We start from the raw sequence: 72,089 nt of genomic DNA, 5'->3' as shown, positions 1-72,089 counted from the left end.
AAGCTGTGTGTTTGAAAATTTAACAGTGTGTGATAAAAGCTGACATAACCAGAACAAGCCTCTACTATGAGCATTATACTTCTAGCAGGAAACAGGATGCAACCCCAGACACCTGATCAAACTCAAGGAAAATCAGGTGTGTCAACTCTGGGATTCAGAAGAATGTTAGCTGGGTGACCATAGCACCATAGCAAAGGGGGAGATACAAGGACGTTTTACATAGCAGCTTTAGCCATTTTGTTAGTGAAGCTTTTCCATATTATTTCGATAATGTTGACTATTACACTGTTAAAATGTTAATTGAATGAACAAGCAGTTCTTGTTTCTATGTGTCTGATAGGTTCACTTTTGCCCATGACAAGGGAGTGCAACCTCAGAACACAGATCATTCAGGGACACAGACATATATTTTTTCACTTTCTAGATCCCATTGTGGTTTAAATAGGACTTGGGAGCCCCATTGTTTATATAGGCCAGTGTTAGCAAAAGCAAAGAATAAACATTGAAAAGAAATTTATATTTTAGTAACAGAGGAATCTTCTATTGTCAGGCACCTCTGAAGGTAATAGCTGTGAGAGGTTTTCATGCTGCAATTTCTGTCCAAGTCATACTTTGGACTGAGTTTTAATTTAAAATTAGTTTTGGTTTTAAATTGACACTACATAATTGGTGGAGGAAACAAGAGTATTCAGTGGTGAAACAATTGGATTTCACAGACTGGATCCTGTTCAAATTCAGTTTTGGGACTGGTCCTAAGCTACAACCTTACTCAGCAGTTGTTTGGGAGAGTGCTTACTCAGCCAGCTACTGCTCTAGGGCCACCCTAAACAATTTGACTTCATAGACAAGCAGATACTTGGAATGCTCCTTCACACTCTCGAAATCACTATTGTAGATGTAATCCGTGTATTGGCATTTGACAGTTGCCAGGGAACAAGGGAAGGGGCTCAAGAAGAAATCAGAGAGCACAGCTGGACTATTTTTCTCTCCTAGCTGAATGCCATATTTGTGACATAAAAGAAATGCTTTCATGACTGTTCACCTTCTGGTCAAATGAATATAAATGTTTGATTAAAAGCTTCAGCAAAATGTGGTGTACACTTGTATAGACTAAGTTAGAATCTGTACCCCATTAATTTTATTTAATTTGCATTCTTAGTATGAGTCTATGATTATGCATAAAGATCCTCCTAAATTCCTGGTTTTAACTCGACAGTAAAATACAGGTGTGTTAGGACAGTGTAAGCACACCTCTGGGCTGTGTAACTTTAAATTACAGAATTAGGGGGCTATAAGGGGTATCAAGAGGTCATCTAGTCCATCTGTCTGCCCTAAGGCAGGATCATTTATGCCTGTGTTATGCCTGACAGATATGTGTCAAAACGGTTCTTGAGGACTTTGAGTGACAGAAACTTCATAGCTTATCCAGGCAATCTATGCCAGCTTTCCAGTTATCTTTACCACTGAAAGCTGTGTGATTTCTGTGTGGTTTTGCTGGTTTCCCTAATACATGACATAATTCTTTTAACAGTAATTTAAACCATTTTTTTCCTGGCTTATTTACTATTACATGTGAATAATATGTGAAAATATATATATAATATGCAAAATATGTGAATATATTCAAATATTTGTAAATGAAAATACTGTGAAGTTTCCCTTCTAGAAATCAATGTCATTTCAGATGTGTTGGTACTTCATCCTGCAAATGCTGCCTTGTGTCTTTTGGTCCCAGAAGAATTGTTATTAAGAACTTCAAGAAGGATGGATTTGGTCTGGTGTAGATCTGCATGTAACTTAAGTACCTAAGCGTTTTTTCACAGGCTGGAAGACAGAAAGTAGTTGTACTGGGTGAAGGAGCCCAAGTGCTGGCAGCAGGGGGTGCAGGCTGACATCTCTGAGGAGAGGTCAGGGCTGCCATGTGCAGGACAGCTTGTTCCAGCAGGCTCCAACCAGCACACCACAGGACATCACAAGCCAAACCTTGCAGACAAAAGAGTGGCACCTCAGGGAAAACATAATTAAGAAAGATTAGAAATACTGCACAGCAGAGGAGAGAGTGAGGAAAAAAGAGTTTTCAACAAGCTCATTAAGATGGTGGGCAGCAGGTTAGTAGGAATATAGTTAGTAGGTTAGCATTTATGTATAGAGTGTGTATGTGTAGATGACATGAGGTTCTTCATCCTCTGCTTGGGGACCTGTTGAATTCCAGGAACTATCTTTCAGCTGAGATTCAGACTTAAGGAAGTAACAAAACATTTCAGCATTAGGAAAGATAATTTCTCTTAATAAAGAATTATTTCAACTCCTCTGACGAAAAATAACAGCAACAAATAATTTTCGTTGTTAGTGGTTTACTTTTATACGAAATATCAGCTAGACTTCCTGTAGAAAATGTTAGGCATGTGGTATTTAATTTTCAGAATTATGCGGTTCAAGCTGGCCACAAAAGATGTGTGTGAAGAAACAGGAAAAATACTGATGACGCATAAAGTGTAGCTTTCAACACTTATTAGGCACTTGTATGCACAGTCTTGTGTTTATTTTACTTAAAAGTATCTATCTATGCATTAGCAATTTATTTTATGTGCACCATTATCTGTATTCATTTGTATTCCTTTTCAGATGTATTTTGTGGTCTGATTATGAAAACTTTGTCAGAAAAGATCAGTAAGAAAAGTCTATGAAGGTAAAGATAACAGAAAATATGTTGGAGAAAAAAGAAGCAAAGAACAGTATTGATTGAAATTGAGTGGAATTAAAGAAAAACAGAGATAGGGAGAGAGAGGACACAGAGGAAATGTAAAGCATTCAAAAGAAAAAAATATTATGCTGACGGTTATATATGTCCTCTTTCTGGAAATATATTGTGAGCAAGAAATAACTGAGCAAACGAACAAACAGCATAATGTGTGAAAAGAGAAAGAAATAATAGAAAGAACTAGCTGCAATGCATTAAATGTAAAAAAAAAGAGACAGCTGGAATGACTGCAGAGCAAAGTGAAAAAAAGAATAAAATAATAAAATAGCATAAAAATAAGGTAAACAAAAGAAAAGAATATTTGAAAGAAAGGGAGGAATTTTCACAGAGGCTGAGAAAAAGTGAAAATACATCAAATACAGGAAGAAAAGAGGTCACTGAGACTGCAAAGCATGCAAGTAGCCAATTCATTTGCCTTGTGTAACATCCTTGAGGTACAACTAATCTGCAGGTGAGCCAGGGCAAGACTCAATCATTTCCAGTAAAAATTTCCAAACAGTTAAATATATTGGCTTTCAAAGTATAATGCTGGTTTTCACACATCCTTCCACCCAAGATTCAGTACAGTAAATAACTCTCTTGAACAACGTCTGCTTATCTATTTTTTTAAACTTGAAATGGCTGGAAGATAAAAGGAATTCTTCCCTCTGATGTTCCTTTCTATATGTTCAGATTTTTTTTTCTCCTCTGATGTTCTCTGCTAGTGCTTAACATTAAACATGGACCCAACTCCCAGTATTTCTTTTTGAGTTTTATAGGAAAGATGCATGAAAAATATAACAATCTGTGGTAAAAAGTTCATACACAGATAGCAATTCTGGATGAAATGGAATAATTGTTATTTTCATGATTCTATTATTTTAATATTAATTCATCAGTGCTAGAATTCATTGCTACATTTAGAAAATCAGTTCTACTCATTTCTAAGTAGTAATTTGCTACTCTATCATTATATGTAGCTATGTCACTTGGATACAATCATCCTAAAATAGCCATATATTTATGAAAGCTAGCAGAATAATACTCATCCTACTTTATGCTAATCTTGGCTCTTTGATTGCTCAGTAATAGGAAATCCTCGTTCCTATTTATATCCTTCACAAATACCCAAATTCATATAAATCTTTTTCCATAGTTTTTGCAAACACTTCTGAAGAAGCTGCGCTATTTTATTTATGGCATAAACTGCACTAGTCAGAAAGAGAACTTCCATTGGAAGTATTGCAATGGCCAAGATGGCAGCCCAAGAGTTACAGAAAGAAATAAATTGCCTTATTTAATTCTTCTTGTATTTTTTTAATCTCATGGTTTCCCTAAATGTGCTAGAGTGGTCGGTTGATTGAGAACTAACAAGTGTTTGGAATTTCTAAATCTGATAGATTGATTTAGAAAAAGAACTTGATGTTTTAAATCTGTTAAAAAAAAACCAAAACAAATAACCAAACAAAATCCTTCTTAGGTTATCCATTTCCACAGTTTACAATAATTTCTCTATTGATAATCTAAGACATTACACATTTCAGTTTTTCTAAATGTTCTTTATTACAGAACATTTATTATCTTAGATATATGCACCAGTTTAAGTAAGCCATTGGCTAGTTTTTAAATAGGGAAGATGATGTTACTGATCAAGTTATGCTTATTGACTTTATATATGTATTTCCATGCATAGTATAATATCTTGAATCCATAGAAAATAATCACAAAGATTATCTTCTGTTAGCTTGAGCTGGGACTTCTTAAACAGAGCTCTAGAAGCAAAAAGCCCAGCGTGGAAAATTAGCTCATGGAATTATCTGAATTAGTTTGCTACCTAAGCTCATGCACACGAAAATCACCTGCACAGACATCCACTCAGTTCTGAATCATGGAATTTGTAATCCTGAAAATGTTTTGGGGTTTTTTTGTGGTTTTTTTTTAAGTATGGATACTGATGATTTATTGAAACCGACTTTTTAAAAAATACGTCAAAGCTCAATTAATGAATTAGATGCAATAGAATTATTACTGTCCAGCAAAGTAAACACAAAAATATTTACTTTCCAACAATTCTGTATCTGGAGTTAAAGAATGAACAAATTTCAGTAGAATTATATTTGACAGATTCTGTTTATGCTTTATGCCACTACCAGAAAAGTCTGTTGTGGTATCTGGATGGCATATAGGCCTAATTAAGCAGATTTTAATGCCATTTTAGTCTAAGATGGAACAAAGTTGGAAAATATATAAACTCTTTAAAAAGCTAAGCATTGATGGGACATTTTTCAGTTGCATGGCATTTTGCATAACTATATTAATAAAAATAAAACTAAAAAATAGTTAGGTCAAACATTTCTTGTTTGGATAACGTATAAAATGCAATCTTCAAGTTCACCCTTTCTTTGCAAAGCAGATGTTCAAATAAAGGGAATTAAATTATAATTGTTAAATTGCTGCAGTCACTGTCTGTCTCTCGTGCTATTGTACCAGAGCAGCGTCTTGATACTATCGATCAAGTGACAAATTAAGATAGATTGCGCTGGGCAGACAGGGTGACTTTTAAGATGCTAAACCAGATTTTAAAGATTAAGTTGCAAAGACGAACTTTTGTTCAGAATTCTTCCCTACCTTTATTCTTACAGTCAATTTTGTTCCAGTTGTTGAAATACATTTATGATAACACTGAATATAGAATCACCTGATGTTAAGCTTGCAAGTTACAGTGAGTGACATTTTTTACACTAGTAAAATACTTTTGTTAAGTTTGAAAAATTACACTAGGTAGATGCAAAAGCGGTAGCAAATAAAGTAACAAAAAAGGAAAAACAACAACCCATAAAAAACAATCTCCTTTCATGTTGACATGAAAGAGACATAATGATTTTGCTGATTTTGGCTGGGGTAGAGTTAATTTTCTTCAATGCATCTAGTAACAAGCTGTAATTTGGGTTTGTGCTGAAAACACTGTTGATAACACAAGGATGTTTTAGTTACTGCTGAGCAGTGCTTACACAGAGTCAAGATCTTTCCTGCTTCTTACCCCACCAGTGAGTAGACTGGGGGTGCACAAGAAACTGTGAGGGGACACAGCCAGGGCAGCTTACCTCAACCAATCAAAGAGATATCCCATAAAATATGGTGTCATGCTCAGCATATAAAGTTGCAGGAAAATGAAATGGGGGATGACATTTGCAGTAATGACATTTGTAACCATTATGTGTGATGCAGCCCTGCTTTCCTGGAGATGGCTGGACACCTGCCTGCCAATGGGAAGTGGGGAATGAATTACTTGGTTTGCTTTGTTTGCATGCATGGGTTTGCTTTACCTATTAAACTGTGTTTATCTCAACCCATGCGTTTTCTCACTTTTACCCTTCTGATGCTTTCCCCCATCCCAATGAAGGAGGGTGAGCAAGTGGCTGTGTGGTGCTTAGTTGCAGACTGGGGTTAAACCAAACAACAGCAATTTCTTACACCAGTATTGAATGGGAGAAATAAAAAGATATTGTTGTCTTTATCTCATGTAAGATTCTTTTCTGTCTAGTTTTACACTAAATTTTCATGTGCTTGTGTAGCAGTCTTTACACCACATTTTCACTAGAAACCATAGTGTACAGATTTGTTATACATTCAAAATCATTGCAACTACCTGAACTGCATGACCAGCGGTGAAAATGAAAGACTTACAGCTCATGTCATATAAAACTGTAAGAAGGTGGATATAGACTTACTGCCTAACACCACTCTCATGTCCCAGCTATTTTGCACTGAGACTATTAGGCACAGAGAAGCCAAAAGGGACCCTGTCAACAAATTTTCAATAATCAGTTCCTAAAAATGGATTAAAAAAAATAATAAAAGAAAGCATACATTGTTTCTCCTTTCTTGCCTATGAAAATACATTTTAATTTACTATGATGGACTGCATATTCTTTTTCAGATATAACTAAATTATACAAAAAAGGTTAATCAAAATTTGTAATAGAATAATTAATCAAGAAGGCCTTATTATCCAGAGTTATTACAGTGGTTAGTAATAATGGTCCTTGCAGTTCTGAAACTTTTTGAACCTCTAATAAATATTTATAAATTTATAATTTTCTTTGTATTTTCCTTCTGATATAGTAATTCCTTAAAAAAGTGAAGTTCTGGTATGAGGTGCCTGAAGTAATGCTCCAAAGTTTATTTTACAGTTTAAACAATCTACCTCAATCTCACTTGACAATCTTTATTTCTGGCAAGATGTGTGGTTTGTCTTTAGTTAAAATCCAGTACTTACTGTGAGTTAAAAGTGAAACTACTAAATTCATTATCTGTGTGACTTGAGGCTATATTTGAATGTGCATTTTCAGAGGACACAACTCACTGATACAATTGACCTTAAATATTGATGTTATCTCACTTGTATACTTCTATCATTATTGAAGGACTTTTATAATAAAAATAAGATTCCCTTCCCTCACAACACATGGCTACATAGTATATTTTAATGCATAATGCAGATAGTGGTGTTGGAAAAGGACAGTATATATTTCCTTCTGGTTTTCATATGGATGTTTTTCCAGACAACCATATGTAAAGGCATTGTATTAATTGTATGTGATTGTTAGAATTTTTATCCTTAAGAGTCCTCTCATAAGCAAAGCAAGAGATAATTTACCCAGCATAATTTTTTTATTCCTGTCAAGGTTGATGAAATAATGATAGCTGAGAAACAGAATATTTCTTGGTTGTGTCATCACTTAAAGGTTTAAAATCCATCACTTTCTCAAATGTGCACAATACCGTGAGGCAAGAAAGGAGGAAAAAAACCCAAAAGGTATCATTATCACAATAACGTTGTCATGAATTTATTACTAAAAATTATATAAAATCTTCATGTTATTTAGACATATTCTACAAATATTTTACATTGAAGTTTGTGGTAAAAATCTTCTTAAATCTCTTTAAGTTCCTCTTGTTATATAATTATTATACAGAGTTATTATACAGAGTTATTACTTATGATCATTATATTGTTCATGAAGATTGAATATGATGTTCAAGTTACTTCAAGAAGTTCCCCTCCCCTACCTGACCCCTTCTTCCTCTCCCTTGAATTTGCTACCCTGGCCTGCCTTAAGCAACCCTTCCCATTGTTCTTACTGTGAACTGTAGATAAATACATGTACCAGTATGTGTGCAATTCAGAATATTCAAACCTGTGTATACATTGGGAGACTCAGGAAAACAGGTTTTGCTTTATGTCTAAGACTGAAAACAGTAAGAATCAGCTGATTAGTTCTAAAATTTTGCAGAAAACTTTGTGTTCCCTGCAATGAAGGCAAATAGATCAAATATACAGAACTTATAACATGCTTTTTCTAATTATAATAGCTTAAATCACATATTTTTGAAAAAAACCCACTTTTAATTTATTTTTTTTTTAAACTGGTTAGAACTCACCTGGTTGCTATTCTGCCAAGGAAACTAAAAAAAAGGCAACTTAGGTTATTATAAAAGATAGTGCATTGAAGTTTGAAATGGCCTGAAAAACTGCTAGACTTCCAGATTCTTTTTCCTCTACTTGCAAAGTTCATAAACTTTAATGAGTGGTAGGCCATTTGTTAGTTATAAAAATTTTTTACAGTAATACTTTGTTGAAATACACTAGTTCAGCTTTAATGAGGGACAGAGAATTTATTGAACTTGACTATTGTTTTTTGTAGAATGAATACATTCCAGTTGTTTCACTTTGTTGGGCAGGTCGCTGGTGGTAATAAACCAACATTCTGATAAATATTGTGTTTGTTCTGTTTTGTCTTCTTTCAGTTAATTTATCGTGCCATTTTAAACTCTCCAATTCCAGTGAAAGTGGTAGTGAAACATTCAATTCACTTACCTAGACTACCTTCTGATCTCTACTTTCTCATCTGCTAAAAATTTGGCAAGGATTCTTCAGTACTGTTCCTTATAGAGCAGTAAAACATAAACACACAATTATGTCTAGCATGAGATATGAATTTGTTTTACAGTAAATATGCTTCGATTCCCTAGTTCAATGTCATCTTATTTTTGTAGAATGATAACTAACACTGAACTAGTTCACACAGTCTTCTTGTCAGATCTCTTCAGCTCAAAGTCAGGGCCTAAATGTGTTGTCCTTACTTCCTTATTCTTGTAGAGCAAAAGGGATGGGGGAAAAAATCAGCATCATTAGAATAAGGGATGCCTACTAACAACTCAGAAAGGCATTACAGAAGGAAGTTTCTTCATGTAGTATTTTAAATGAGACAGTATAATAAGGCAAATACTACCAAATGATTTTGCTATAGAAATTAGAATTTGCATGGGTACACTAATCTTGTTCCCATCAAATTGCTTACACAAGAATAACAGTATTTTCCAGAAATTGCTTAAAGAACCTGGAAAGAAATGAATGTTACACATTTTTTAGAACACTTGCTTTTAAATGGTTACAACTGCCTATGTGCACAGCAGATATATAAGTTTAAAAAGTAGATTTACTTCATATTTCTTGTGGCAGTGGGTTATGCCTTGAAATCAGTGATATCCAGATGGATTCTATTCTGTTGCTTTATGAAAAAGGAGAAGAAAATTCTCAAGAGAATTATACTTCTGTCGGCACGCTTAAGAAAACAGGTTTTGGTAGAATAAAGAGTATGAACATATTAACTACAGATTTAAATTGAACATGAATTGTTTGTTCATGAAAAAGATGAAAGCAGCAGCAACAATGCCTCAGTGGAAATAAACAGAAAAGAATATCCTGAATCTCTGTGGTACTTCTAGGTTACTAGAAAGAAATTGCAATATAAATGCTTTGATTCTTTTGGTTATTTGCATCTTGTATATAATTCGTGTTCTTGCCTCTCAGGACTTAAATATACTTCCTAAAAAACTGTCCTGTATTTGAAAACATAGGAAAAGTCACAATCGTTAAGACCAAATTTCCTTCAAATTTTGTTTCCTATCTCTGATAGTGACCATTATCATTCACGTAGGCAAAGACAATAGGGAAAATGTAAAGAATGAAATGCTCCTTTCCTTGTTACACTTTCCTGTTTTCTAGCAATTAAGTAGTATGTATTTTTTTGTGAGGGCTAGAAGCAGCTTAAGTTCTTGGAATGTATATAAACCTGAATAGGAAGAGTTACTGGAGTGAGCATGTAATGGACTAAGGAAACGAAGGAAAATATTAGATGTAATAAATTGGGACACAAAATGTAGAAGTTCAGATTTCGTTAAGTCAGTTTAATATGCCATTCTGTTCTCACAACCTGGACAGCAAATAAAGGCATTATATATTAAGCAATCTAATTCCAAAATAGAATCTAAACCAAAAGTCATTTTATCAGAGCGTAAGAACTCTGCTCTGTCTCACTCCTATACCAAAAAAGGCCTAAAATCTAGATCTCCCCCTTTCAGTGCAAGCCCTTTGAACGGTAGGCTATTCAATAAAATGCATGCACTGTAGGCAACACAATTGATTTGCTTGAGATAGGAATTTTATATTTTGGTACCCTGCATTGATGGAAGTACTTATTGAAATTCCTGTTCAGGCAGGAACCTGTGCCTAGGTTTTTTTATCAGATGCCTCAGGTAAAGTGATTATTCATTATATGGTCATAGGGATCAGCAACTGATTCTGAAATCTCCCAGAGAGTCTCACTCAACTAGGCAGATAGGATCTCAGCTTCAAAGTCTTAAGGCTCTTACCTGTCTTGCAAGGCTATATAAGGAACTTAAGAACTTAAATGGCCTTTCTGGGTTTTTTAGATATGAATGCAAAGAAATAGTGAAGCCAGAAATAGTTCATGTAGCTTCTCTATTTTTAACAACATGAAAATAAAATCCAAACCAGGTTTAACCATCTCATTCTCTGCTTCTACATAAGTGAAGGAAGAAAAATATCATGTTGCCTGAGCTTTTAATAAATCAACAAAGTTCTCAATGACTTCAATAAATCAGTGAGGTTCTCAATGACTTCTTTGCCTCAGTCTTCACCAGCAAGTGCTCTAGCCATGCCACTCAAGTCTTGCAAAGCAGACGCAGGGACTGTGAGAATGAAAACCTTAGCCCCACTTGTCGTGGTTTAAGCCCAGGCCGTAAATCAGAACCACGAAGTCCACTCCCCGCCCCCCCCCCCCTTTCTTCCCTCCGCTCCTGGAGGGACGGGGAGGAGAATTAAAAGAATGCAACTCCCACGGGTTGAGATAAGAACAGTTTAATAACTAAGGTATAACACAAATCACCACTGCCGCCACCAACAATAACAACGACAAGAGAAATAACAAGGGAAGAGAATACGATACCGTCCGCCGGAAAAGACAGCCCGACCGAAAAAGAGACGTGCCCTTCCGGGTAGCTCCCAGTTACATACTGGGCATGACATGCTGTGGTATGGAACACCTCCTTGGCCAGTCTGGGTCAGGTGTCCTGTCCCCGCTTCCTCCCGGCCCCTCCTCCTCCCTGGCAGAGCATGAGACTCACAAAGTCCTTGGTCAGTCTAAACATGAGTGTTATCAGTTTTTTTTGTTCCCAGGCCAAAAGTCAAAAACACAGTGCTGCAACAGCTACTAAGAAGGAGAAAAAAAACTGACTGCCACTGCTGAACCCAGGACACCACTGTAGGAGAGGATCAGGTTCAAGATCATCTTGGGAACCTGAATGTGCACATGTCCATGGGACCTGATAAAATCCATCCATGGGACCTGATAAAATCCATCCATGGGTCCTGAAGGAGCTGGCTAATGAAATTGCTAAGCCACTGTCAGGAACTTCACGGAAAGGTAAAGTCCCTGATGACGGGAAAAAGGGAAATATAGCCTCATTTTCAAGAAGGAGAAAATGGAAGACTTGGGAAACTACAGACCAGTCTGTCTCACTTCTGTGCCTTGCAGGAGCATGGAGCAGATTCTCCTGGAAACCACACTAAGGCACATGAAAAGAAAAGATGTGGTTAGTGACAGCCAGCATGGCTCCACTAGGATCAAATCCTGCCTGACCAATTTGGTGGCCTTCTGCGATGAGGCTACATAACTGATGGATAGCGGTAAAGGAGATGACGCCTGGACTTGGGCAAAGCATTAGACATTGTCCTGCATGGCATCTTTGTCTCTAAACTGGAGGGACCTAAATTTGATGGATGGACCACTCGGTGGATAAAGAACTGGCTGCATGGCCTCACGCAAGGAGTTGTGGTCAATGGCTCGATGACCAACTGGAGACGGGTAACAAGCAATGTCCCTCAGGGGTCAGTGTTGGGGCTGATCCTGTTCAACATCTTTGTCAGTGACATGTACAGTGGGATTGAGTGCCCTCAGCAAGTTTGCAATGACATCAAGCTGTGTGGTTTGGTTGATATTCTACAGGGAAGGAATGCCATCCAGAGGGACCTTGAAATGCTTGAGACGTGGGCTGATGCCAACCTCATGAGGTTCAACCAAGCCAAATATGAGGTTCTACACCTGGGTCATGGCAATCCCAGGCACTGCTCCAGGTTGGGCAGAGAGGTGATTCAGAGCAGCCCTGCGGAGAAGAACTTGGGAGTGTTGGTTGATGAGTAAGTGAACATGAGCCGGCAGTGTGCGCTTACAGCCCATGAAAGCCAACCGTATCCTGGGTTGCATCAAAAGAAATGTAACCAGCAGGTCGAAGGAGATGATCCTGCCCATCCGCTTGGAGTGCTGTGTGCAGCTGTGGTATTAACCACCATAAGAAGGACATGGAACTGTTGGAACAAGTCCAGAAGAGGGCCACTAGGACTATCAGGGGGCTGGACCACCTCCCATACAAAGACAGGCTAAGAAAGTCTGGGCTGTTCAGCCTGGAGAAGAGAAGCTACGTGGAGACCTTACAGCAGCTTTCCAATACCTGAAGGGGGCTTACAAGGATGCTGAGGAGGGATGCTTCATTAGGGACTGTAGTGATAGGACAAGGGGTAACGGGTTTAAACTTAAACAGGGGAAGTTCAGGTTAGATATAAGGAGGAAGTTCTTTACTGTGAGGGTGCTGAGGCACTGGAACAGGTTGCCCAAAGAAGTTGTGAATGCTCCATCCCCAGCAGTGTTTGGACAGAGCCTTGGGTGACATGGTTTAGTGTGAGGGGTCCGTGCCCATGGCAGGGAGGTTTTAAGTAGATGATCTTAAGGTCCTTTCCAACCGTATTTTATGATTCTGTGATTCTATGAAGAAAAGTATTTTCCTGTCCCTGTATAATTGTGTACACTACACTATACATTAACTGAGCATTTATAACACATCAAGTTTTGGTTACCTGCCCCATATCTATAGAGAAGCACATCAATTTTACACATAAGTACTTGAAATACCTAGCACCAGATAGCTCCTTGAATAACTCCAAAAAAATGAAGAGATTTTTAAACTGGAATTTATAAATGGACTCAAATAGTTTACTCAAATAGTAATATTCATCTAGATATTATTTTGGTTATTCATGATATTCATGCCCAAAGGTAAAAGCTGAATTTATGTCTGCAATCAATGAAGAATCATGTACGGTATAATATAACCAGAACACTTTTTATTTGGTGTATATTGTTTTGATACTTGGTGTGCTGAATTTGTAAACGCAATAGCATCTCCTAGAGCTAGGTTGTTGGGATTTTTTTTTCTATTTCTGTAATCTAACTTGGAACATTTCACTTTTTCAACTACAAAACTTCAGGGATACTTATTATGATTCCACAAAATAGAATCAGCTTTTTTGCATTTTTAATGATGTCACTTCAGATGAACAGGCAGCTTGTCTCCCCAAGGTGTTACAGTTCTTCTCAGCATTAAGGTTTGTTTGTTTTGTTTTATTTTTGGTGAAAGGCTTCTTTTTTCACATTTTTATACATGCTGGTTGATGTTACTAGAGGATAAACATCTGGATTCCTCCCGTGAGTTTTATATCTAACTTGAACATGTTAGTTTTCCTTTTTGTATGAACCAAAAGGAATAAGAACAACAAAAATAAACAGGAAAGCCACATGTCTAATTGCAACATATTAGAACACAACTCACACAGTTCAACAAGCATCCCCAATGACTTTGTACTTCAGCCTTAAAGTTCCTACAGTTGTTCCAATACAAGCTTGGATATCCTCCAAAAAAACTGTATCATGCTGCATCACAATCTGAAATACTTTCCTGTTTGTTGGGGTGTGCTTAATTTAAAAAAAAAAAAGACAGCATTTCCAACACATATGGTCATATTGACTCCTGGGGCTTATGTTTCATCACTTTTCCAGAGATTTTTCTATTTTTTCACTGATATTGATACTTTTAGCAATATTTAGAAACTAGTTCTGACCCTCAGAGTACATCTTAGAAGAGAAACTTCCTTTTAGAGTTTGGATGATCTACTTTTCAGAAAACTGAAATCTAAAAATAAAATGAATAAATAGAAAAATTATATGAGTTTGAGCAATCTCTGAAGTATTTCTGCTATCTAGAATTTTTAAAAAATAGATTTCAGAGCATCAAAGTACTCAGATATGAGGATAAGTGTTTACAAATCTTATCCAGATCTTTCCTTTAATAAATCCCTAGCCAAGGTCCGCATATATGAATTGTCTTTCATAATGGGAATACTGCTTATGCAGGCAGGTGTCACATGTGCAAAGCGCTTAGATACATTTATTTATCCGCAGTAATGAGAAATACTGTATGATAGACTCAATGAGAACTGTAGTGCAGGCACTTGTATTGCCTAAGGCACCCCATAGTGGTGTATGCATGTACTCTACATATGGCCAAAATGTAGTAGATGAATATTCTCCCAAATGAATAGTGTATCCAGAGTTTCAATTCACAACATAAACAGTGAAGCTGAGTGGCGTGAGAAGCTTCTTAAGGAAAAACCTCCTTTTGTAGATAATCATAGATAGCTTCTAGGTGACATATATATAGATATATCTCTGTGTGTGTATAGGTATGTATACTTACACAGATCTTCCAGAACCTTCACTTATGGCACATGGCATTTTGCTGTATATAACTGAAATAAGCATTAATCTTTGGCAAAAGAACAAAAACTTGAGAGCAAAGGGCAACTCTCATGTTGAAATAAACTTTGTCCTTCTCTTTCAAAACAGAGAAATACACCCTATGTTCAGACAGTAGTATATGTGGAAGATGAAAATCACAATGCTGATTTGGTGTTACGTGTAGGATCAGGAGGTTTACAACATTTTAAAAGAAGTTGCAAATAACCTTCCAACAGCCACCAAAGGCTTAGTTCCAAATTCTCTCTTCAACTGGCTTTGTGAGAAAAATGCTAGAGTCACAACTAACATTCAGAACAGCAGGAGGACAAGAGATGGTCATAAAACATCTGTTCTGAGAAGACCTTTGGAAATATTAGAACTACCTAAACTAATGAAAATCACATCAATGTATTTCAATTTCTTATTTTCTGGTTCTGGGCATGTAAAACAAACAGACATTAGCTTGTTTATTTATGGTGGGGAGAGAAACTATAATTACACCAATATAGGATAGGATAGGATAGGATAGGATAGGATGGGATGGGATGGGATGGGATGGGATGGGATGGGATGGGATGGGATGGGATGGTAGGGACCTTAAAGATCATCTAGTTCCAACCCCCGAGGAATGGGAAGGGACACTCTCCACTAGAGCAGGTTGATCAAAGCTCCGTCCAATCTGGACCACCATCCTCATAGTAAAGAATTTCTTCCTTATATGTAATCTAAATCTACTCTCTTTCAGTTTAAAGCCATTCCACCTTGTCCTATCACTACATACCCTTGTAAAAATTCCCTCTCCAGATTTCTAGTAGGCCACCTTTAGAGAGTGGAAGACTCTTATAAGGTCTCCTCAGAGCCTTCTCTTCTCTGGGCTGAGCAAGTCCAACTGCCTGTCTTCACAAGAGAGGTGCTCCAGCCCTCTGATCATCTTTATGTCTCTTCTCTGGACTCGCTCTAACAGGTCCACATCTCAAGATGTGCAGGAGAGGCTAGAATCACCTCCATTGACCTGCTGGTCATACTTCTTTTGATGCAGCCTAGGATATGCACATTAAAACAATGCCATTCCTCCCCCCTTTGCCACATTCAACTCCACATTTTCATTTTCCATTGCTTCTCCCCAGTTAACACAGGAAGGATGGAGTTGGGGAGTTATGGTTGGTACATGGCAGTTTCCTTCTTGCTGCTCCTTCCTTCTCACACTTTTACCTGGCTCTGAAAAGGGGTCTCCATGAACTGTATAGTTCCTTCAGAAAAGATCATCTGCTTTGGCAAGCAGCAGTGAGTAACTGCTCTGCCACAAAGCACCTCCTTCTCTTACTCCTCCTTCACTGCCCCTGATATTTGCACTTCTGCTTCTCACTCTTTTTTTCTCCTCCTCTGCTGTGCAACATTTTGTCCTTTCTTATTTACTTTTTCCCAGATACTCTACCAGCTTACCTGTCAGGCTCAGCTCTGTGCTGCAGTGGATCTCTTGGAGCTGTCTGGAACTGTCTGGAATAGACAGCCCCAAAATTTACCCCCAGAGGCCAACCCTGCAACCTCCCACCGCCAACACCTGGACATATGCACCCAGTACACACAAGCTTTCAAGCTGGCTGTACCATTACCTTCGAATTCACAGTGACATGGAAAAAGAGAAGCTGGGTACTGCTGGGGTACAAGCAGAGTTAAATCCCCAGCTGCTCCAACCCACCCATTTTTCTCACAGCCTACTCCTCCTTCCTCATTTCTGTGTTTCTAACCTCAGTTGCTACACTGAAAAACAGCATGGAAAGTTAGGTCGTATTCAACTAACTCAGTAATATTCAGAGTTCTACTGGTTTTGGGCAGATATTTAGTCTTAGGGAAGGCTATGAGAGCTTATTCTTTGTCTATGGTCTGTATGAATTGTGGTGTGATCTGCTTGAGTGGTGAGTCTGCAGACAGAAATCTGTATATAGCCCAAAAGAATCTGCAAAAAATCTATAATCTAAATAAAATATCATACTTGCTACTGCATTTTTATCATGAGAATCAACGGCCAAACAAAACCACAACCAAACCCAAATTTATGAATAAGTCTATTTTTATTAGTAGTAATATTATTTATATTTTGTTATATATATTGCCATTCCATTTTTGATAACCATGTATGATCACAGCTTTTGGACTTATCCTACCTTTGTGTGTGTGTCTATGTGTATTCAAAATATTTCATAAAAAGTCCTCAGAACTTAGCACAAAACCATTTAAATTATCTTCATAGTTTAAAATATTCTTATAAGATACATTTAAAATATTCTTATAAAATATATTTAATATTTAATCCTTAACATTAAATAGATATTTTTTCCATATTTCCACTGTTCTTGATAAAGAGGTTTTTCACCTTGGAATCACATTATCAGATTGACAACATGAAGTTTAGCTCAGAGGTTGAAAATACTTGTAGTGTTTTATTACACATACTTTTAAACTATTTTCAGCATTCATAGCTATGAACAGTATGGTAAGAACTCTAGTTCATTCTTCTAATGGTAAAGAGCTAAAATATTTCAAGCTAGCATTACTTAGAAGAGCCTTCCATGTTTAATTGCCAGAGCTCTGTAATGTACTCACCTCAGGGTTATTCCAGGGTGAACATCAAAGCTGTTTCTAGACTCATATAAGTTTTCAACCTTAACTGATTTTTATGCAAAGCTCTTGAACATGGAAACAGTGCTGAAATCCCAAGGTAACAGACTTGATTTGTTAAAAAAGATATTTGTTTCTTAAATCTGGCCAGGTCAGAAATTAAACCCTTCCACCACTCCATTGTCCTAGCATTTCTTTTCTCTATCTCTAACAAAGAAATATATGAAACTAGGGACAAATTATAATAGTTCAGGAGAAGTAGCTTGGTCCTGGAAGTAAGCAAGAAAGATGCAGCAGAGAGGGATGAGCAACTGGTAGGAGCTAGTTATTGCTGTTCTTCTAACACATAAATTGCATGCAGTGGCTTCGGAATAACGGCACTGGTCCTCCAGATGAACCCAAAGGTAGTACCAGAAGGTATTCTTGCATGGCATAACCATGAGTATTTGCATATCCATGTAAGTATAAAACTCAATAAGCCTTCCACTAAACCTGAACTGAGCTAGAGGGATTTTTAAGACCGATTTTAAGACCTCTAAATTTAAGGTCAGTCCAAGAAGGACCTGTCTGTTCAAAAGTGTTAAACAATGTTTTATTTAAGGAAAATTAACAAGGGTCTAACACTGGTGAAGCTCAAAGCAATTGTCTGTGTTATGAAGCTGTCTTGAAGAATTATGCCGTACCTTACTTGCTGCTCAGTCTTGTTTTGTTCCTTATTATGTTTTTGAAATGTTTTTTTGAGCCAATTTTGAATCACTCTTTAAAGTCTGCTCTAGAATGTTTTCACTCTTAAAAGCAGGTCACCACCCCAGGTACCGTGCAACAGATGAAAAAGGTCTCTAAAGAAATTTGCAGTCAGCTAGTCATGCCACTCCCCTGGAGCAGAGGTTAGGCACCAGGATATGCTCACTGTCCCACTTTTCCTATGGTTAGCAGACAGACAGAAGCTTCCTGATGGTGACTGAATTATGCAAATGTGCATGAGCAGAAGTCTAAGGTTAGGCACCTACAAATAAATTTTTGGGCTATATTTATTTTGTGGCCACAAGAGTAAGGGTGACTTGCATTTTTCAACCAAACACACAGTTTAGGTTCCTAATAGTCTTTTGTATTTCTCATATATCATTTTAATTATTCTAACACAGACCTTGGTGTTACATCTTGGCAATTAGTTACACAGACTATGCATACGTATTTTAAAGTAAAAGGTATTAATGTTAAGGCCTGTGTACAATTTGTAATATCAAGTTTAATCTAAACACCATTTTGTTAATTTTAAGTCAATGAACTTCTGAATAATTATTTGTGAATGTTTCTTTTCAAATAGCATTGTGGTTGATATTTATCTTTATAGTAATATCATGCGTGCATTTTTTTTCATTCTTTGAGCTGAAAATTTTTTTGTGACACTGAAGTCAGGAAATACTATGGCATTTTCTTTTAGTAATTATAAGAAATTCTGCATCTCTGACAAACTTCATCATCCTTTTGATTTATTTTGTCTCTTCAACTGTAGTACTTTTATCCAAATTAAATGAAAACAACAACTTCCTTTTGATGGTCTCTTAGCAATGAACTTGATAATTATAGCAGGGAATTCTATAGAGTATAGTTGGGAATATAGTTTGGAAGTCTCTAGAATAAGATAGACACTCTACCTCTACTGAACATCAGTGAAGGGACCCTAATTCAGTGAAGATATGAGACCCTAATTCTTTTAGGTGTTTCAAAAATAATTTCATTTTAAATTGCTTTATAATAATTAAGTTGTACTTTTTTAAACATATGATTTACTTTGCTAAGAAACATATATAGTTCATAAAACTGTGGAAATGTACAGAACTGAATTACAAGTGAGATATATACCACTCCTAAGACCCCTAATATATAGAATTTAATGCTTGTTAAATACCAGAAAATGTAAAAGGTTCTAAAACTTTTAGACTTAAGACTTTCATATATTTTAATATTCCATCTTCTATGCCCTAGAACTTTTTTTACCAACCAGCCTATAGTTATGATGCTTAAGTGCTGTTCTATACTTTGGCTTTTATCCAGGCAGTATGACTCCTGTGGAATACATCAGGGAAAGCCATTAGTGCACTCACTGGTGTAAAACTTGCATGATGCCATAAATCTTTTAGCAAGTGGATTTGGAAGATGTGTTGGTGAAAGTTATGTGTGTAACGTAAGCTACATTACATGAGCCTTCAGTGTGCGTCTTCAACATTACCCTTTCCGACACTTAATAAAATAGTGATTGCAAGGAGCTGAGTCCTCAGAGGCCTCATTATGCCAATACCAATGTGAAGGAAATACCCTCAGATTTTCTCCTATGTTTTAGTTGCAAAAGAAACTGTTTTGTTTTCTGAGCTATGTAGTAAAACTTGATTCTTTAGAAAAATTTGCTTTTTATCCTTGCATATTTTAATAAAGTAGGATTTTGCTGCATTAAATAGAAATATTTTTTGAAGAATAAAAGAGTGTGCTATATCTTTTGGGCTTTTGTTAATTTTGTAACTAAAATGAAGGCAGGGTAAAGTGAAATGATCTCAGTTCTTTTTAATTAACATCTATGGTTCATAAATCTGGAGATAAAACTGAAAGATAAAAACTTTTTTGCTATAGCCTGCTCAGGGAAATAGAACTACAGTTTTAATCTGATGTCTATATTGGAAGTTAGTGGATACTGGTAGCACTCCACAGTTTTCAGAGCTTCACCCTCACCTGAGATATTTTTTTTTACCTTCATTCCTTCATTCCACCTGTGCAAAGCAAAATTAGAAAAGCAAGATGATTTGCAGCTGCATTTATCAGGTACCTGTTGTCACTTCAACGTGCCTAATTACATGTTAGTGTTCTAATTCGGATCAAGATGCACTTCTGACACAAGTCTCCCAATCATCTCCATGTACTGAGCTCTGACTGACTTCACGGAGTGGTATCAGAGCAGCTGAAATTCCTGCTGTCTGAAACTAAAGGGGGAGCTGCAATCTCAAAACAAAACTGTGGTGCTCCATTTGCTGATGGACATTCAGTTCGCTGGCCTCAGCTCAGGCTGTTCACTGGTAAGATCACTGAAATATGTGCCCTCCAGGCATCTCATATGCAGAGTCAACTGTTTTATTCAGAAGATCCATTGCTATTCTGCTACCCTACCTAACATTGCCCTGACCTCTCAGGCCCAGAGGATATCATTCATTTCAGGCTGCACTTCCACTGACACAGGACAGGATATACCCCATAGCAGCACCTCTCTTAATTTTACTGGCTATATAAGGAGGTAACTACTTAGACTATGCAGCTACTGGTGCCTACAGCTAGGTGGGATAGGTCCAGACCAGAACATTAAGCCAATTTTAACTTAATTATTACCTTACTATTCAATAAAGATTATGCCTAAACCATGTTCTGAACTGGTGCTCTCCTTGAATCAAGTCCCAAACATATCCAGAAAAACATTTTAATGCTGCAGTCAGAGTTATGTGGGAAGATGCCTGTGCATTGTTGTAACAGAGATTAAAAGAGAAAGATGCTTCTTATAAAATGTTAATTAAGCTTTGAACCAGCTACTTTAACAGTTTGACACCACCTATAAAGTTTGATTATATTAATATTTCTCAATTTTTCTTCACAAACTCACTTCTTGGAGGGCATCAATCTTCCTGAATGATATCTGTATACTAACAGATACTATATAGATGCTAACAGATACTATATAGATATAATTATGTAGATAAAGGTTGTTAGGTTTGAAGGTCATTGTGAATATTTGACTTTAAGCAAGCTTGCTGGTTGCAGGCTGTAATAAGGCACAGCAGGATGAAAAAAAACCAAGACACCTTTGGACAATTTCCGGATTTTAAATGAAGAAAAATTCCGTTACAATTCCAAGGGCCAATGGAAGAGATTATTTTTAACAAGATTAATACAGTCAGCATATACAAACCAGAATTTCGAAGTCAAGTTTTTGGAAGCTTTAACTTCAGAGTTTGGAAAAAAAGTCCTAACAAACAAGAAATATAGAGTGATTTAGAGAAACATTAGCATGATCAGTCTAAAGACCTGATCTTTATCACTATTATCATCATTAATGACTTAACAGCAAAGGTCTTCCAATCTTAAAAAATCCTGTGGTATCATTTTATCAGTAGAAGTCATCCTGGAAGCATATATTGAAATGCATTACTTTAAATTGCTCTCAAGTGTATTGGCAGTTTGAATTTCAAAAAATATATCGTGAATAATATTTAAAAGAATGAGAACTTTTGATTGGTCAGAAGAGAAGGATTTTCTGTCTCAACCAAACAAATAGACTATTCGATTTGAATATCTACCAATGATCAGACTGACTACAGTTAAGTATATCTTTAGAAATATATCAATTTTTTCATAAATTTAGGGAAGCTGTGATCAAGGCATAGGAGAAGAAATGAGCCAGTTCATTAGGAAGAATCATCTGGCTTCTGAATGACTGCTGCTGGAGAATATTTCAAATCAAAAGAAATAAAAACCAGACTATTGCACTGCAGCTCTCAGTTAAAAAAAAAAAAAAAAAGGCAGCTCTGTTAAACAAGATTGATAGTAGTCAAAGAAATGCCGATATGTTAGCATTTCTTTTTCAAGAATGAAGACACTGTTCCTTGATTTCTTGACCTGCTTTGATATTTACGTTGAGATTTTCACTGAAAATTGCTAAATATTATACTAGCAGGTGTAGTTTCATTTTAATCACATTCATTTCACTGACTTACCAAGACTGTAATTAAAAATCTTTCCACGTTTGCTTTGTATAGGCACAGGACAATGATGACATTTTCTAATTGTTTCTTTTATGCTTTTTTATCTGGGAAATATGTTTTCCCTGTCTCTTCTGTTCAGACTGACATTTTATCTACTAACTAAATATTTGTTTTTAATACCTGCAAGAGCACTTCTGCTCAAAAAAAAAAAACAAAAAAAAAAAACCAACTTTCTTTTGCTCTCTGTTATATGATAATTTTATCTGAGAGCTTTTTTCTGACTTCTTCTGCACCTAAAAAAACCAAAAAACCCAGACCTTGACGAGTTTCACTGCCAGTTCTGTGCTTGTGGTAACTGCATCATGAAAACTCTAGACCTGAATGCAGTTAAAAATAATGTTCTGAACATATTTCAGAAGTTATTTTGTCATTGCTAAGTATATTAACCAGCAGATAGTCAATGCTGCTACTGTTCTACTTATTAATTCAGAAATGATTTGCCAAACCAGCTAATGGTAAGAAATACAAGCTACCCATTCAGATTTCTCAGTTTTATTTCAGCACAGATTATGCATTTACAAATATAAACTACTATACACAAAAAAATATTATCCTTGGATAGATTGACTTGATATTAATACATTGAGGATGCTGCTCTTAATGATAAGATTTAGTTTTAGGTAGTCCTTCAAGGAGAAAGAAGTTGAACTTGATGATTTCTATGGGCCTCTTCCAACTTGAGATACTCTATGATTCTATGAGTGTGTGATTCTATAATAATAAAAAAGACAATGGTTTGTTGTCTCTGACCTAGTAAAAGATTTACAGGAAAAGCACATCTCATGTAATACCTTTAGGAATCAAAAGAAGTAGTTTGCTGCATAGGAACAGCACATTACTCTTCATGTAGGCACATTACTCTTCATGTAGGGCATTATATATGCTGGTTTACTGCTAAGAAAGAAAGAAAAGAAATGTACTCTGTAGTCTAGATTTTGTTAGGAATGGTGTTTTTAATTCACCAGCTCAAGCAGCTGAAGCTTGTAAATAGGCACTGAAGAAAAAAAAATGAGATTCTAGCTTTCCCTCTATTCTTTTTCCTCTTTCTGTATTCTGTTTACTTCTCAGTGATTTCTTGGGATTCTTCTCCTGTTGCAGACTTACAGAACATGAATACAAATGTAGATATATAAAGATATTAATACACATAACTCGTACAAAATGAGAACTGAACTGGAAATTAAAACGGCAAAGTGTCAATATTGCAAAGTAAAACAATGACAAGCTAATAAGTATCAGTATTGCAATTTCCATCTTGATCTTAATCTTGATGCGCTACATTTCAGTCTTTAATGCTATAATGTCCAAATACGTCATAAATATACACTAAATTATTTTCATGAGTTGAAGGGCCTTTGTTAACCACAGTTCTCATGTAGGAAATCAATGTTTTTATATAGTAATGTGAAAAAATGCGTAAGGATGTGAAAAAAAATTTGGTTTTCTTTCACTTTTTCATTCCTTATCTTTAAAGGAGCAAAATTTAGTTTTGTTCATATCACAGACAAGCAACAAACTAGACTGGTTTATGTGATCTGGGTATGTTCATTTCACTACACAGTTCTCTCTTCCTTTTTCCCCCTCTGTTTGGCTGCTTTCCCCTCTGTAGTAAATAAAAGTGATTTCACTGCAGCATGTCACAGAACAGCAAGAGTGGACACCTCCATGAGGGTGGATCAGAGTCAGGATCTGCATCAGTGAAGTGCCTGGTCAGGACTGCACAGTCACACAGGCAAGAGACAGGTCTGGAGCTTTAATACAGCTTCCAAGTGAAGGTGAATTGGAGGACTCCACTTTCCACAGCTCTTTCTTACAGAAGTCTGATCCAAGCTGCTCTTCAAGCAGGCATCCAAATCCTCTGGAAAGGGTAAGGTTGCATTGAGGGCCCTCATAAAGTATGATTTAAGCACTAGATAGTAAAACCTTTTGTTTTCCCAGGTGGGTATAATTTATTAACACGAGTGTTAATAAATCTAATATGTATTACTAACAATGTCTTTTTTGTCTCAACTTCTATAAAAAGGAGTATAGGTGATATAATGTGATTCTATTTAGTGGGGGAAATCGACGTCATGAAAAATATTTGTATTCCTTTCTAAAATTAAAAGCAAAGTCTTTAATTGCTAAAGTGCTACTGAATAATTAAACATCCACAATTGCTTTTGTTGACTTAGATTCCCGAACTTGATATTTTTCCTTGTATGACAGAAATGTCTAGTCAAATCTGAGAAATCATTTATGTAATGCAACATGTCTCTTATTTTAGCCGCTATTGGATAACTATAGGAACCAAGAAGAGAACAAAACAAAAAGTAACCAAATCACTGGGCATGCAGTCCAATCAATTTGCTTGCCAATATAAGAAGCCAAAAGTGTAGAACATTCTTATAAAATTAATCAGTTGCTGCACATTCTTATATTAAAAATATTCTGTGCTTATTAATATTGAATATTTTTCTTTTCATTGCTAATGAAACCACCAGTTATAAGTTCACTATTACAGCATGTAAGTAAGAGTTTCCAATACACTTTCTTTTATTTTTAATATAGATCTACCAAGTGACAAAATAAAACTGCCTAGATTGTTATGGTATGGTGAGACATAGCATGTCAACCTTTGATTTCACTAATCTTCTTTGTCCTAAAAAATACCTAGGAAGGAGACCTTTTTCTTTAAAGGGACTTATATCTTCCCCCATATGATCCAGTGTCCGCTGCTAGGAACTTCTCCCTGGGATGTGATGACCTGGTTCAAATTCCTCATCTAAACCAAGTTAAACTGAATTTCTGAACACAGGACAATTTTTTACCCAGGTGACTGGCATAGATTTCTACACTTAGGTGGGACTCTGTATTTCTGTATATGCATATGTGTGACATGACAGCTGATAAGCATGTATGTAGAGGGGGAGGAAGACAGAGAAATGAAGAGCTATAACTAGCATTAATTGCTCCAAGAATATTCAACTCTGAAAACCTTAGCACAGATCCTTGTGTTTTTGTGGTATAGATGAAATGCACGAACATTTTTTCCTATGCTGTTCTTCATGCCAAACCACCTCTTAAATGTGCCTTTTCTGGTTGTTTTAGGTTGCTTCACAGTGGATACTTTGAGCCCCATTTTAAGATACGTAGTTCTCCCCATGTCCTGTTATGCATGCTGAGGTATTGATTCCTCTAGCACTTCTGTAAATGTGAAGTGATTTTGCAGGGTGCAGTTTAGCAGATGGGGAAATTATCTGGGACAAAGAAACACCTTCAAAGTACAGGTTTTTTTATTTGACATGAGAACTTTATCATTCTGTATACTGCTTTGTAATTGTTTAATATGCTAAGAATACACATTGCAGATTTACATTATATAAACTTGTTTTTCTTCTTTTCTAACCTTCTTTGAAAAGTTATCCTTTGCAGTATATTTGTCAGTGTCTTCCCTGACTTAGTTGTCTGGCAATCTGTCCATTGGCACCTTCATAACATCTGTCATGAGTGTCTATCTGCACCATTCTCCAAGTCCCTCATTTGTTGCCTTGTCTGTTCACCGTAATTGCCACATTCATCATAGGTACTTCTTTTCAAGCAGAAACAATTTCATTCTCTGATGTTGCACTTAATGTCTTCTTTGTAGTTCTTTGTATTTTATTTCTTTTTTATCAGAAGATATCTGCCCTCAGTAAACAAGTATACAAGTAGTGCCGAAAAAAATATTATCACTTCTTTCACATGCTGAGATTCTCATCTTATCATTACATAAGAAAAGAGCTCATGTCTATCACAATTTGCAGATCTGCAAGAGGTGCTGCCTTGAACCTGCTTCAAAATAATGTGAACTGGAAATTGAAGATGCAATTAGCTGCATTGATGTAGTGAAAAGTGTAGCTTGGTACTGTACAGAAGCACAACAGAAAGAACAAAAGGTGCATTCAATCTACAGCATAAAACATGGTATTTCAGTCCTCTTCTCAACAGAGCCTTATGGATGCTAGTGTCTGAGTCTGTAAGAGAACAGTAGGGAATCTGAAAGAGTGTACTGGATCCTATGGTTTGAAAGAACAGGTACCAAATATTTAGCAACAAAATTAACCCTTGCTAATATTTCTTACATGAGAAAATACATGTTTCTTAAATACGTGATTGTTTACAGCACCCTCTCAGGCACACTTATCTGTCAAGTTTAGGCTGGATAGCATTAGTTGTTTTCCTAGTAGCTGGTGCAGTGCTGTGTTTTGGCTTTAGTTTGAGAACAATGCTGACAACACAACAATATTTTAGTTGTTGCTCAGTAGCACTTAAACTGATCAAGGGCTTTTCAGTCTCTCATGCTCTGCCAGCGAGGAGGGGCAGAAGAAGCCAGGAGGAAGCAGAGACAGGACACCTGACCCAAACTAGCCAAAGAGGTATTCCATACCACAGCATGTCATGCCCAGTATATAAACTGAGGGGAGTCACTCGGAAGGCCCAGATTGCTGCTAAGGTCAGGCTGAGTATCAGCCAGTGAGCAACTGTATTGTGCATCACTGTTTTTTACTGAGTTTTATTCCTTTCTTTTTCCTTTTCATTGCAATAATAACAACACCACTAATAATAACAATTATAAACAATAAACAACGTAAACAACTTTAGAACAATTATTAAACTGTTCTTATCTCAGTGCAAATGTTTTCCCTTTTTCTGATTCTTCTCCCACTGGACTGGAGAAGACTTAGAAAGTGGCTCCGTGGTACTTAGCTGCTGGCTGGGATTATGCCAGAACTGCCTGTCACAATGTTCTGCCTAGAGATATCTTATTTCTTCTTTTAATAACAGAATCAAGAATCAGGCAAGAAATAAATGAAAGAGCTTACTTCTGTCTGATTCCTTCGCAGCATTCCTAGTATATCTATCTGACATTCCCAATTGTACAGGTAGATGAAATTTGTAGGCACAGAAGGGGACAGTGAACATGTTAGTTTCTAAAAGTTTACTAATTCTTTAGTGTCATACTAGACTATGATTTTGTGCCAACATGACATCAAATATTATAGCAATATCTCTGATGATATTTCATATGAATGGCCACATAACTTGTGACATAATCATTTGTTAAATGCCAACTCTTTGGGGGAATTTTTACCTGATTTTTAAATATTTATTGCGTACTTCCATATGAATTTTCTTTATTTTTTCTGTTTCAAATTGAATTTCTGTGGATTGCAAAAATAAGCATAAAATATAGAGAACAATCAATAGGTTTTTATTTTAATTTTGTTCTTAAATATATGACTTATGGATTTTACTTTTTATCCAGTAATGTGTATGAGTTCACTTACATGTTGTACACATTTACTTTCTTTATAGAAATTTGAACTAGAACCAAAGAAAATAGATCTGTGAGTGAATTATTCAGACATTAACTCATTCAACTAGTGCACCTAAGGAGCTGAAGATGGAAGCATGTCCACTACAGACCAGATTAAGTTTTCTGTTTTCTTCTTAGTTTTTATTATTGCTTACCTGTCCCAAAAGTGCTTTGACATTCCACTAACAATGTTCAAGGACTCATTTCAAGTTTTGGCATTCTTTACCTTTAGACTTCTTAGAATAAAACATAAATATTTTACCTATGTCTTCATCTAATTTAATTCTCTAATGTACACATGTCTATAGTCTATGGTAAATGACAGTTATGGGCACAAAAAAAAAATCACAGTTTCTAGACACAGATTGTTGTAAACAAACCACATTGACTCATTTGTCTTTATAAAGTTTTCATGTGGGTTTATAGATTTTAGCTGCAGCACCTTTACAAGTCACCATATAATACAGTGGGTGATGTACCACTCTGTGTGCTATTTGCTTACTCTTTCAATAATGAAGTCAAGTTATACCAACTGCAGCACTAACTCTTTGAGTTGTGGACATTTGCCTGAGACCACCAATTCATTTTACAAAGTCTGCTGAACAGCAATCAGATAATAATGACTTTTGGTACATAGCTAATGATGCAGGGGTTTAGAGGACTCATACCTGATTAAGTGTGCAGGGTGGGTGGTGCGTGGTTAATGTAATGTAAAGTAATGATACAGCAAGTAGAATAAAAATAAATAGGTTAACTGCCACATTCTCTGCGTGTCGAATGTGAAATGCAACTGGTATGCAGAAGCTTTCGTTATAACTATTATCAGTTAAACTTTCATAATATGGCTCATGTAGGATGAACTACACCTTTATTAACTTTTTATACTGGAATAGGATTCAACTAGGAAACAGCCCTACTTGCTCACACAGATAAAATCAGCTATTAGCACTTATGTATAACACTAGGTTGAGGTTACACATGGACATTGGGGTGATAACACCTGAGTGATTAATTTTTCAGTTGAAGACTTTTAAAATCTGGTTTTGTGAGCATTTAAGTTTTATTTATACTATGCTTTGAATCTGTGATCATGTTAGACTGCATGGAACATAGGGAAGTTGAATACATGGCAATGTTGATCTAAAGTCTTCTTTTTGAAATCAGAATCCTTACATTTAATTCAAGAGGATTATATAAGCATCAACTGAATCAAAGTTACTTTCTACAACTATTTCATCACAAGGTCTTCATTGCTTATCAATGCTGAGTATAATTTTTTCATATATCAGGTAGGTAAATCTGCCAGCTTTGTTATGTCCAGGGATACTTAGGCTAAAGTGTTACTAAAATTATCTTTCTTCTGAAACAGACTCCCAGAATTATGAGTCATTGTATATTTATTACTATGGGAGTAATTAAGTGTTCTGTTTTGGTTTGTATGCCATTGCTCAGGTTTCTGGGTTAGGTTAAAAATGGCCATTATTTCTACTCAACCAATTTATGCACAAAACTGAAAAGAAAGTGAATAATCCAAACAATCTTTCTGTGGAAATAGTCTTCTTTCTTTTGTTTTAAGGGTAACCACTCTGGCTTGTAACTGCCTCTCTCAAGTTATTATGTAAGAAGTAAAGTACAGAGACAATATATTTAAAATTGGTTTTGAAAGGACACATACTTTTTATTAAAAGGAGAAAAACATAACCATAAATAAACAGGGATGAACAGTAAACACAAAAAAAGGCCCTTTAGTAAACAAAATTAAACAAAACATTTGATTTCAGTACCTGAGAAAGCAAAGAGAAGAAAACACTAACTCTACTCTCAGAGGAGTTCAAACTTTCAACATAAATTAACTCTACGTAACTCTTAGAGGAATTACTGAGCTTAAAGGAATTAGAAAGAATTGTTTTAACCTTTCTCTTTCTGATTGCTCTGATCGCTCTGATCTTGCGTGCAGTTAAATAATATTTGCTTTGAAGTAGCTGGTTTGAGTCACTGCATCTTTCAAGTGATCACAGATTCCAAAAGGAAGAAGGTCCATAAGAGTAAAGTCTTGGTCTCTGGTGTGGAGTAAAGTGGGGAGCAAAGGAGGCTGCAATCCCATGTGAAAAAGGAAGGGATTTCAGTCTGAGAACTGAATGAGTGTGGCATTTGAAAGAAGTCAGGATCCAGCTAATCTTTTAATTGGAAAAAGGTATATTAACTTGCTTGTGCACTTCAAGCCTATAAAAACCTCACACATATCCTAAGCCTTTTGATGGTCACAAGAAGGGATTTTGAAGGTCACAAGTTAATCACAGAGAGGTTTAGCAGCAGAACACTTGAAATTGTTGGATGTTTCATCACATCCACCCCCCACCCTAAGTCTCTTTTCCTTTTTATTTTTTTTAACTACTGAAACTATTCAAATATTAAATCATGCCAACAAATAATGCAACATTAAATATAATTCCATTTTGTTTATAGAGAAGTTATTTAAGTAATGAACTGGTGACCACAGGGGGTCCTGTTTTAAAAGGATGGACTTTATAGACACAGCCTAAGTAGTGCCTGCTTTTCTTCAAAGCAGATTATGGTTACTCATTATTAAAAAAAAAAACAAAACAACTGTGTAAATTATTTAAGAAAAGATAAATGCATAAACAAGTTTCTACAGCTTCACAATGAACAAATAGAGACATGGGGATCAAGTTCTTTCGCTCCATATATGAGGGCCTTGTGTCTTGATATGGATCATTTAGCAAATCCATACTTTGCCCTATTAAGTAGCACAATGGAATTAAATTTAAATTATATGCGCTTCTGAAAGTATCAAAGAAATCTGACATCCAGGAAGATAAAGAAGCACAGCAGCGTTTTGCCACATCTGCAGACAGCTGAACAGATGTCACATCAGCCAGCAGCAGAACCAGTCAAGGAGTCAGAGAGGGGAATGTGCCAAGGGAGCAGACCCAGGCCCAGATGCCAACACTAGAAGAATTCATCACTTAACATTTGTACCAAGCTTTCCCCATATGTGGGTGTATGTATTGGCTTTGGGCCTAGTACACACTGAAAAAAAAATTAACTGGAATACATTCAACACTGCTAGGAATAAGATGGAAAATCTGCCAAGACTGTGCTGAAATCCTGTGAATCTGATAATTGCTTTTCTATTTGTAAATGCACAATGTGTCCCCATGGTAGCTTTGCGTGTGTATATGTTTTAGACTGTGAAATAGGTTCCAACCTGTTTAAATAAAATCTTACCTAAAACAGCTTGCTAGAATTAACCCAGTTTTTCAACAGACCCTAAAGAACCCCCAAACAAACAAACAAACAAAAAGAAACATAAAAAAACATCCATACAAGACTCCATGAACCAAGTAACCTTAGTTAAATAAGGTCTTACTGGATATGTCACTCATTGGAACTGTGATTCACATTCCAATAAACTTGCACCTCCTCTTGCCACCCACTATGGGCAACAAGAACTAACAACCCTTACAGAAATTTGAAACAAAATAGGCTATGCAAAAAAGGATAAGGACCTAGATGCTGGCAAATATGACACTTTAAATTACTCCTTTACTTTCTAAGTTTATATTTAAATATTTTGTTGCATAAGGATCTAAACAACAACAAAAAATACCCACAAAAACCAGAAGCCATACAGACATAACTACAACTTAAGCAAACTTATGCTTGGTTACTGGTAAACCTACTAAGTACCCAAAATCACAACATGTGGAGCATGTGAACTGCCTATTGGTAGACAAAAAAATCATCCAGGTCTTAAAAAACTGTCAGCTTAAAGCTCTCTTTTAGATCTGGTTATCATGGCAGAGTTTTTAAAAACGTACATGCTGACCTTTTGTCCCAGATTACAGGTAGTCAGTGTTGGCAGGCAATTTGAGAATGGGCTTGCAGAAAAGACTGTGGGGAAAGTGTTAAGGATAGGTATTCTGCATGGACTAGAAACTAAAACATTATCTGTTGTGAAACTGATGAAAAAAATTGCTACATGATGGTCAGTGAAGGAACTTATTTCAATAGAAAGGTTCCTTTTCAGATAAATCCTCTTTGAGAAAAAATACAGAATGAGCTTGTGTCCTGGGTTCAGCAGTGGCAGTCAGTTTTTTCTCCTTCTTAGTAGCTGTTGCAGCACTGTGTTTTTGACTTTTGGCCTGGGAACAAAAAAACTGATAACACTCATGTTTAGACTGACCAAGGACTTTGTGAGTCTCATGCTCTGCCAGGGAGGAGGAGGGGCCGGGAGGAAGCGGGGACAGGACACCTGACCCAGACTGGCCAAGGAGGTGTTCCATACCACAGCACGTCATGCCCAGTATGTAACTGGGAGATACCCTGAAGGGCACATCCCCTTTTTTGGGTCAGGCTGTCTTTTCCGGCGGGCGGTATCGTATTCTCTTCCCTTGTTATTTCTCTTGTCGTTGTTATTGTTGGTGGCGGCAGTGGTGATTTGTGTTATACCTTAGTTATTAAACTGTTCTTATCTCAACCCGTGGGAGCTGCATTCTTTTGATTCTCCTCCCCGTCCCTCCAGGAGCGGAGGGAAGAAAGGTGGTGGTGGGGGGGCAGTAGACTGCGTGGTTCTGATTTACAGCTTGGGCTTAAACCACAGCTTGCTACCATGCAGCCTCACAACTGTTGATTGAAGATATTTTGGATATCACTTTTGCATAAAGAAAGATAAAACTGTCTTTGGTCTTATTCTAGTGCCAAAGGAATATCAAGTAGCACATTCTAATGGTACAATAACAAGGAACAAGAATTTAAAAGGCAAAACTGTTTGTGGTGAGGCCTGGAAATCTGTTTCTCCACAGGCCTTGTTTCTTTCTGTGGTCACAAATGATCACACTCTGTATATGCAGCAGAAATTTATACTTGTCTCATTAATGTTTTAACCACATTATCTCATTAAGAAAAAACCCTTAATAATAATAATAATAATAATAATAATAATAAGTAAACCAGTTCAAATTATTCTGCATAACCCCCCTTCCTGTTATCTATGTCTTTTCTGTGGTGCAGTGCTCACTCTTCCAATGTTCCCTTGGATCCTAAGCTAGATGGATGCAGTTTTCTTCAAGAATGAGAGGGAAGGTTTAGGGTGAATGAGTTGCATTATGACATCATGTCTAGGAGTGGAGTTTCCTACTTCACAGATGTGTGGGCTACTTGGGTTTTTCTATTACTGTCTGCATTCTTCTCACTGGGTCCCAGCTTAAGCTGGAAAGTTGCATAGATACTAATATAAAAGGTGATTATGTGTTAACTGTATGACAGCTGAGGAGGGCAAGAGTTTAACAACGTATGCTATTACAACAGGGCAGGCATCAGATACTTGAACTCTAGGACTGTTGCAACAAGCTACAGCTGGCTGAGACCAAGGTGAAGCTGGATAAGTCCTTAGAATGCTGAGCGGGTGAGTTTGTGCTCTGCAATGTGAAGCATAGTAAGGGACAAGGCGTTTGCAATTGGGAGTTTTACTTCAATGTGCACTCTTATTTGAAGTAAAATGCTGATGCAGAGGTGTTCTAAGTGGGTTAGGAGTTTGTGTGCTTTGACAAGTGGTTTTAGCACTTAGAGTTCAGGCATTTAAATGCTTAGGTCACTTCTGAAAAATACTAAAATGTACCCTAGAATTCTTATCTTAAACCTCTATTTCCTTGTCTGCATGTCAGGCTACATTCCCCACACAATTTTTAGAATGTCTTCCCAAAGGCACTACTTCTCACTGGCAGACCTGAGATATTTGCAGTTCTCAAGCTGCAAACCCTGGCTGAACTGCAAAATGCTACTGCTGATCTGAGCTTTTGTAATTTTTTAATAGCTTTTATGGCTGTAGGCAGATACCTGCTCTCAAGTGTTTCTGAGGCAGAGAAAGGGAGTCCAAAGGCCAGAAGTACACACATCATCTCTTCCCCTCCTCATAATGAGATGGGAAAGAGAAGATTGAATCTTCAGTTATCTCTTGCATGTATAGCACAAAAAGAAAAGCTATATGCTTGCTATAGTCATCAGTTCACCCATCCCTGCAGGCACGTTTTACAACACTGTTCTAGCAGTCAACATAAAATTATGTATGTAGTTGACTTTACAGAATGGAATAGTATACAGAGCTCAGATTAATATTGACTTTAATATCAGTATAAATATGAGATACTATGTTGATTTCAATGTTCATTACTGATTTTTTTTTTTTTTTGCAAATTAGTTTAAGCTGTCACATTGCAGTAAGCATATGCCAAACACTGAAACCTGCACCAAACTGATACTATCCTCATATATATATGTATGAGCATATATGATATTGATCAGCAAACTGATACTATGCTCATATATATATATACACAAAGAACCTGGGTAAAATTAACTGAAAGTCATTCTCAAGCAGCAGGCTATCATTGGTGTTTTCAGCAATTCATGATAAATGTCAAATAGTTTCAAGTCTGAAATATAAGTTTCTCTCCACTTCTGTTTATCAGTATTACTCATAACATTTCATTACTTTTAATAATTTCAATATTTTAATAATAATTACTTTTTTATCATTAAACACAACACCGAATGTGTAATCCTTCACTTTTCTCTTGGTTTCAGTAACATCATTTTTGTTTGCTTGGTTGGTTTCCCCTCAGACATAAAAAATCCTAAAAAAAATGTGTTTCTAGGATTTATACACTTGGCGACATCAAAGTGGCAGACTGTCTGAAACTCTTCTTCTTTTTGCTCCTCTATTAATTAAAACTAATCACTTCAGATCACCTTCCAGTGCCTAAGTTGGTGTTATCAAGTATATCAATATAATATATGCTTATCAGAGTGCTGGAGACACTGAAATCTACCGAGACAGAATGAATCTAAAAGTTGAACCTTTCAATGATAACACATTTAAATATCTAATATTCAGTACCCAGAGCTGTTCCAGAATATTAAAGAAGGATGATCTATTTTAGAACTGCAGATATTTTTACCTAGATAGATGAATAAACACATACAAATCTAATTTCAGGACCAACAGTATTAAAGACAGTGCATTTCAGTAATCATCTTACTGAACTAAGCCTGAGGACCACCTTTGCTTGTCATTTCTTCTTGTCACTATATTCTGTGTGTAAGAGAGTAGAAGTTACGTCTCACTTTTTTATCTTATCTGCACTTTTTTTACTGGTCCATTAAGTTCAGAGCCCTTTAGGAAAGACACATTTTTACATGTGTTTAGAAAGCTGCAGGCACAGTCTAAACTCTATGTTCTACCTTGCAGACAAATGTTCAAGTTTTCTTAATTCAGTTCACACTATTTGGTGCCTGGTGTTCCTTTATAGTTATCTTCTGACTGTAAGATTTGCCACCTCTTTTCAGCCAAATGACATCAAAAGTTATTCTGTTCTTGCCACTCAAGTTTTCATATATATCTGCTTAAAACATCCTTCAAATCTTACATCCTGTGAAAAAGAAGCTGTCTGTAATAATCAGTGTGTAATCCTAAGGCCTCCATCAGGATCTGTTTTTATTATCAAACAGTAACTATTTTTGCTTATCTAAACGGACTACAAAGTTAAGGAATTATCTATATTTCTTAGATTATTTAAAATGTGTTTTAAGAAACTCAAGAACAGAAAAGTAAATTCACTTTTATCTCTAATTGAAAAGAAGACTCCTTTTTTGTTCCCTTCGACAGTATTAATTCATAACCCATAGGACTCCCTCTTAGCCATGGTAACTAACATTTTAATCATATGCAATTCTGGCACCCTAGACATGCAACCTAAAATTATCAAAATTTACGGTTCCACTGATAAGTCCCTTAAATAACAAGTTTAATTATCCAGTTTAGCTCTAAGAGATAAAAGTACATTTAACTAATATACAAAATTGGCCTATTTAGGTTTTATTGGTTTCATTTATGCTGCTGCTTAGACTAAATAATTTTCCTTATTATCACTAGCTTTCAAAGAATTGAACAGTGTCAAGCATAAAATTTAATCATAAAGCATCCAGGTCTCCTTCTCTTAAGAAATGGTTTTATTTCCTTCAAGTATTTCTATTATCTTCCCTTTCTTTAGGAATCAAACATTCACTTTGCTAACGCTTTTCCTTATGCCCCTTTAATAGCACCAAATCTTAATCTAAGTAAAACCGAGTCTCAACAGTGTTTACATAGAAAGTACCAAAGAAGAAATTTAAAGTCCCTGGAAGTGTGTTAATGACTAACTATCATTGTCCTATTTCTGAATTTGTAAATATTTCTTTGTAAAGTCATTTTTTGTCCACTGAATCTTACAAAATTGTAAAAGGAAGCCAGGAACAAATAAACAAAACCAATAACCTGATATGAGATATGCCAGAAAAAAGATTTGGACAGGGAACTTCTGTGAGAATAAAATCTGCTAAGTAAAATTGTATTTATCACAACAGAAGCAAGAATCTCATAGGGAGCCTGAACTGCAACTAAGTAATTCAGTAACAATTAATGGAAAAACAAATAGGAAAGTTCGTACACCTGAGAGATGTCTTAGAGCAAAATACCAGCAGAAGATATTTCAAATAGACAAGTGGATAAATAGTACATATATTGTCTTGTTTAGCAGGTTTATAACCATTTGTTAACAATTTGGGAGAAACAGATATTATATACCTATGAATCCTGCAGGAACTTAACTGGAAAATTCTTCACCAGGAATGGGTAAGTTACAAAAGTACAACTAAGCATAGCTTCTTAAATGTCAACTAAAATTATAGCTTAAAAAAGGTATCTAGGAAAATACGGAGAATTCTGAACAAAAAATGTTGGTTTCACTACTTTGAAAATAGAATAGAAAAAATAAAATATAAAATAAAATAGAGAATAGAATTAGCAGTGGTAACTATAATAGGAAAAGTCAACAACGCTTGTAGAAAGAAATGCCTTAGAAAGTAATAGAGTTCCTTGAAGAAAAGCATATAAAAAAGAGTAGTTTACTACGTAAATGTTCTTGTATTTCAAAAAAGTTCTTGTCAGCCCTTCTCAGACTCCCTTGCCCAAATTAAGCTGTAATAATATAAGAGCAAAGATTTCTTCAAAGCTGATAATAACCACTTGTATTAAATATACAAGACGGATAGGAAGAAATTATAAATTTTCACAGTGAAGTAAAATAACGGGAGATTACTGCAGGGTTCAATACTGTGACCTGTGCTAATCAATGATCTGGAAAAACATGGTGAACAAAGTTTGTTGATGATACATGACTGTTCCAGCAATGAAAGCTAAAAGTGTGAAGAACTGCTTAAGGACTACGCAAAAGAAATTAATCCAGTTAAAGATAAAACTGAATATTAATAAATTTTAGTAAATGCAGTGCAAGGAGAAAAATGACCTTAGGTTTATCTGACCAATTACATGTTCTAAATTATCTGATACTACTCAGATTGTAACTCATTGTAGATGTACTGTTTGATGAAGAAAAAGAAGAGAAGGTATTCATTTGTAGAGGGTATCACAGGCAAGACACTATAAATGACAACCTGCAGTGTTGTATAACAACTGGCTGGGGTCTGTCTAATCAACCGGGTCCTTGGTGTGCTTGTAACAGAAGAATCTAATGTTTGAGGGTTGGAAGGCAAAGCTTCAGAAGATGTCATAGCTATTGCATGCTGTCTTGCTGCACATGCTAATCACTGGAGTGTGGGAGACAGGTAAGAATCACAAGCACTATTAATAGGCAAAACTGAATAAATGACAAATAGTAGTGAGCCTGGATAATACATATCCAAATGGTGGATTCTGATGGTGGACCTAGACAAAAAAAAATGAAATTGGGGTATCTAGTCTGATTTTTACCTCACAAGCTTGCTGATATGCTTGCTTGCTCTCTAGCCCACACCACTGTGCTTCCCAACACTGAGGTCTCTGCTGATCAGGAAGGCTGGGCAGAAAATCTTATCAGTTCATGCTGTGCTGCTGCTCATAGTTACCACTCTTGAGTGTCACTGACAAAGATCTCTTCCTGTGTATTCCCTGGTTTTTTTCTCCATAAAATTTTCTGTCTGTGGGATCTCCCCCCTCTTCCCAGAACTTTCCTCCAGCCAGGACTGTCATCTTCTTTACAGGCTCCTTTCTTTTCTCCAAGATCTTTACTTCTTTACAGAAATGCTAGGTTTTGGCACCAGATCTTCTCTGGGAGTTGTGGCCCCTGGCTTCCACAGTCTACATAACTGCATATGCGAAACCACAGTGCATAATCAGTCTGTCAGTTTCTGCTTCTATCCTTTGTCTCTTTCTTCATGGAATGAATGGAGGATTCAGGACATAACAGTATTGTTTAATCAAACTGTTGCAAAATTTACAACCAGCCTGTACCCACTGTTCCTAGCAAGTAGGAGTCTTCTGCTTCAGAGATCAAATATTCAACCTTCTACACCATCATTACACATCCTCTCAGTTATTTTTAACCTGTTAACACTCACAATTCAAGCTATTTTTTTTTCACCTAGGACAGAGGACAATCCAATACTTTGTAAAATCAGTAAATTGAAACACCTCCTAGAGGTCACTGTTCATCATAAAAAGTGTTCTAATGGTCTAGATAAAAGTCTACTTGGCAATGCAAAGTAATCCCAAAATTGGCTAAGCATTTTAGGACATCAGTGTAACCAAAGTAAAGCTTTAAATTATTAAAATTAATTCTTCAGATTTTCCTTTATGTTTTAAACATTTTGCCTCTCCTGTGGAAGAATATCATTTCACACTAAGATAAATTTGTTATGAGAAATTCATTTTCCTAACATGAAGTTGTAAAATTTACTTCCTGCATCCAATTATTTCTGGTCATACTTAGAAGCACCAGAAATTTGAGAATCATTTCAGTTTGGCATATCCCATGTGCTGAATGCAATACACTACCTTGTGGAATTCATATGTTTGATTTGCATACTTTCCTTTAGGACAAAATGACACACAAATTTCAGTGTTCTCTTTCTAATCAACCATGCATGGAGATGATAATTCTCAGGACATGGGAGATCAGACCAAAGTTCTTTCTCTGAGGAGCACATTTAAGTCAATTTTTTTGGATCCCAGAGTAAGCATTCTGAGCACTGAACTTTGAAAATTGGCTACTTATGTTACTTTGAAAAGTGCTGAAGATAAGATAGAAAGAATATAGCTGTAAACAACAAATTTATAAACCAACATGTACTGTACAGCCAGGCTATTAATAACATGGATTCATCATTCATCAAAAGCCATCCTAGTCCATGGCAATGTCTCCCACAACTTCTGAAATAAGATATTAAGAGAATGTCAGAATCATCAATATATAAAATGGGTTTGTAAGAAAGACGGAGATAGACATTTTACCATGGTTGATAGTGACAGGAAAAGGGGCAACAATTTTAGCCCATGAAAAAGTGTAGACTTGGATTGGAAATAAGGAAAAAAAAAAATGTGATGAGAGTTGCAAAATGCTGGAAATATTTGTACCACCATTGGAAATGTTTGAAGTCAGTTTGGATGGGGCTTAAAAGCAAGCTGGTTTAGTGGAAGGTGTCCTTGCCCATGGCAGAAAGTTTGGAACTAGATGACCTTTAAGGTCCCTTGCAACCCAAAACATCCTATGATTCTTTTTTTTTTTTTTTTGGCTTTTAATTTTTAAAATTCTAGTTTTGTTAACCCATTGTCGTGGTTTAAGCCCAGGCCGTAAATCAGAACCATGCAGTCCACTACCCCCCCCCCACACACCTTTCTTCCCTCCGCTTCTGCAGGGATGGGGAGGAGAATCAAAAGAATGCAACTCCCATGGGTTGAGAGAAGAACAGTTTAATAACTAAGGTATAACACAAATCACTACTGCTACCACTAATAGTAATAATGATAAAGGAAATAACAAGGAAGAGAATACAACCGCTCACCAACCGGTACCTCGCCCCCACCCTGCCATGATCCAGCCCTTCCGGGCCCCCAGTTCTACATCCTGGGCATGACGTGCTGTGGTATGGAATACCTCTTTGGCTAGTTTGGGTCAGGTGTCCTGTCCCTGCCTCCTCCCGGCTTCTCCTCCTCCCTGGCAGAGCATGAGACTCACAAAGTCCTTGGTCAGGGTAAACATTCTGACCCCCAACTGAAAACATCAGCTTTATCAGTATTATTCCCAGGTTGAAAGTCAAAACACAGCACTGCACCAGTAGAAAAAATGACTGCTACTGCTAAACCAGGACAGTATCCACCCCTTATTCCATACCATTCACGTCATGCTCAGATCCCACATTATCCATATACCCTCACTTTCATCTCAGTGCACTCTTATCTTAGTGCACGGACCAATCCCTATAAAGCTGCTGAGTTCATTCAGTCCATGATGGTGGGCTCCATCTCTTGTAACAGTCTTTCAAAGCAGGAGAGGCCCATTGCAAAGTCCACCCCTTGATCATGAGTCCATCTCTATGTTGCATCTCTGCCCTGATGGCCTGAAGTGCCATGGGCCCATCAGGCTCAAAATAATTCAGCCTCCCCTGTAGCAGTCTCTGCAACTTGTCGTCGGGGACTCCACACAGCTGCCTTCCATCTCCGACGCTTCCAAAGCACTGGAGGGGCCCAGTGGATTAGATACTCGCTCATACTGTCCCACACACCGTAACACTCATGACTGTCCAGCCTTGGGGAAAACCTCTCGGTCCCCCTGTATTGTCTAAACCCAGACAAGACCCAAACCTGACTCTGCTTAACTCTCGGGATCAGACAAAATGGTCGTGGGTAGAACACACGCTGTGTGTGTGCCAACATGGTGATCCCCATCACAATCAGCAGGCAGGTCCCAAGGGTACCCAAAGGCCATTCAAAACCTTCAAAACTCTCAAATGCTGCTGCTGTACTTGTCACTGGGCCTGGTGTAGCTGCTGTGCTTGAAGGCCCCCTCACCACCAGCTCCGCTTTTTCTGAGTCCAGATCTTCCTCCTCTGCCTTGCTGGGAAATGCTGCGTGGTCTCCTGAATCCTCCTGCGGCTCAGGCTCACGGGGCTGGGTAGGCTGCTGCTGCTGGGGAATGCTCTCGGCCGCCACGGGGCTGGGCTCGGCCGCGGGGCTCGGCTCCTTCGCCGCCTCCTCCCGCTGCCCTGCAGCCGCCTCCTTCCCGGCCTCCAGCCCCACTCCCGCCGCCGCTTGGTCCCTGGGGCCGCTCTCCCGGGCCATTTCGGCTGCCGCCGGCTCCTGGTCCCGCTCCCCCTCGCCTCCTCGCAGCCTCACGAAGACGGACGCGAGGACGAGGGCCAGGACGGTGAAGAGCAGCGGGACAGCCAGGTACAAGTCCACGGCCACGTCCATGCCGCCCTGCTGCCGGAGCCCACCCGCATTACAAGCCATTACCATAAAGTACAATGAGACAAGAACCTTAGCCCAAGGCCCACACTTGATAAACACTAACACAGCAAATACTGGCTCTAAGTAAGCTACAGCATACTGAAACTGTGACATCAAGAGAAACAATTTTGAGAGCCAATAAATCAGCATTGTGCCTAGGTCAGATCTGTTGTTATCTCAACCCTTCAAGCCCAACGTTGGGCGCCAAAAAGAACTGTCGTGGTTTAAGCCCCGGCCGTAAATTAGAACCATGCAGTCCACTACCCCCCCCACACACACCTTTCTTCCCTCCGCTTCTGCAGGGACGGGGAGGAGAATCAAAAGAATGCAACTCCCATGGGTTGAGAGAAGAACAGTTTAATAACTAAGGTATAACACAAATCACTACTGCTACCACTAATAGTAATAATGATAAAGGAAATAACAAGGAAGAGAATACGACTGCTCACCAACCGGTACCTTGCCCCCACCCTGCCATGATCCAGCCCTTCCGGGCCCCCAGTTCTACATCCTGGGCATGACGTGCTGTGGTATGGAATACCTCTTTGGCTAGTTTGGGTCAGGTGTCCTGTCCCTGCCTCCTCCCGGCTTCTCCTCCTCCCTGGCAGAGCATGAGACTCACAAAGTCCTTGGTCAGGGTAAACATTCTGACCCCCAACTGAAAACATCAGCTTTATCAGTATTATTCCCAGGTTGAAAGTCAAAACACAGCACTGCACCAGTAGAAAAAATGACTGCTTCTGCTAAACCAGGACACCCATTGAGTCCAGCACACCTTTTGCTTGAGGGTATATATTTTGTCTGTTTCATAGGAATCAGGGATGTGTGGCTGTCATAAGCAAGATAAAAGACTGCATGACCTAATGATCTGATTTATTAAGCTTGCCTTTATTTTTACTAATGCAATATCATAAGTATTCATGTACTTAAAATGAAGCCAAACAAATATACTTTTTGACTGGAAGAACAAATTATATTGTAAACTGTAATTACACAAGAAGTCTACCTAAAAGTGTTCTTACTACTTTAGAAATTTTAATGTGATTGACACACTTATTGTAGTGCTAAATTTTTGGATACTGCTAATTTATGTCTTTCCCACATGCTTTGTCATTTACCTTTGCGGCTGTTAGATAAGATAAGATTGATCTGCCTTTTTCAGATAAAGAACTTCAGAGTTCTCATGCATTTTGAAAGCATACAGTGTAATTCCCCTTGTTCTTTTAATATTGCAGTTATTTCTGAATTTGCCAGATTGACAGTCTGAAATAATAATGGGATGAATTTTAGCGAGAAAAAAACACAAACAGTGTGTTAGGAAAATACCTTACTTTACTTTGGACACTATAATTTTGGAAGAAACATGTGGGGAGAGAAAAATGGAAGGCACTATATTTGAAGTACATTCAGACAGGAGATCACACTTGAAGAGACTATCTTCCACTGACAGCAGTTATTTTTGTCCAGACAGGGGAGTTCTGCCTTGCATGTATTTCATAGAATCATAGAATCATAGAATAGTTAGGGTTGGAAAGGACCTTAAGATCATCGAGTTCCAATCCCCCTGCCATGGACAGGGACATCCCACACTAAACCAGGTCATCCAAGGCCTCATCCAACCTGCCCTTGAACACCACCAAGGATGAAGCATTCACAGCCTCCGTGGGCAACCCATTCCAGTGCCTCGTCACCCTCTCAGTAAAGAATTTCTTCCTTAGATCCAACCTAAACTTCCCCTGTTTAAGTTTAAACCCATTACCCCTTGTCCTGTCACTACAGTCCCTGATGAAGAGTCCATCCCCAGCATCCTTGTAGGCCCCCTTCAGATACTGGAAGGCTGCTAGGAGGTCTCCACACAGCCTTCTCTTCTCCAGGCTGAACAGTCCCAACTTTCTCAGCCTGTCTTCACACGGGAGGGGCTCCAGTCCCCTGATCATCCTCGTGGCCCTCCTCTGGACTTGTTCCAACAGTTCCATGTCCTTTTTCTGTTGAGGACACCAGAACTGCACACAATACTCCAAGTGAGGTCTCACTAGAGCAGAGTAGAGGGGCAGGATCACCTCCTTCAACCTGCTGGTCACGCTCCTTTTGATGCAGCCCAGGATACGGTTGACTTTTTGGGCTGTGAGCGCACGCTGCCGGCTCATGTTCATTTTCTCATTGACCAGCACCCCCAAGTCCTTCTCTGCAGGGCTGCTCTGGATCTATTCCCTGCCCAACCTGGAGCTGTGCCTGGGATTGCTCCGACCCAGGTGTAGGACCTTGCACTTGGCATGGTTAAACTTCATCAGGTTGGCATCAGCCCACCTCACAAGTGTGTCGAGGTCCCTCTGAATGGCATTCCTTCCCTGCAGCATATCAACCGAACCACACAGCTTGGTGTCATCGGCAAAGTTGTTGAGGGTGCCCTCAATCCCACTCTCCATGTCACCGACAAAGACGTTGAACAAGACTGGTCCCAACACCAATCCCTGAGGGCACCACTTGTTACCAGTCTCCAGCCGGACATTGAGCCATTAACCACAACTCTTTGTGTGTGCAGCCATCCAGCCAGTTCTTTATCCACTGAGTGGTCCACCCATCAAATTGATGTCTCTCCAATTTAGAGACAAGGATGTTGTGTGGGACAGTGTCGAAGGCTTTGCACAGGTCCAGGTAGATGACATCAACTGCTCTGCCGCTGTCCATCAGTAAGACATTTGATACTGTCTCCCACAGCATCCTCATAGATAAGCTAAGGAAGTGTGGGCTTGATGATCAGGTAGGGAGGTGGATCAAGAACTGGTTGAAAGGAAGAAGGCAGAGTTGTGGTCAATGGGGCAGAATCTAGCTGGAGGTCTGTGACTAGTGGAGTCCCTCAGGGGTCGGTGCTGGGACCAGTGTTGTTTAATATTTTCATCAACGACCTGGATGAGGGAACTGAATGTACCCTCAGCAAGTTCGCTGATGACACTAAACTGGGAGGAGTGGCTGACACACCAGAAGGCTGTGTTGCCATTCAGCGAGACCTGGACAGGCTGGAGAGTTGGGTGGGGAGAAACTTGATGAAATTCAACAAGGGCAAGTGTAGAGTCTTGCATTTGGGGAGGAACAACCCCATGTACCAATACAGGTTGGGGGTTGACCTGCTGGAAAGTAGTGAAGGGGAAAGGGACCTGGGAGTACTGGGGGATAGGAGGATGACCATGAGCCAGCAATGTGCCCTTGTGGCCAAGAAGGCCAATGGCATCCTAGGGTGCATTAGAAATGGTGTGGTTAGTAGGTCAAGAGAGGTCCTCCTCCCCCTCTACTCTGCCTTGGTGAGGCCGCATCTGGAATATTGTATCCAGTTCTGTGCCCCTCAGTTCAAGAAGGACAGGGAATTGCTTGAAAGAGTCCAGCGCAGAGCCACAAAGATGATTAAGGGAGTGGAACATCTCCCTTATGAGGAGAGGCTGAGGGAGCTGGGTCTCTTTAGCTTGGAGAAGAGAAGACTGAGGGGTGTCCTCATCAATGTTTACAAATATGTAAAGGGTGAGTGTCAGGATGATGCAGCTAGGTTTTTCTCAGTGATGTCCAGTGATAGGACAAGGGGTAATGGGTGTAAACTGAAGCATAGGAGGTTCCATGTGAACATCAGGAAAAACTTCTTTACTGTGAGAGTGACAGAGCACTGGAACAGGTTGCCCAGGGAGGTTGTGGAGTCTCCTACATTGGAGATATTCAAGGCCCGGCTGGACAAGTTCCTGTGTGATGTACTCTAGGTTACCCTGCTCTTGCAGGGGGGTTGGACTAGATTATCTTTTGAGGTCCCTTCCAACCCTCGGGATTCTGTGATCAGTTTCGTAGCCCCATCCTAGAAGGCCACCAAATTGGTCAGGCAGGATTTGCCCTTAGTGAAGCCATGCTGGCTGTCACCAACCACCTCCTTGTTTTTCATGTGCCTTAGTATGTCTTCCAGGAGAATCTGCTCCAAGAGTTTGCCAGGCACAGAGGTGAGACTGACTGGTCTGTAATTCCCTGGGTCATCCATTTTCCCCTTCTTGAAAATGAGGGTTATATTTCTCTTTTTCCAGTCGTCGGGAACTTCACAGTAAGAACATAAGAGAGAGTACTCAAAAAAAAAAAAAAAAAAAAAAACAAAAAAAAAGAAACATTATTTATGAAATAGGTTCCTCTAAACCAGTAAAAAATAATTGAAAGATAGAGCTATAGAAAATACAGATGTTGCAGGGGATCCACTATTGTGGCTTTGAGCAAAAGGTGCTTTCAACTTTGAGAAGTAGGAGGGAAAAGAAAACAGAATTCAAAACTTCATGCAGTGAAACTACTTGAAGTAGACAAAAATATTCTTAGATCTGCCCTATTGGGGGAATTAGTTCCCATCAAAGACAGAAAACTGCCAAGAATTTCCAGAAATTTGTGATTATACAGGAAGCTTACTGACCATCTCCTATTTCTGCAAAGCCCAGTAGTTCTTATAGTTTTACATTGTTTTTGTTTCAATGCACAGTTCTCCTTCCCGGCCATTCAGGCAAACTGTCTGAAATGCCTGCTTTGAACACCCGTACAGCTACTTGCAGTTTGCACAAACTGGAGAGTATACCAATGCTAGAGAAAATCCTTCTAACTTCAAATAGTGTATACACTTACAGATATATATGCAGAAATTACACTGTAAAGGATGTATGTCCCTAACCAATACAGCAGTAACGATCTGCCCCAGTAGTTACAATGTAGAGGTTATCTGAGGGAATTAATATGATCAAATTTGATTAAATGGCTGCTAAAGCAAAGGTTTTCTAATTGCATGGAAACGATAGCTACTCAACACTGTGTCCTGGGTTCAGCAGTAGCAGTCGTATTCTCCTTCTTAGTAGCTGGTGCAGAATCTGGTTCGAGACCATCTTATAAACCTAAACGTACACAAGTCCAGGGGACCTGACAGAATCCATCTGCGGGTCCTGAAGGAGCTGCCGAATGAAGTTGCTGAGCCACTGGCCATCATATTTGAAAAATCATGGCAGTCAGGTGAAGTTCCCAATGACTGGGAAAAGGGGAAATATAACCCCCATTTTCAAGAAGGGGAAAATGGATGACCCAGGGAATTACAGACCAGTCAGTCTCATCCTCTGTGCCTGGCAAACTCTTGGAGCAGATTCTCCTGGAAGACATGCTAAGGCACATGAAAAACAAGGAGGTGGTTGGTAACAGCCAGCATGGCTTCACTAAGGGCAAATCCTGCCTGACCAATTTGGTGGCCTTCTAGGATGGGGCTATGAAACTGATGGACAGCGGCAGAGCAGTTGACGTCATCTACCTGGACCTGTGCAAAGCGTTCGACACTGTCCCACATGACATCCTTGTCTCTAAATTGGAGAGACATCAATTTGATGGGTGGACCACTCGGTGGATAAAGAACTGGCTGGATGGCCGCACACACAAAGAGTTGTGGTTAATGGCTCAATGTCCAGCTGGAGACCAGCAACGAGTGGTGTCTCTCAGGGATCGGTGTTGGGACCAGTCTTGTTCAACATATTTGTTGGTGACATGGACAGTGGGATTGAGGGCACCCTCAACAACTTTGCCGATGACACCAAGCTGTGTGGTTTGGTTGATATGCTGCAGGGAAGGAATGCCATTCAGAGGGACCTCGACACACTTGTGAGGTGGGCTGATGCCAACCTGATGAAGTTTAACCACGCCAAGTGCAAGGTCCTACACCTGGGTCGGAGCAATCCCAGGCACAGCTCCAGGTTGGGCAGGGAATAGATCCAGAGCAGCCCTGCAGAGAAGGACTTGGGGGTGTTGGTCAATGAGAAAATGAACATGAGCCGGCAGAGTGCGCTCACAGCCCAAAAAGTCAACCGTATCCTGGGCTGCATCAAAAGGAGCGTGACCAGCAGGTTGAAGGAGGTGATCCTGCCCCTCTACTCTGCTCTAGTGAGACCTCACTTGGAGTATTGTGTGCAGTTCTGGTGTCCTCAACAGAAAAAGGACATGGAACTGTTGGAACAAGTCCAGAGGAGGGCCACGAGGATGATCAGGGGACTGGAGCCCCTCCCGTGTGAAGACAGGCTGAGAAAGTTGGGACTGTTCAGCCTGGAGAAGAGAAGGCTGTGTGGAGACCTCCTAGCAGCCTTCCAGTATCTGAAGGGGGCCTACAAGGATGCTGGGGATGGACTCTTCATCAGGGACTGTAGTGACAGGACAAGGGGTAATGGGTTTAAACTTAAACAGGGGAAGTTTAGGTTGGATCTAAGGAAGAAATTCTTTACTGAGAGGGTGACGAGGCACTGGAATGGGTTGCCCACGGAGGCTGTGAATGCTTCATCCTTGGTGGTGTTCAAGGGCAGGTTGGATGAGGCCTTGGGTGACCTGGTTTAGTGTGGGGTATCCCTGTCCATGGCAGGGGGATTGGAACTCGATGATCTTAAGGTCCTTTCCAACCCTAAGTATTCTATGATTCTACGATTCTGCTCAAACTCCAACTGCAGCAGACTGCACAGCTACTCCAGCTCCAAGCACAGCAGCTACACCAGCCCCAGTGACAAGTACAGCAGCGTCCTTTGAGTGTTCTGAAGGTTTTGAATGGCCTTTGGGAACCCTTGAGACCTGCCTGCTGATCGTGATGGGCATCAGCATGTTGGCACACATGCACAGTGTGTTTTACCCACGACCATTTTGTCTGATCTCAAAAGTTAAGCGGAGTCATGTTTGGGTCTTGTCTAGGATTAGATGACGATATAGGAGGACCAAGAGATTTTTCCGAAGGCTGGACAGTCATGAGTGGCAGGGCGTGTGGGACAGTATGGGTGAGTATCTAGTCCACTGGGCCCCTCCAGCGCTTTGGAAGCGTCAGATGGAAGGCAGCTGTGTGGAGTCCTCAGTGACAAGTTGCAGAAACTGCTGAAGGGGAGGGTGAATTATTTTGAGCCTAGTGGGCCCATGACACTTCAGACCATCATGGTAGAGACGCAACATACAGATGGACTCACAATCGAGGGACGGACTTAGCAGTGGACACTATTGCCCAGGTTATTCACAAGCGTGAACACTGCACACGGCCTCTCCTGCTCTGAAAGACTATTACAAGAGATGGAGCCCAACATCATGGACTGGATGGACTCAGCAGCTTTATAGGGATTGGTCCATGCACTAATGAATGATCTCTCTCTCTCTCTCTCTCTGTGGGTGTATACATATATATATATATATATATGTATGAGATAAGAGTGATGGTATATTGAAAATGTGGGATCTGAGCATGATGTGAATGGTATGGAATAAGGGGTGAATACTGTCCTGGGTTCAGCAGTAACACTCACTTTTTCTCCTTCTTAGTAGCTGGTTCAGTGCTGTGTTTTTGACTTTCAGTCTGGGAATAGAGCTGATAACACCGATGTTTTTAGTTGTTGCTCAGTAATGCTTACTCTGACCAAGGACTTTCTGAGTTTCATGCTCTGCCAGGGAGGAGGGGAAGCCGGGAGGAAGCAGAGACAGGACACCTGACCCAAACTAGCCAAAGAGGTATTCCATACCACAGCACATCATGCCCTGGATGTAAACTGGTGGCAGTAACCCGGAAGGATTAGATCACTGCTCAGTCAGGCTAGGTGTTGGTCGGCAGGTGGTGAGCGGCTGTATTCTCTTCCCTTGTTATTTCCCTTATCATTATTATTATTGGTGGTAGCAGCAGTGGTTTGTGTTATACCTTTGTTACTGGACTGTTCTTATCTGAACCCATAGGAGTTAGATTATTTCGATTCTCCTCCCCATTCCTCTGGGAGCAGGGGGGAGGAAAGGGTGGGGGGAGTGAGAAAGCGGGATGCGTGGCTGAGTTGCCGACTGGGCTTAAACTACAGGATATTTTCATCATTAAATTTTGAAATAATTTGAAAATCTATTTTTGTCATAATTATTCTGAACAGAAAAAGGCTATAATCTTAATTAGGAGTTTGTGATATAACCAAGTATCTTCTGGTTAAGTTCTGGCTGAAATGGAGTTAATTTTCCTCATAGCATGACATGTAGTGCTGTATTTCACACTTGTCACTACAATGGTCGTGCTGATGCATCAGTGTTTTTTGTCCATTCAATGTTCCTGCAAAGACTGGGAACAAGAATTTGGCAGGGGACACAGCTGAGATAGTTGACCCCAACTGACCAGGGGGATAGTCCATATCATATGACATCATGCACAGCAATAAAAGCTAAGAGAACAGGAGGGTGGATATTTGCTATAAAGATGTTTATCTTCCAAAGTAACCAGTATGTGTACTGAGCCCTTACTTTCCAGGAAGTGCTGGACATCACATGCTGATGGGAAATAGGGAATAAATCTCCTTTGATTTTTATTTGCTTCTGCATGTAGCCTTTGCTATCTTTCCTTTTTTTTTTTTTTGGGGGGGGGGAGGGGGAATGGGCATAGGTGGTGTTTGTGTTTGCTTTGTTTTGTTTTGTTTTTTCTGTGTGTACGCATTTGGGTTTGTTTGGGTTTTTTTTTCATCTTATTTCCTCCCTGTGTAATGCTGAGGAGGAGGATTAAGAGAGCAGCTTGGTGGTCACCTGGTAATCAGCCAACGTTGACCCACCAGAAACAGTAATCCTATAGTTGTCATGGTATGAGAGAAAAGTCTAAGAACATATCTCAGTTTAACCACAGGATTTGTAAACTGGAAGATGAGTGAAACTATTCCTACCTCATGTCTTCATATGCATTTACACTAATAAAATGATTTCACAAAATCTCCTTGGCATTCTTCTAATTTGTTCTGGTTTTCCATTTACTATTTTAACCCATAGCTGTGGGAAAAACTAAAGGAGTTTTTTAGTTTAAGATTCCTAAAAATCAACAAAAAGTATTAATATAATAGCAAGTTATTTAGAGCACTGAACAGCGATCAGCAAATCAAACAGCTGATGTCCTGGCATTGATATTTTGCAAAACCCCATAATTTTATTTCTGATGAGTTTTTATTGGGTTTCCAGCACTAAAAGTCTCCATGGCAATGTGGTTTGGAGTTGTCATGGTTCAGGTCGCGATGCCATCATGAGCGGCTGGTGTACATTTTCTGCCTACCTGGAATGGAAATTTCAGTGTAGTTTCCTCCAAACAAACCAATGTTCCATAAACATCTGCAAACTGAGCCAGCACACAAGAAGTAGGGGCAGTCAGGGTTTTATTAGAAACCAGAATATCACTGTGAACTAAAAACTTGACACAAGCCTAAGGTTCACTTAAATTGTTAGTGTTTCTTGCTAGATGTAACTCTACGAAACCTCTTCCAGGGTAGAGACAGGTAAAGTAATTGATAAGCAGGATGTATAGAATATATTATGTGCCAGAGAATGGGATACATAAAGCTAAAATATAAAGAGGATAAACACTAAAAATATTCAGTGGAAGACAATAACGGAAGTATGATCTTGAAGCCCTTCCTTTTCACAGATTTAATGCTTAAAAATGGTTTTAATTTCTGGACCTGAAGCTTGTCTTAATTGCATGTGTCTAAAGAATCTTGTGTTTTCGCACTGGCTGCTTTTTAAACATGATGAGCGATAGTATTTCAAATTCTTAGTATTTATATAATTATATTTTTTGTAATTAGCATTGCTGTGGTTCTAAATGTTCTATGACATAACGTAGACAAAATCATTTGGGGAGTATTTGAGTGGAACCACAAATGGACATGATAATGCTTCCCTGACCCTGGAGCACTCTAAAGACAACAGATCTCACCTTCTCACTCTCAGCGTCTCACAGTGTAAGACGATTTTTCTAAGCAGTGGAGCAGAGTGTTCTGCTCTACCTCCTGTTTTGCTGTCATGGTGGTTTTAAGCTATATCAGCTTTAAGAGTGTATATTTGATTATTCTTCACATTTTGCACATTTTTTGTTCCTAAAATCCTTTGAACTTTTGATCAGACATATTGTCTCTTTTGTCATGATAGTTGTAAAGGTTTAACCTTGGCTGAAAGCTAGACCCCACACAACCCCTCACTCACTGCCCCACAGTGGGATGGAGCAGGAATGTGAAGAGTGAAAGAAAAATAGTGGGTTGAGATAAAGGCAGTTTGATAGGTAAAGAAAAAGCTGTGTGTGGAAACAAAGCAAAATAAGGAATTCATTCATCACTTCCCACTGGCAGGCAGATGTTCAACCATTTCCAGGTAAGAATGGCTTCATCATTTGTTGTGGTTACTTGGGAACACAAACTTTGTAACTCCAAATATCCTTCCATTCCTTCCGCTTTTATTGCTGAACATAACATTACATGATATGGGATGTTCCTTTAGTTAGTTTGGGTCAGCTGTCCCGGTTGTGTTCCCTTCCAACTTCTTCTACATTCCTGACTACTTGCTGGCAGGGCAGTGTGAGAAGCAGAAAAGGTTTTGAGGTTGTGCAAGCACTACTCAGCAATAACAAAAAAATTCCTTGTTCTATCAACACTGTTTTGAGAACGAAGGCAAGACATAACACCTTACAAGTTTTAAGAAGAAAATTAATACCATTCCAGCCAAAAGCAGTAAGCTCCTCCCCAAAAAAACAGTGAATCATTATTTTTGAAAAGGTGAGATAGTAGCATTGTTCAAGCAGCCATCAGAAGTCACTGATACAGGATGTTTGGTCTTTAATCTTTGTTACCGACAGAGGTAATTTTAATTCATAAATGCCTCTCTTACATGACAATATAAAATATGGCTTTGCAAAATGTAGCCATTTTGTCATTAGGATGCCATAACATGTTTGCTAGTGTAAATTCAAAAGGGAATCTTCATGAAAATTTTTAGACATAATCAGAATTACAAACAACAATTTATAAAAATTATTTTTGAAGAATAAGTGATTTCTTGTTCATTTCATAGTTTGCATATTTACATAAATGAAACTGAAGTATTCTGCACTTGGAGCGTCTGTTCCCAGCCTCTCTTTCCTCTCTACCAAACTTTATTCTTGTCTTGACATACTGAAAGATGAGTTATTACTGTCCTGGTTTAGCAGTAGCAGTCATTTTTTCTACTTCTTAGTAGCTGGTGCAGTGCTGTGGCTTTAACTTTTGGCCTGGGTATAATACTGATAAAACCAATGTTTTCAGTTGCTGGTCAGAATGTTTACCCTGACCAAGGACTTTGTGAGTCTCATGCTCTGCCAGGGACGGGGGGAAGCCGGGAGGAAGCAGAGACAGGACACCTGACCCAAACTAGCCAAAGAGGTATTCCATACCACAGCACATCATGCCCAGGATGTAGAACTGAGAGTTCCCGGAAGGGCTAGACCACTGCTGGGTGAGGTGGTGCATTCTCTTTCCTTGTTATTTCCTTTATCATTATTATGATTGGTGGTAGCAGTAGTGGTTTGTGTTATACCTTAGTTACTAAACTGTTCTTATCTCAACCTGTGGGAGTTGAATTCTTTTGATTCTCCTCCCCGTCCCTCCAGGAGCGGAGGAAGAAAGGTGGGGGGGGAAGTAGACTGCATGGTTCTAATTTACGGCCGGGGCTTAAACCACAACAGTTCTTTTTGGCACCCAACGTGGGGCATAAAGGGTTGAGATAACAACAGATCTGACCAAGGCACAATGCTGATTTATTGGCTCTCGAAGTTGTTTCTCTTGATGTCACAGTTTCAGTATGCTGTAGCTTACTTAGAGCCAGTATTTGCTGTGTTAGTGTTTATCAAGTGTGGGCCTTGGGCTAAGGTTCTTGTTTCATTGTATTTTATGGTAATGGCTTGTAATACGGGCGGGCTCCGGCAGCAGGGCGGGATGGACGTAGCCGTGGACTTGTACCTGGCTGTCCCGTAGCTCTTCACTTTCCTGGCCTCGTCCTTGCCTCCGTCCTCGTGAGGCTGCGGGGAGCTGAGGAGGAGCGGCCCCGGAAGCCGGCAGCGGCTGAAGCGGCCCGGGAGAGCGACCCCGAGGACCAAGCGGCGGCGGGAGCGGGCCTGGAGGCCGACAGAGAGCGGCTGCCGGTGGAGGAGATCGGGCGGTTGAGGAGGGGAAGGAGGCGGCTGCCAAGCAGCAGGAGGAGGGGGCGGAGGAGCCGAGCCCCGCAGCCGAGCCCTTCCCCAAAGTGAAGTGACAGTAAATCTTAAACTCTACTCTTCAGTTATAGCATACATGAGACAGATAAATCTCATGGAAAAAAGTAAAACACATATGCCATTTTGGCAGAAACATAAATTTTGCATGTAAAAAAAGTCCTAATTTTCCTAAGCTTGTGAGAAGACTTCTTTTCATAAACTTCTTTTCAGTCTAACCTGAAACTGTTTGTTATTAAACATCATAAAAGAAAGAGAAACGAAAGACTATTTTTAAAAGTCATTTAAGAAGAGATAATAAATATTTTAAAATTTTCCAAAGCTCTTACACGCAAATGACAAATAATGCTAGCTACAGAAAGAAAATAGATTTTTCAATACCAGGGACTTACTGCATCAGACATTAGAAACATGATCTTTCATATACGGTTGATAAAAGTCTGTATAACAAAAAAAACCTCTCTAAGGAGAAAAGATGCTTTTTCCTGAAGAACCAGTCCACAACAAAATAAGTCTGAAGATGAAGATGTGTTGTTGAGCCCAATTACACTGAAAGGAAACATAAATAAACTCTGTGAATCTGTCAGATTCAGAGAAGTCTTTGAGGCTGGAGGCAACACAAACATGATGGGTATGAGGCCACAGTTGTTACATGACAAGAATTTAAAAATAAAATCGTATCCTAAACACAGTTTTTCCTTAATTTTTTATTTTCACTTTTGTTGACTAGTGGAACTCATAAAATTGAAATACTAGAAAATGACTCACACATTAGATAGACAGCAAAGCTAAGAATTACTGAAGTACCATAAATAACACAGTAAATATAGCAGTGAACATCAATTTTCTCTTTCATATGCATACTGCATTTACATTTACTTCAGCAGAATATTTAAGAACATCAGTCTGAAACATATATTACTCTGAAGCAAAGTGTTTGCAGTCTTTTATTAAAACACACAAATGCTTCCAATGTTTTCCCATAAATTAAAGCTGGGGAAAAAATATTATTTGATTTAGCCAGTTGACATGCAAAAAAAAAAAGATGTTTTTACTTTCTCCAAAATTATTGCTGCTTTTGTTCTATTCTTTAAACTGAGAGGGAAAAGAACATAATGAAGTATTAGATATGATTTACAGTGGGGGGGTTTCTAATTGTAAGTACATTAATCTCAAGTTTAGGAGTAAAATTACTGATATTCAAAGAAACTAGAAAGAAATCTTTATCCTACACACAATGATTAAAGCACTCTCCTGTAATGTAAAATAAGAAATTCTCCTTATAAATCTGCAGTCCTCTGCACTGGACCGCAGAGTTAAAATTGGGCCTACCTCATCACCAAAGTCCTTGGTTTATGGAATTGAAATTTGAAACAACCAGTAGTTGCTTCTAATATGTATCTCTGTAGCATACCCATAGCATTAAATCTGAACTGTATTTTTATAATTCAGTTCTTTAAGAATACTTACAAAATTATTTTCTCAGTTCTTTCTAATCACATGAATAATTGCAGTTTAGTAGTTTTAGAACAGTTTTCTTCAAAACTGAACTTTTAATTGATTATATTATTTGTCAGGGAGAAAAAAAGCACACAAAGTCCTAATCGTAGTTACGGATACAAGGATGTTTAATGAGTGTTTAATTATTTAGTGATGCTTAATGTGACTACCATCAGTAAATAGAAATTTTCTATCAGCCTGGAAGATAGATAATCTATTCATATGCATGTATACTGACAACCATTATAGAAACCTAAACCAAAAAAGCAAAGGGGTCTTTCTGGAGCCTGAATAGATCCAGTCTGCCAATCCCCATTTTCATTTGGAGGGAAAGGTGCAACTAGAAACACTCCGCACTTGAAAGCTAGCTAGGGTTTCATCTCATCTAAAGCTCATGTACTTTGGGGTCTGCAAAGTGGTATATTTCAGCATGTTTGGGTTGCTTATGCCAGGTAATGCCTGCATTACTTCACCTTTCAAGACTGAGGACAGTTATTTTCTCAGTTAAGGAAGACTGAGATTCTAGAGCAATTTTCCATTCTGTATACATTGTCTAGTTGAATTGTAACTTTGGGCATTAGATCCTACCCATGTTTCTTACGTTAGAGGAGAAATGTGCAATAGGTGATAAAGCATGGGGATTTTTGTTGAATTTTTTTTCCAGAATTGCATTTTTATGAGGTCAGTAAAGATGATCAAAGGGATGGAGCACCTCTCCTATGAGGAAATGCTGAGAGAGTTGGGGTTGCTCAGCCTGGAGAAGAGAAAGCTCCAAGGAAATCTTCTCACAACCTTTCAGTACTTAAAGAGAGCCTCTAAGAAAGATGGGGACAGACTTTTTAGTAGGGCCTGTTGAGACAGGACAAGAGGTAATGATTTTAAACTAAAAAAGGGTAGATGCAAATTTGATATAAGGGAGAAATATTTTATTATGAGGATGGTGAAACACTGGAACATGTTGCTCAGAGACGTGATAGATGACCAATTCCTGACAACATTCAAGGTCAGGCTGGATAGGGCTCTGAGAAACCTGATCTAGTTGATGATGTCCCTGCTTATTGCAGAGGGTTTGGACCATGATTCTATGGCAGCAAGACCTTTCACTAGACCAGATTGCTCAAAGCCCCATCCAACCTGGCCTTCAACATTTCCAGGGATGGGGCAGGCACAACTTGTCTGGCAACCTGTTCCAGTGTTTCACCACCGTAATAGTAAAGAATTTCTTTCTAATGTCTAATCTACTACCCTCTTTCAGTTTAATGACATTTGCCCTTGTCCTATCACTGCATGCCCTTGTAAAAAGTCCCTCTCCATATTACTTGTAACCCCAATCCCCTTCTTTAGGTACAGGAAGGCAGCTTTAAGGTCTCCTCAAAGCCTTCTCTTCTCTAGAATGAGAAACCCCAGCCATCTCATCTTCACAGGACCGATGTGCCAGCCCCCTGATCGTCTTCATCACCCTCCTCTGGACTAGCTTGAACAGGTCGACATTCCTCTGGACCTGTTCAAGCTGGATGCAGTACTACAGGTGGGGGTCTCACGAGAGCAGAGTAGACAGGCAGTGTGCTGGCTACACTACTTTTGATGCAGCCTGGGATATGGTTGACTTTTTGGGTTGAAGTGCACACTGACAGCTCATGTTGAGTTTCTTGTCAATCAACACCCCCAAGTCCTTCTCGTCAGGGCTGCTCTCAGTCTATTCTCCACCCAGCCTGTAGTTGTGCTCGGGATAATCTACTCCAACATAAACTTCAGGTAAAAACTTAAAAAAAGTGATTAAAAGACAACTCATATAGTTTCAGCTATTTTCCCCCAAAGGGTTTGAGTCTCACAAATGTTTTCAGAAGAAATTTTCTGAGATTTGGGACGGGTCCTTGAACCTGAAGAGTAATTTGCTTTCTAGCACTGCTTTTTGCAACACCAAAGCAGAAAAGGTCTTACTGCAGACTGAAAGGTGAAAGGTAATATTAAAGAAGTGAGATGTGAAAATGAAACCCCTAACTGAGTGTGTATGTGGAGTGACATATGGGTACAGTGGAAAATTACTACAGGAAAAAAAAAAAAAAAAACCACAACCTCTTTAAAATCCTACTTCGGAATTACATAACATGCTATTTCTTGTTATATGAGTGTGAGAACCATCATTTTAACAGAGCCTGCTAAATTATACTTTAGTAAACCAGTCTTATATCACTAAGCAAATAGCATGCTCACCATGTCAACATGTTCCTTAATACATGCCTCACGTTTTTCTCCTCACATTATTCTCATAATTTATACTCAGCTCTAAGATGATTAGTTTGTTGTAATAAAGTATAGTATAAAGTATAAATTACTTCAGTTACTCATAGACATGTTTGAGTTAATTTAAATGCAACATATCTAATTCTTATATCTTATAGGTCACCCTGTGCAGTGCTAACAAAAATTATTTCACAGTGTGATAGCTCATGCATAAATATGTGCATGCATGTGGGTTTTTTTCTTTTTTTTTTTTTTTTTTGTTTAAATAAGACAGCTAATCTATATATAATCCTTTCTTGAAATTAAATTCTAGCATTATGTGGCAGGATCATATTTGGAATTAATATAAATCTTGGTATAGTCAAACCAAATAATTACTGCAGTCTTCTGATCCATCTTAATGTTCACACTTATTAACAAAGATTTAGACATAAAGCAACCACTATCATTCATTTGGTGAGGATTAATTCTCCAAAGATAATGCAAACCAGTGGCAGTGGATTGACATTGCTAAGTTTTTAGGATACAGTTCAGCTAACTATTTCAAGGTAGACTTCCTGGTAAAGCTGCCATCTTGCAGATAAATTTAATGAAGTTAGGAATAAATATTTAAGGCATGAAATGTGTGTACATGTTATAAGCATTTTGATTCAGTTATCTGCAATGTTTAGTAACATGAAAGTTTTGAAGGTAGGTGATTTTGAAGTCTAATTTATGAGGAAAAACATAATCTATATTTTTCTCTGAAATGTGAAAGACATGACGTTTGTGATATTGCAGAAATATTATATTGTCATACAGTATGCTGACCTGTTCAAGTTGATTTCAGGAACAACAAAGTCTATTACCTTTCTCAGGTAGGAAAATACACATACATTTCCTAGAGGACAATTTTAAATTATAGTTTATCACCAATTTTTGCAGGTAGTTTTCTGGAATATAAATTCTGTTTTATCCTGACAAAGAACTTTGGGACAATAAATGAAGATTTCTAAAGATAGGGTGGATCAGTATTTAGAATACTCAGAACTCAGAAACATCATTTTAAGGCCAGCTTTACTAGAGACTTCTTAGGATTCAAGACTGTCTGAGATAACAAAATTAAATGCTTCTGAATCAGATTAGAAGAAATAGAAAAAAGAAGAAAAAAGTATACTGTGTCATTCCGCTGCAATTTTTTTTCCTCCATTTGAAAGAAAATAAAGGTATTCTGCAATATTAACATAAAAGAAACTTCTCCATTTTCTTGCACAAAAGTTAATAGCCATTTCTGGTAGTTAGTGAACTATATTTAACATCATCTTGTTTGTAAATTAACTAGTTTACTACTAACATCTTTTTTCCTCATTAAAGCACTTACCACAGTCACACAGACATTGATACTTATGAGCCTGCACCATCATTTGGATGTTGAATTATAAATCATTAGACTTTTTAGACAGGAAATGTGTTAAAGTTTCAAATTATTATTATTTTTTTTTAATCCCATTATATAATTTTATTCCATAGCATGCTTCCCGGGTGCTACACTTTGGATTTGTCCTTACATAAGATACTTATTGATGCATTTTTTCAGCCTTTTTTGGATCCTTTGGGTGGCAGCTCTACCCTTCAATGTATTGACTCACAACCTGCAATTTGCTGTCGTCTGCAAACTTGATGTCTTGACTCTATTTCTTCCTTTAGGTCTTTGATAATAATGTTGAACACGACATGTACCAGGTTAGAACCCTATGGTACCCCACTTGATTTGAATATCGTTAGTTTTTATTTCCATTCCTACTCCGAATTTAACATTGCATGTAAATTACATTTGGTTTACTTTTAGCTTTTTTGCAAATTAAATGATTTCTTCAGGAAAAAAATAAATGGGAAAACATATAAATGCACATATGCACAAAGATAAACTCATATTTTTTCCTACTGAAATGTGTGAACTTCCTTCTTTTTGACATTTTAACCACAGAAACAGATAGCTGAAAATGGTTGTGGTAGCAATGAGCTTCTACAGGCACAAAATACATACATAATAAATCTGAATACTTCTGTTTACTCTCTGGATTCAAATTCGTAATAGTACCAGGGAAAAAGAAAATAAAAAAGAAACAAATGTTTTATATTTCCTTGAAGATTTTTCCTATTTATTAAATACAATCAGCATTTCTAGGTGATATTTTCTGTGGTTCTAATAGTGGGAGAATTGTTAAGTATGCTTAGCCACATTTGTTAAGCGTGCTCACCCCTATTTCTAAGTGAATTACAAAGAAATACATTGGTTATGTCCTTCCGTTTGAACAATTTCCATAAATATTGTAAGTTTGTACTTATACATAAATCCATATACACATATAAATGTATGCATGCACACAGGTATTCACACTGAATATACACCACATAATTTGGTTTGGAGATCAGAATAAGGTGCCATATATTTTCATATTAACTTTCTCTATAATTGTGGTGCTGTAATTGTAGGCAATGAAATAAAAATCCTGTTGTGGTGCAGATGTTAATAGATTTTATGGTTTTATTACATGCAAATGAAATTGTACGGCTCTGGATTTATCTAAATGACAGGATTGGACTTCCTCTATTTTACCTACATTCGTTGCACAGGGAGTGCTTTGCATGCTCAATTACTCATGCTTATAAAGAAATTATCAGGAAGTAAATATATTTTAGAATTTATGATGAGACAGCATGCTTAATTTGTTCTGAAACTTGCAGTTGCCAGTTTCCTCCAAAATCGAATTCTGTCTTTTGGGAGTGCCAATTTGCTGTAATCATTTTCACCTGATTTTGTCATTCTGAACAACTTTAATCATTTCCTTAACAAAAGAGGGGAAAAAAGAAACAGGAGGAACTGATTCTGAATTAAATATTCTAAACATGATATCTGGGAAAATTTCAGCTGAAACATTATTCTGGCCACTGGTTCAACTACTTTTAACATGATACTTTTCTTAAATAAATCTTTAAAAAATAAAAGAGAATGCATGGCCATTATAAGATTTCCCTGTCTGGTGCTTTTCATTACTAGTAAAAGTTAACTCAGAGCAAAGAACTGTAAAGGTATAGCAACAGCGCTTACTGGAAACAGTAACTTCTTGTTAGGAGGTAAGTGAAGACTCCTCTTGATTTCAATCTGAATCAAAAATTTAGGTAAATTGTACTGCAAAAAAATTCAGAAATGCAAACAAGCTTTAAAGTGATTTTAAGTGCATATTCAGATGGCTGTTAGCAAATAACAGTTGGTTTGGGGTTTTTTTTAAATTGAAGGCAATATTTTTAATTATTGTTATAGTCTTTGTCTTCCAGTCAGGCATATATTCAGTTAGATAAATATTTTGAATTGTGAAGATGTACAAAGCCAGCTCGATGATAAAATAACTTTGGTCAAAGAGTCCTTTGGGTTAAGAACTGCAGTGTTCAGCAAGCATGCATCTCTGTTCTTCAGGTGTTTGAAATTGCTGTTGTGATCACAAGAATGTTTGCACCAAAATATTTGTCAAGATTAAGTTATTAAAAATAGCTATTACAGTTTCAGTAGGAGAGAAGGTAGGCTCCATTTTGACTGCAGAATGTAGTTGTCTGGAATAATCTGCATGGAAGTACCAGGGACACTCCACCCCTGCATGGCTGCAGTAAAAAGTTTCAGTTTTGACAGTGTAGTGATATCTTCTCTTCAATATTTTTTTCTGCCTTCTCTGTTTAGATATGCCAACTAAGTCATAACAAACTGAATTTGTTAGATTAAAGCAGGCATTCAAATCGTTATTTATTACCTTTAAGTTATGATTTACTGATACTGAATTACAATATGTTGTTGCTCATGATAAACTACTGGCATTGAAATATACTGTGCAGAATGGAACAGCGGGTAGGAAAAGGTAATTTTTTTCTTCCTTACAGATCTTGATTCTTGCTGTTTTGAAACATCATGACTACATGAACTCCACAGGAAAGATATCTTATGTATAAAATAATTTTGTTATCTAAGGAACAGTGAACAGACAAAAATTACTGTTGCACATTAAGTTAGGAGAAGGCATTACTAATCCAAGGACAACAACATGAAAAAATTCCCAGGTGCTTATCAGCAAATTCAATTACACTAACAAAAAAATGGCTTATAAATGTAAAGCTAAGAAGGAGTTTATATCATTATATCACTCAGGTGTTTTCTTCAGAGTTGCCTTTTCATGGATCTTTACCAGAATTTGATGAGATAGGCGTAAAAGGAAACATCAAGTACTCATAGGCAGACTACATACATTTAAAAATAATGAAAATGCTCTGCATATAGTAGCTTACCCAGCAGATTGTCACAGCATGCACTCTCATTAGGATGTCTGCTTGAAGCTTAGATTCCTAGCAGAAGGCAAAAATAGAACATACATGTGATGGAGGCTAGACACATGTATTTATCATTTGAGCAAACTATTTTTCAAAGAACTGTGAAGTCTACAGATCTTTTATATGTACCGACAGTTATTTTAGACTGGTTTTAAAAGCACTTTCTGAGACTTCTTTAAACTAACCATTGATTTGCACTCTGTGTTAACAGAAAACTGAGGTTTGGGGATAGCAGAAAAAGATAGGTAAAGGAATTGGGAATTGTTGTCATACCAACTTGTACGCATTTGAGTTAATTTCTAGCCTGCTGGGGTAACAGTGGCTTTTTGTATCATTTACTTTTTATTCCTGGGAAAGCCAATTTCTAAAACAATACCAGAATTATACAGTGTGTATAAAAGAATTAACCTCTTATATAAAAGAATCAAACTATATAGCTATGAGGGAGGGACAAAGGCAGGCAGGCAGGCTGGAAAGAGAGAGGGAGACAGGGAGGCAGGGAAGGAATAAGTCTGGCTTTCTCAGTCTGAAGCCTAAGACACGATAAATGGTGTCTTACCTGGAGCTGATTTGTTTTGTCATGATGACACCTCTTATTTCAGCTGCCTCCTACCATTACTGCCAAGAAACCTGTCCCTGTATCCACTGAAAATGAATTCCTGTGCACATCCTGATCCTTACTGTGGCAGGTGACAGATACCCTGACAGCAACAGTAGCCTAGACAATCCATTAAGAACATCATGTGAGAAAGAAGGGAATTAAAAATAAACAAGAGAAAAAAGGAAACTAGATGGACCATGAGAAAGAGCAAACAAAAAAGTCAAACCATTAATTTTTGCTGAGGATTCAATACAAGTATATCTATGGGGAACAACTTTTAATATATTGCTCCATCAACACAGGCTTGTAATGGAAGCCATCAATGTTTTGGACAAGATAAATAGATTTATCTTGCTCTGGGAGATTGTGGGTCTGTTTTTAATTTCTTTGAATGGTATACTAGATTACATTTGTTCTAATTGTCCACAATAAATATGTGCTCTGTTCTTTTTAAAGGATGAGGATGGACAGCAGAGAAGAAGGCTTCCTGTTTGTCTTTTCCTGTTGCTTTCTGGGTCAGGTAGAAACACCTACAAGAACAGAATATTAAGACTTCCTTTTCTGTCCTATTAAACTGTCTTTATCTCAACCCATGAGTTTTACATTTTTACCAGTTCTCTCCTCCATCCCTCTGGGAAGGTGTTTAGCTGCCTGCAGGGTTAAACCACCACAGCCCTTCTGGCATTCGGCATTGGGCATGAAGGATTGACATAGCAACAGATATGATCAGAGTATATTAAAACGACTTTGCTATAAGTGTTCATTTTATTACTTTAATAGTTGCTGATCACAATGCTAGTTTATTTTCTCTCAGAGTTGTTCTGCTTGTTCTCAGAGTTGGTCATGTAGCACTTGCTGTGTATGTTCTCTGTTGTGTTCTTTGTCAGCTTTGGCAACTGGATTAAGGTTGCAATTTTGTTCTACTGTGTAACTATGGTTTATGATATGATGAAGTTACTGGTTGTGAGACTAATCTGGTATTTGTACTCAGCACTGCCGTGTTTAGGGACCATCTCTCAGAAACTACAAATAATTCCATTCTTCCTCCTTGTAGATCCCATCTATGGGGGAGATCAGGGGAAGTGACACGTTCCCCTGCTCCTTCACTTTTCCCTTCTCACTAGTTACAATGACTCTTAGGGATTTTTAATATCCTCGGGATGTCCGAATTAGCATGTTTCTATTGCTATCTCTCCTGGATGTGTTTCAGGTCTCATTTAAGGTTAAACAACTATTTATCACCCAGAGATCTGCCCTAAGGCTGGGGACTTATGGAGTGGCAGGGTGTATGGTATAATATGGGCAAGTGCCTAGTACAGCTGGCACCTTAAGTGATTTGGAGCTTCACCCCTGAACAAATGCAGAACCCAGAAAAACTGGTAAAATATTTGGAAAAATTATCACCCTGGTGATTCTAGAGAGGTACAGATCAGTGCAACATGCTGGTGCCAGGCCCAAGCTTACCAAGCCCTGCTCGACACTATTGTCAGGGACTGAATCATGCATTTATTCAAGAGAGGAGCAACAATGTACCTTATTGATATAACACAATAAATTAATGAAGTTCAATGGCATATGTGTCGGTGGTTTAACGATATTCGACAGCAAAGTACACTTGGGTATTTACTGCATAAAGCACAGGGTCAGACAAAATTGTCAGGGAGATTCTACAGTTGAGAGTCATGAGCTTCAGAAAGGATCCCCTTGTGTTCTAAACTCAGAGGGGAGTTTAGGTGCGTCCATATCCAGACTTCGTCTCAGACTTGGTCGAGACCTTATGTCTGAAAGATTACGTACGTGCAATCCATCTGTGTCCTGGGTTAAGCAGTAGCAGTCAGTTTTTCTCCTTCTTACTAGCTGTTGCAGCACTGTGTTTTTGACTTTTGGCCTGGGAAGAGCTGATAACACTGATGTTTAGACTGACCAAGGACTTTGTGAGTCTCATGCTCTGCCAGGGAGGAGGAGGGGCCGGGAGGAAGCAGGGACAGGACGCCTGACCCAAACTAGCCAAAGAGGTATTCCATACCACAGCACGTCATGCCCGGGGATGTAACTGGGAGCTACCCAGAAGGGCACGTCCTCTTTTCGGTCGGGCTCTTTTCCGGCGAGCGGTATCATATTTTCTTCCCTTGTTATTTCTCTTATCATTATTATTATTGGTGGCAGCAGTAGTGATTTGTGTTATACCTGAGTTACTGGACTGTTCTTATCTCAACCCGTGGGAGCTGCATTCTTTCGATTCTCCTCCCCATCCCTCTGGGGAGTGGGGGGGGGAAGTAGACTGCGTGGTTCTAATTTACAGCCGGGGCTTAAACCACGACAGTTCTTTTTGGCGCCCAACATGGGGCACGAAGGGTTGAGATAACGACAGATCTGACCGGAGTGTGTCTAATCATATTTGTGATAAGCATTCAGTGTTTTGGATTAATAGTCACTCGTCACAATGCTGATTTATTGGCTCTCAAAGTTGTTGTTTTTGATCTCACAGTCTCAATATGCCATAGGTTACTTAGAGCCGGTATTTCCTGTGTTGGTGTTTTTCAAGTGTGGGGCTTGGGCTAAGGTTGTTGTCTCGTTGTATTTTGTGGCAATGACTTGTAATACAATAGAAGGATTGATCATGAAACTGATCTGGCTTGTGTTCCCAGTGTGGTCACCACCTTTATACTTTGGGAGGTATATAATACAAATGCTTAGCAACTATACATCTTTTTTCTCCTTCTTGGGTGGTCAACCTATGAAGGAGACATTCTTTTACCCTCCCAGTGCCCCTCCCAGACCGTTTACAGCATCGTTTGAGAGTTTTGAAGTTTTTGAGTGGCCTTTTAATATTGTTGAGACCTGTTTTCTGATTGTGATGGGGGTCACCATGTTGGTACGCATACAGAGTGTGTTTTGTTCACAACCATTACGTCTGATCTCAAGAGTTAAGCAGAGTCGGGTTTGGGTCTTGTCTGGGGTTAGATGACAAAATAGGGGGACCGAGAGATTTTCCCCGAGGTTGGATAGCCATGAGTGGCAGGGTGTGTGGGATAGTATGGGCAAGTATCTAGGTCAGTGGGCCCCTCCAGTGTTTTGGAATTTCACCACCGAACAAGTGCAAAATCCAGAAGAATTAGTAAAACACTTAAATGAGGTGTGTTGTCATCCTGGTCATACCAGAGAGGGACAAATCATGTCAACGTGCTGGGGCTTGGCCTATGCTTACCGGGCCTTGTTCAACACTCTCCAGCACCTTCAAAAGGGAAAAAATGTCCCTGGATCTGAGAGCGAAGCAACAGACAGCGCAGCTACTCCAGCTCCGAGCACAGCAGCTACACTACACCCAGCGACAAGTACAGCCACTACTCAAACTTTGACTGCAACAGACAGTGCAGCTACCCCAGCGACAAGTACAGCCACTACTCAAACTTCGACTGCAACAGACAGTGCAGCTACCCCAGCTCCAACCACAGCAGCTACACCACCCCCAGCGACAAGTACTGTTGCTACTCAAAGCACAGTGATAATGACTGCAGCTAAACCAGAGGACCAATTCGTACCAATATCGATTGCCCCTGTACGCAAGAGAAAAAGCAAAAAAGAGGCAAGAAGGGTGAAGCAAGATGAAGAAACAATGTATTCACCACTCAGGACAGCATCTGGTCAGGAGTCATCATCACATGACGAAGAAGAAGAAGAGGTGACTTCTCGACCTCGGACCTCAACCGAGCTACGGAATATGCGAAAAGATTTTACCTGTCAACCAGGGGAGCACATCATCACCTGGTTGCTCCGATGCTGGGACAATGGGGCCGATGGTCACGAACTAGGAGGTACAGAAGCCAAGCAGCTGGGATCACTTGCTAGAGAAGGGGGAATTGACAAAGCAATTGCAAGAGAGAAAAAGTCCCTCAGTCTTTGGAGGCGGCTCTTGGCAGCTGTGAAAGAAAGATTTCCATACAAGGACGATGTTACGAGTCGTTCGGCCAAGTGGACTACTTTAGACAAAGGCATCCAGTCTCTGAGGGAATCAGCCATCGTAGAGATGATTTATCACATCAAACCGAATAACGGAGATATACCCATAGACCCAGATGAAGTCGAATGTACACGACCCATGTGGCGAAAACTTACACGGAATGCACCGTCATCATATGCCCATTCATTGGCAACAGTAACCTGGGGTGACATAGTAACACCAACAGTGGATGAAATGATTCACAAACTCCGAGAGTTCGAAGACAATCTCACCCCTTCCATCATCTCAGCTGTGGAAAAACTGTCCCAGGATGTCAAACAATTGAGGGACGATCTATCTGATTTATCCAGCTCCTCACGTGTACCAACACACGTCTCAGCTGTTAACAAAAGACGTCCTATTGTTCGAGACAGAAGATATGGAAGGCAAACACCATGGGCCACCCTATGGTTTTACCTGTGGGATCATGGAGAAGACATGACGAAGTGGGATGGAAAACCTACTTCAGCTTTGGAGGAACGGGTGCATGAATTGAAAATAGGAACAAGGGTCAAGACTAATCATCCCATGAGAGCTGCGGCTTCAGTCTCTGGTGAGCAGGTTCCCAGATGGAGCGGAAGAGCTGATTTTACTCCAGCTCCTGTGATAACGAAGAATAATCCCTTTCAACACGACTTAGGTGTCCAACGTTGTGATGACTGTTAGAGGGACCCTGCCTCCTGCCAGGTGGAGGTAGGGGATAATCGGATTTACTGGACTGTGTGGGTCAGATGGCCTGGCACATCAGTCCCACAGAAGTATAAAGCTCTGGTAGATACCGGTGCACAGTGTACCCTGATGCCGTCAAGCTGTCAAGGGGTGGAACCCATCTATATCTCTGGAGTGACACGAGGATCCCAAGAGTTGACTGTACTGGAGGCTGAGATCAGCCTGACTGGAAGGAAATGGCAAAAGCACCCCATTGTGACTGGTCCAGAGGCTCCATGCATCCTCAGCATAGATTACCTCAGGAGAGGGTACTTCAAAGACCCAAAAGGGTACCGATGGGCTTTTGGTATTGCTGCTTTGGAGACTGAGGAAAATGAGCAGCTGTCCACCTTGCCTGGTCTCTCAGAGGATCCCTCTGTTGTGGGGTTGCTGAAGGTCGAAGAACAACAAGTGCCAATCGCGAACGCAACAGTGCACCGGCAGCAATATCGCACCAACCGAGACTCCCTGATTCCCATCCATAAGCTGATCCGTAGTCTGGAGAGTCAGGGAGTGATCAGCAGGACCCACTCACCCTTTAATAGCCCCATATGGCCAGTGCGAAAGTCTAATGGAGAGTGGAGACTAACAGTAGACTATCGTGGCCTGAATGAAGTCACACCACCATTGAGTGCTGCCGTACCGGACATGCTAGAACTTCAGTATGAACTGGAGTCAAAGGCAGCCAAGTGGTATGCCACGATTGATATTGCCAATGCATTCTTCTCAATTCCTTTGGCAGCAGAGTGCAGGCCACAGTTTGCTTTCACTTGGAGGGGCGTCCAGTACACTTGGAACCGACTGCCCCAGGGGTGGAAACACAGCCCTACCATTTGCCATGGACTGATCCAGAATGCAGTGGAACAGGGGCAAGCTCCAGAACACCTGCAGTACATTGATGACATTATTGTGTGGGGTGATACAGCAGAAGAAGTCTTTGAGAAAGGGAGGCAAATAATCCAAATCCTGCTGAAAGCTGGTTTTGCCATAAAACGGAGTAAGGTCAAGGGACCTGCACAGGAGATTCAGTTTTTGGGAATAAAATGGCAAGATGGACGTCGCCAGATCCCTACAGATGTGATCAACAAAATAACAGCAATGTCTCCACCAACTAATAAGAAAGAAACACAAGCTTTCTTGGGTGCTGTGGGGTTCTGGAGAATGCACATCCCAAATTACAGTTCGATTGTAAGCCCTCTCTATCATGTGACCTGGAAGAAGAACGATTTTAAATGGGGCCCTGAGCAACAACAAGCCTTTGAGCAAATTAAATGTGAGATAGTTCATGCAGTAGCCCTTGGACCAGTCCGGACTGGGCCAGATGTAAAAAATGTACTGTACACCGCAGCCGGGGAGAAAGGTCCTACCTCGAGCCTTTGGCAGAAAGCTCCAGGGGAGACTCGAGGTCGACCCCTTGGCTTTTGGAGTCGGGGATACAAAGGATCTGAGGCCAGCTATACCCCAACTGAGAAAGAGATACTGGCAGCCTATGAAGGGGTTCGAGCTGCTTCGGAGGTGATTGGCACTGAAGCACAGCTCCTCCTGGCACCCCGTTGCCCGTTCCAGGCTGGATGTTCAAAGGCAGGGTCTCCTCTACACATCATGCAACCGATGCGACATGGAGTAAATGGGCTGCACTAATTACACAACGAGCTCGAATAGGAAATCCCAGTCGTCCAGGCATTCTAGAAGTCATCATGGACTGGCCAGAGGGCAAAGATTTTGGAATGTCACCAGAGGAGGAGGTGATGCGTGCTGAAGAGGCCCCACCATATAATAAACTGTCAGAAAGTGAAAAGCAGTATGCCTTGTTTACTGATGGGTCCTGCTGTATTGTGGGAAAGCATCGGAGATGGAAGGCAGCTGTATGGAGTCCTCAACGACAAGTTGCAGAAACTGCTGAAGGGGAGGGTGAATCGAGTCAGTTTGCCAAGGTGAAAGCCATCCAGCTGGCCCTGGACATTGCTGAATGAGAAAAGTGGCCAGTACTTTATCTCTCTACTGACTCATGGATGGTGGCAAATGCCCTGTGGGGGTGGTTGCAGCAATGGAAGCAGAGCAACTGGCAACGCAGAGGTAAACCCATCTGGGCTGCTGCACTGTGGCAAGATATCGCTGCCCGGGTGCAGAACCTGGTGGTGAAGGTACGCCATGTAGACGCCCATGTACCCAAGAGTCGGGCCACTGAGGAACACCAGAACAACCAAAAAGTGGATAAAGCTGCTAAGATTGAAGTGGCTCAGATGGACTTAGATTGGCAACATAAAGGTGAATTATTTTTGGCCCGGTGGGCCCATGACACTTCAGGCCATCAGGGCAGAGATGCAACATACAGATGGGCCCGTGATCGAGGGGTGGACTTAACAATGGACACTATTGCCCAGGTTATTCATGAGGGTGAAACATGTGCTGCAATTAAACAAGCCAAACGGTTAAAGCCTCTTTGGTATGGAGGACGATGGCTGAAGTACAAATATGGGGAGGCCTGGCAGATTGATTATATCACACTCCCACCAACCCGCCACGGCAAGCGCCATGTGCTTACCATGGTGGAAGCAACCACCGGATGGCTGGAAACATACGCTGTGCCCCACGCCACTGCCAGGAACACTATCCTGGGCCTTGAGAACCAGATTTTGTGGCGACATGGCACCCCAGAAAGAATTGAATCAGACAATGGAACTCATTTCCAGAATAACCTTATAGACACTTGGGCCAAAGAGCATGGCATTGAGTGGGTATAGCACATCCCCTACCATGCACCAGCCTCTGGGAAAATCTAATGGTACAATGGGCTGTTAAAAACTACACTGAGAGCAATGGGTGGGGGAACTTTCAAGCATTGGGATACACACTTGCCAAAGGCCACCTGGTTGGTCAACACCAGAGGATCTGCCAACAGGGCTGGCCCAGCCCAGTCGGAACTTTTACATATTGTAGAGGGGGACAAAGTTCCTGTGGTGCACATGAAGAATTTGCTGGGGAAGACAGTCTGGGTTATTCCTGCTTCAGGTAAAGGCAAACCCACTCGTGGGATTGCTTTTGCTCAGGGACCTGGATATACTTGGTGTGTAATGCAGGAAGATGGGGAAGTCCGATGCGTACCTCAAGGGGATTTGATTTTAGGGGAAAACAGACAATGAACTCAATTGTACGCTGTTGCCTGCTATAGCCATCAACTAGAAGTCTGCAGGGCACCAGCGACTGGCCCTGACTTCCCTCCGACCATCATCCCAACAGAAAATGAACTTTGATAGAACCGGATGAGTTCTACAGTAAAGGAATGATCAGCATCAGCAGCAGGGAACGATCCAACACTGCACACAGCTTCTCCTGCTCTGAAAGACTGTTCCAAGAGATGGAGCCCAACATCATGAACCGAATGGACTCAGTAGCTTTATAGGAATTGGTCCGTGCACTAAGATAACAGTGCACTGAAATGAGAGTGAGGGTGTATGGAAAATGTGGGATCTGAGCATGACGTGAATGGTATGGAATAAGGGGTGGATACTGTCCTGGGTTCAGCAGTAGCAGTCACTTTTTCTCCTTCTTAGTAGCTGTTGCAGCACTGTGTTTTTGACTTTTGGCCTGGGAAGAGCTGATAACACTGATGTTTAGACTGACTAAGGACTTTGTGAGTCTCATGCTCTGCCAGGGAGGAGGAGGGGCCGGGAGGAAGCAGGGACAGGACGCCTGACCCAAACTAGCCAAAGAGGTATTCCATACCACAGCATGTCATGCCCGGGGATGTAACTGGGAGCTACCCGGAAGGGCACGTCCTCTTTTTGGTCGGGCTCTTTTCCGGCGAGCGGTATCATATTTTCTTCCCTTGTTATTTCTCTTATCATTATTATTATTGGTGGCAGCAGTAGTGATTTGTGTTATACCTGAGTTACTGGACTGTTCTTATCTCAACCCGTGGGAGCTGCATTCTTTCGATTCTCCTCCCCATCCCTCTGGGGAGTGGGGGGGGGAAGTAGACTGCGTGGTTCTAATTTACAGCCGGGGCTTAAACCACGACAATCTGTTATACCATTTAGCTGAGATTTCAATGTTTCAGTGCATTTATTCCCAATTCACTTATTGAGTATCTGGTATGATAAGAAGTCACTCAACCTTGAGAGACATCCCTACTCAAGGGGAGATCCTGTTATGCAGCCTCCTGCCGTGCAGAAAAATTCAACAGGCCCTGGCCTGTCCATGATGGAGTAAGATGATTGATCCATAGTCATATTTTTGTACCAGCTGTAGATACTAGTTTCTTCCAAACTTGTCTTGAGTTGGACATTGACTAGCAGTGTGGTTAGATGGATGCATTGCTTTAATTAGCCCTTGGCAACTGCATCATTATCTGCCTCCTCTGAATCCACTTTGAGTCAGATACAGCCATCACAACCAGACCCATCATTATGACCCCGTCACTGGTGGTTATCACTTGAAAGGGGTTGTGCAAAATAATGGTCAGGTGAGGTGAAGGAGCACACCACGACTATTGTGTTCCCTCGGGGGAAGGGAAGGTTTCTGGATCTGACAACAAAAACAACAGACACTGTGGCTATTCCAACCACGGTGACAGGCACTGCAGCTGAGCCATAGAACCAACCTATGCCAGTATCAGTTGCCCCTATACAGGAAAAGAAATATGGGACGTGAAAGTCAGTTCACCTAGCAAGGGAAGAAACCCCTACTAAGAAGGGGAAGGAGAAAGAAGTGAATAAGGCAGGCTACTCCAAAGCAGAGCTGTAACAAGTAGGAGGAAGCAACAGAACTCAAAACTGAGGTGGTAACCCCCCTATCCCTATCCCTGAGTGAGCCAAGAGATACACAGGAAGATTTCAGCAAACAGTTTGCCCACTGATAAAGCATGGCCAAACAGTTTCAGATTCTACATCAAACACATCTATTTTTGCCCCAGCTGTACTCCCCTAACCTATGTTCTAAATACAGTTGTGGCTTTTCAGATTACATATAATGGGAATTAATTTCTTATTCACTTCTAGACATGGATATATATTTGCATATGCAGTGCAGGGTCAGGGACAAGTGGTCAGTTTGAGGGAAAAGATGGGTAGAAGCTAGTTATACCCAATTTTCTGTTGTGAGATAGAATATTTCATATGTAGTGTTAAAATGAATGTAACCATTGAGCTAGTGGAAAAAAAAAAAGTACCTGGAAATAGTTCTAAGTTCAATTTTATAATTCTGGCCACATACACATTTAACCAATATTTAAATTTTTTTATCTTATTTGTGGTTTGTTTTGGTTGGTTGGATTTTGTTTTTTTCTGGGTTCTTTTTGTATTTTAGGATTTTTTTGAGTTTTTTTTGCTTGGGTTTTTTTTTTTTTTTTTTCCCTAAGAACATTAGCCCAATTTTTCTTCTGAAAAAAACCCCCAAACATTAAACCTCTGTTTAATGTTAACATGTATAATCTCAGTGCTATGATTTAAACTAGTATTAATGCTTTTGCCTAGAGGCTAGTTTCTGAAAAATTATGTCACACACACCTAATGCATTCTGATAAAATACCATGAATATGTCAACATACCTAGTACCACGGCTTGATGAGATATATAAGGCTTTTATACTAGACTCTGTAAACTAACTTGGGTTTTTTGTCAATACCATTTCATACAAAAAGAAACAGCCTCAAAGTAAGTAATAAAGCTGACCTAATTTTGATGCAAGAAAATCTATCACAAGGATTTATAGTGCTGCTATGTTTCAATCAACTCAGGAGTTAGCAATTTATAATCTTTTGATCTACTGAAACCAGTCTGGCACAGATCAAAACAACTAAACAAGAACTGCAGGGTATAAA

The sequence above is a fragment of the Psittacula echo genome (genome assembly GCF_963264785.1).
Source record: "Psittacula echo genome assembly, chromosome: 3".
Lineage (NCBI taxonomy): Eukaryota > Metazoa > Chordata > Aves > Psittaciformes > Psittacidae > Psittacula > Psittacula echo.
The sequence above is the reverse complement of the archived record's forward strand: the minus strand, read 5'-3'. Positions refer to the sequence as shown.